The following is a 72,089-nucleotide window of genomic DNA, read 5'->3' as shown; positions in this document are numbered from 1 at the left end:
GTTCCCATAATACAGCAAGTTAAAAATCTGTCAGCTCGTAACTATATTTACGTCATTTATTTATAGCAACTGAACATTTTACACAAGAGAGCTAAATTGAGAGCCCTGTGGTTAACCACATAGCATTAATATTAAAAGATTTAATTCATGTGTGAATGGTCTGGTTAAGTAACGAGACACGGTTTGGTTTGATGTTTTCCTTATATTACAAATACTGTGCAAGATGTAATAAAAGTATCAGTAAGTCATATCATACAGGGGCAAAAGGTATATAGTCATAGGTCGTAGTTCTTGTAGTTGCACACCCGTATTATCACTTACTGCTTTAATGTGCGTTCACATTAAAAATATCTGAACATATGTTGCTGGAGATAGAAACCTGCTGATAAACCGCCTTGCAGTTTGGATTTTTATCTTGTAATAATATTGCTGGGAACCGGATAAAAATGAATTCCCAGATTCAAGAATCTATCATGAAAAAAAGAAAAGGCTTTAGTGGAGTTTTCTTTGAAGTGTGCATTATGGGCACCATTTATCATGAGCCAGAGATAGAAGGAAAAGGCAATGTACTTGTACAGCCCAGAAGAGGCATATTGCAATTGCATGTTTCAATCGAGGTACTAGAGCAAAGCCAGGCAAAGTTAGTTGTAATAGAGAACCTTTCAGAGATTAATAGAAATCTGTTTCTTAACCAGTTTTCTTGCCTCATTAACTATCGTACTTTTGAAGTCATTTGTTTAGCAGCTGACATGTTTTATGTATAGACCACTTTTTCTTGTGCGATATATGTGTCACGTTTAGATCCACATGGTCAGTTTTGAAATTTTACTGAATTCTTTGTAACTATAAACATTTGTTATGCTTTGTGCTGTGCTGTTCAGATTCTATACAGATTAGAACCTCTCCTTGGTGCCCCTTTTATCACCACCCCTGTTATTCATTATGCACCCTTCACTGTATTTTTTCTCCTATGTTATTGTTATTATACTCCCTTCATCATCTCCCCACCAGTACATTGCTGCTTTGTTATCTACATTCATCAGCCCTCCCTAATGTCATTCATCACTAACCTTTATTGCCCACACCTGCTTATTATCTCCTTTTATCACATTCACTATATGCCCAACATAATAACTCTCCTTGCGCACCACTTATTTGACCTTACATAGCGAAAGTACCTGCCAGTGGGGCAGATATATTAAACCTTAGCAAGAGATAAATGCAAGGGTGATGAGGAGAGATAAACGTCCAGCCAATCAGCTTCTTACTGACTTTTTTCATACACAGCCTGTTACATGGCAGTTAGCAGGTGATTGGCTGGACGTTTATCTCTCCTTATCACCCTTGGATTTATCTCTTGCTAAGGCTTAATACATCTGCCCCAATATCTAATGTGATACAAGCTTATCAGAGACTGAAGCTGCATCATGTGACCAGAAGTAGAGCAGTCATCATATTTACTGTAAAGCACTAGTGATAGCAGGATAGTGCTGCGACCTCCCTATTGCCTATTTATAAGTGTGGGGGGGGGGGGGGGGGGGAGTATTGGCCCTAGAAAATATTCAAAAAAATGTACTCTCTTATGTGACTCCATTGCTACCCTCTAATCAGCATGCCATCAGTCTGTTGCCCTCTACCCTCTATAGCCACAGGCATGTTGGCCCACTGAGGTCTTCCCTGTTACACCTATTACTATTCCACCCCTAGATGAAAGCACTAACTACTGCTGCTGTAACCACTCAGCTCTGAGCCTGACTCTGTTGCCCCAGAATGTAGCACCACTATTAGGCTCCTTGTTTGGGAACCAGTTCTGGAACCATACCAATATTAATGTAAGTCATTAAGGAGCTGCAAAATATTCTGGACTGCAATACATTTTAAGCACCAATGCATTTAATTATGTTGCATATGACGGGAGACACAGAAACTCCATTATTGCAGGTTTTGCTTCTACTATTATGGAAATATTACATGTAGTCTGGCTGGAGATGCACAATGTTCAAACCAGAAAAATGTAACTTCCATAATAGCACATCTTTCATTCATTTGAACTTTTCTGTTTTCTGTATTTCCTAAAACACTGCACAGAATGGTCCATGTAATGACATATTTAGGTAACAATAGTGAGTGTACAACACTAGGGTCTTTATTACATACTGTAAATCATTTTTGTGGTTTTTACTGGATTATTGTAATTAATCAAAATATAAATTGAAATGCACATCTGTAGAACAATAAAAAACACAAAAGTAAACAGCGCTAATGGACTGTAACACACATACAAATTCAATCAATTAAAAAATGAATTATTTATTTATAAAAAAGATATATGTATAAGAATAGACACCGGCCAGAAAGACATATAGTACAATGAAATCACATATTAGTGCGACATAGACTCACAAAAAAATCAATTATCAATTATATCAGCGGCTTTCTCAAAGTTTTCTTTGAGAAAGTTCCTGATATAAGTAAGCGGGGAAACGCGTCAGTCCTGATTCTTTCTGCCAATTAAAAGGTGCTGCCGGCCGGCATACTGAAGCTCCCATTGGAACCAGAGCTCTGTCTCTACTATCCTGGATCTTCTAAAAAGTATCAACATGATCCGCAACTACTGATGCTAAATGCACCTCCTTACATGCCACTCAGCCAGCAAGCTGAGGTTTGGTAAATATAAAGTTCCAATTTATTGTTCCTTCTACTATTACCATCATTTGCAGAGTATCCAGTTAATTACTAAATACTAACCGGAAGATTGGTAGTTAATATTAAACTGATCGTTCCAGACTGCTTACAATACTAATACTATTGGACTGCCTGTATACTACCATTACTAACAATGGATTTACCCTCTAATAAATGAAGGCTGGAAACAGTGGACCTATCTAATTGCTTTTAAACCTTTTTTTCTCCTGAATTATAGGAGATTTTTTATCAGTTTGATCTTTTCTTATTAATAGGCCTGCTATCAACCAGGTATGGCCATCTTAGTAAGGCAGATGTGAGAGCAGCTATTCCACACCATCCAGGGATGTGGTATGACTCTGTGTAGGCTGCAGATCCATTATCCATTACTGTAGAGCATCTGTAGTTTCAGTTGTGCTCTACTGGCACAATGGCACATTTTATAAATAAGACTGTAAGCTATGAATGGCTAAATTGCAGTGCCATTTTTTTTAATTCAAGCAAGCCAATTGTGGCTCACCATGTCCTTGCTTTACCCTTACTTTACCCTTACTGACTTATATAAGCCAGTACTAGGCTGTAGCCAGAAGTCGATTAGCAGTAAAGGAGCAGGCAAGGGCTGATGGTGTAGGAGGGACATGAGGGCATGGTAAAGAGATTCCAGAGGCATTTTCCCACCATGCAAAGAGGTGGAAAGAAGATGACTAAAGTTATGAATTTTGACAACCATTAAATAGAGTTTGTACAGACCGTTGCCCAGCAGGTGAAAATGCAATAAGAAGTCATAGGAAGTCCTGAAGGGCAGCAGCTGTGCAAAAGGGTTCACAGGCCATTTCCCACCAGGTGAAAAGGGGTGTGCTACCTAGGTAGCGTGAGCAGGCGCTGCCAGGGGTGACTTGTCAATAGCAGCCACTTGGTTGTGGGATAGTCACTCAGTCCCACGGAAAGAGTTAAAGTATTAGACAAAAAGTGGTGCTTGAATGATGAAAAAGAACAATATGTTTATTAACAATTGATATGTATTGTAATTTGAAAAAGATAAAATTAAATACAAACATAGAATAAAATTAAATTAAAATAAAAACAATGTGGTGCAATCCTCTGGTCTGGGTCCATCACTACAGTGTTTTTATTTTATTCTATGCTTGTATTTAATTTTTATAACCCAGCTATTAACCTTACTGCACAACATTGGTTTGTTCAGTGCTAGGAATTTGTTCAATACAGTATATGTCTGGCAATAGGAGTGTGTGCTGTTATATGCCAATTTTAATGGATTAGAGAATTTGCTGCAAGGAAGAATAGAATAGAATAGAATAGAGAGTCTTCTTTGATGACAGTAGACTTTAACAGGGATGTAGCCACATTAACTATAATGTGATCACATGTCAGGCATGCTGTAGCCACACCCCCATCATAAATTACTCTCAGCTGATGTTGGAATGTATGGTCAATCACTTTATAAAAGAAAAAAAAATCATAGCATTAGTTAACTTTATCCACTGTATAGACATGTTTACATCATATAATGCTGACAGGGCATGAAACAGAGGTGTAAGTTCATCTCAGTTTCCTGGGAGAAAGTTGGAGTTTGGTGCCCCCCACCCCAAATATGTTGTGTGCAAAAATACAAATGAGTGGTATCAGACAGGAGCCAACCTGTCTCCTATTGCAGATGTTAGCAGCTCTCCTGATATAGAGCCAACTACAGGTGCGCCAGACATGTGCTGCTTTAAATGCAGGTGCCCCTTCAGGGCTTGGAGTCTGGAGGATGGAGCCTCCATTGCCTCTGTGAGTTACGCCCCTGTCATTTAAGATATTGTCATAAACTGTTCTATATATATATATATATATATATATATATATATATATATATATATATATATATATATATATATATATCTCCTATATATTTGGCTACATCTGTCACTCAAAGTGGGTGTCTGTGTCTATAACGCTCTGTTCCTGGACTTTCCTCTTAATGTGTGATTGCCTTCCTCTGTGCTGAACACCTTTCTGAGAAATTAACCTGTTTAAAACAGGTGATGGCAATCATACATTAAGGGGAAGTCTAGAAACAGAGCATTGTGTCCCTCCTGGAGAGGGTCATGTTGGGAGGTATGTGACAGAGAACCAGCCCAGTGAGCCCACAGACAGTGCCAGACACCCACTGCCTTCCCATGTTGCCCAGCACTGCTACTCCACAGCCACCAGGTGAGCGCCCCCCTCCCGCGATTTGCGGCAAAACCTCCCCCCCCGCACGCCCCCCCTCCCGCGATTCGCGGCAAAAACACCCGCTCCCCCGCGACCCCCCCTACCGCGATTCGCAGCAAAAACACCCCCGCGATCCCCCCTCCCGCGATTCGCTGCAAAAAGAACCCCCCCACGACCCCTCCCGCAATTCGCGGCATAACCACCACCCCGCGACCCCCCCCCTCCCGCGAATCGCGGAAAAAACACCCCCCCGCGACCTCCCTCCCGCGATTCGCGGCAAAAAGAACCCCCCCGCGACCCCCCCTTGCACGATTGGCGGCACCCCCCCTGCGACCCCCCTCCCGCGATTCACGGCACCCCCCCCCCGCAATTCGCAGCAGCCCCAGAATTAAATTGCACATGGAAAACACTGACATGGCTATGGTCGACAATGAAAAAGGTTGACATGAGTTTTTGAAGATTTATTTTTAATTTTTTAAATTTTTTCATATTCATTGTCATGTGTCGACATGGACACCAATAAAGTGGCACACTTATGTCAACATTTACATGTGTTGACCTTTCTGTGTTGATTTTTTTCTTGTGGCGATTTGCATCACACCCCCCCGCAACCCCCCTCCCGCGATTCGCGGCACCCCCCCGTGACCCCCCACCTCCCGCAATTCGCGGCAACCCCCCACCGGAACCCCTGTGAACCCCGCCCTCCCGCGATTCGCGGCACCCACCCCCGCGACCCCCCCTCCCGCAATTCGCGGCACCCCCCCCCCCCCCCCGTGATTCGCGGCAGCTCCAGAATTAAATTGCACATGGAAAACACTGACATGGCTATGGTCGACAATGAAAAAGGTTGACATGAGTTTTTGAAGATTTATTTCATTTTTTGAATGTTTTCATATTCATTGTCATGTGTCAACATGGACACCAATGAAGTGGCACACTTATGTCAACATTTACATGTGTTGACCTTTCTGTGTTGATTTTTTCTTGTGGCGATTCGCATCACACCCCCCCGCAACCCCCCCTCCGGCGATTCGCGGCACCCCCCCGCAACCCCCCCCTCCCGCAATTCGCGGCAACCCCCCAGCGGAACCCCCATGAACCCCGCTCTCCCGCGATTCGTGGCACCCACCCCCCGCAACCCCCCCCTCCCGCAAATCGCGGCACCCCCCGCGATTCGCGGCAGCCCCAGGATTAAATGGCACATGCAAAACACTGGCACGGCTATGGTCGACAATGAAAAAGGTTGAGATGAGTTTTTGAAGATTTATTTCATTTTTTGAATGTTTTCATATTCATTGTCATGTGTCAACATGGACACCAATGAAGTGGCACACTTATGTCAACATTTACATGTGTTGACCTTTCTGTGTTGATTTTTTTCTTGTGGCGATTCGCGTCACACCCCCTGCAACCCCCCCTCCGGCGATTCGCGGCACCCCCCCGCAACCCCCCCCCCCTCCCGCAATTCGCGGCAACCCCCCACCGGAACCCCCATGAACCCCGCTCTCCCGCGATTCGTGGCACCCACCCCCCGCAACCCCCCCCTCCCGCAAATCGCGGCACCCCCCGCGATTCGCGGCAGCCCCAGGATTAAATGGCACATGCAAAACACTGGCACGGCTATGGTCGACAATGAAAAAGGTTGAGATGAGTTTTTGAAGATTTATTTCATTTTTTGAATGTTTTCATATTCATTGTCATGTGTCAACATGGACACCAATGAAGTGGCACACTTATGTCAACATTTACATGTGTTGACCTTTCTGTGTTGATTTTTTCTTGTGGCGATTCGCATCACACCCCCCCCGCAACCCCCCCTCCCGCGATTCGCGGCACCCCCCAAGACCCCCCACCTCCCGCAATTCGCGGCAAACCCCCACCGGAACCCCTGTGAACCCGCCCTCCCGCGATTCGCGGCACCCAACCCCGCGACCCCCCCCTCCCGCAATTCGCGGCACCCCCCGTGATTCGCGGCAGCTCCAGAATTAAATTGCACATGGAAAACACTGACATGGCTATGGTCGACAATGAAAAAGGTTGACATGAGTTTTTGAAGTTTTTTTTTTTCATTTTTTGAATATTTTCATATTCATTCTCATGTGTCGACATGGACACCAATGAAGTGCCACACTTATGTCAACATTTACATGTGTTGACCTTTCTGTGTTGATTTTTTCTTGTGGCGATTTGCGTCACACCCCCCCCACCCCACCCCCCCCACAACCCCCACTCCCGCGATTCACGGCACACACACACACCTCCCCCGCGATTCTCGGCACCCCACCCCGTGACCCCCCCTCCCGTGATTCACGGCACACCCCCGCGACCCCCCTCCCATGATTCGCCGCAACCCCCGCCCCGTAACCCCCCCTCCCGCGATTCGCGGCACCCACCCCCACGACCCCCCCTCCCCCAATTCGCGGCACCCCCCCCCCCCCCCGCGATTCGCGGCAGCTCCAGAATTAAATTGCACATGGAAAACACTGACATGGCTATGGTCGACAATGAAAAAGGTTGACATGAGTTTTTGAAGTTTTTTTTCATTTTTTGAATGTTTTCATATTCATTCTCATGTGTCGACATGGACACCAATGAAGTGCCACACTTATGTCAACATTTACATGTGTTGACCTTTCTGTGTTGATTTTTTCTTGTGGCGATTTGCGTCACCCCCCCCCCACCCCACCCCCCCCACAACCCCCACTCCCGCGATTCACGGCACACACACACACACACCTCCCCCGCGATTCTCGGCACCCCACCCCGTGACCCCCCCTCCCGTGATTCATGGCACACCCCCGCGACCCCCCTCCCATGATTCGCCGCAACCCCCGCCCCGTAACCCCCCCTCCCGCGATTCGCGGCACCCACCCCCGCGACCCCCCCTCCCGCAATTCGCGGCACCCCCCCCCCCCGCGATTCGCGGCAGCTCCAGAATTAAATTGCACATGGAAAACACTGACATGGCTATGGTCGACAATGAAAAAGGTTGACATGAGTTTTTGAAGTTTTTTTTTTTCATTTTTTGAATGTTTTCATATTCATTCTCATGTGTCCACATGGACACCAATGAAGTGCCACACTTATGTCAACATTTACATGTGTTGACCTTTCTGTGTTGATTTTTTCTTGTGGCGATTTGCGTCACCCCCCCACCCACCCCACCCCCCCCACAACCCCCACTCCCGCGATTCACGGCACACACACACACCTCCCCCGCGATTCTCGGCACCCCATCCCGTGACCCCCCCCTCCCGTGATTCACGGCACACCCCCCGCGACCCCCCCTACCATGATTCGCCGCAACCCCCGCCCCCGTAACCCCCCTCCCGCAATTTGCGGCAATCCACCCCGCGACCCCCCCTCCCGCAATTCGCGGCACCCCCCCCCCGCGATTCGCGGCAGCTCCAGAATTAAATTGCACATGGAAAACACTGACATGGCTATGGTCGACAATGAAAAAGGTTGACATGAGTTTTTGAAGTTTTTTTTTTCATTTTTTGAATGTTTTCATATTCATTCTCATGTGTCCACATGGACACCAATGAAGTGCCACACTTATGTCAACATTTACATGTGTTGACCTTTCTGTGTTGATTTTTTCTTGTGGCGATTCGCGTCACACCCCCCCACCCACCCCCCCCGCAACCCCCACTCCCGCGATTCACGGCACACACACACACACCCGCGATTCTCGGCACCCCATCCCGTGACCCCCCCCTCCCGTGATTCACGGCACACCCCCCGCGACCCCCCCTACCATGATTCGCCGCAACCCCCGCCCCCGTAACCCTCTCCCGCAATTTGCGGCAATCCACCCCGCGACCCCCCTCCCGCGATTCTCTGCAATCCCTCCCCTCCCGCGATTCGCAGCATCCACCCCCCCACAACCCCCCCTCCTGCAATTCGCGGCACCCCCCGCGACCCCCCCTCCTGCAATTCGCGGCACCCTCCGCGACCCCCCCTCCCGCGATTCGCGGACACCTAAGTTGCAATGCAGGGCATCTTTCATACAATTCTAACCATATTTCTCATATACAGACGTCCACAAATTAAGGGGGCGCAGCCCCTTACGACGGTGTGAAGAGCGCCCGTAGGGCGCGATGAATCACCTAGTATATATATATATATATATATTGCTACATGCTGTAGGTAACCCATTCTAAATACAGAGGGTATATGAAAGTGTGTATCCTGGTTCAAGAATTCTGGTTATTAACTAAAAATGTACATTTTAAATGTATGGGACAACAAATTTGTACTGCATGTTTCATATTGTCTGGGGAAATTAGGGAATGCCTTTCCGTCTAAAATAGATTAATGCACAGATGTACAAGCTTCAACTTGACACCCATTGATTCATGATTTAATTGTATTGTACTGTTTTATGTGTTAGCATTTCAAAGTGCTTTACTATAACATACCCAAGTTTAGTGTTCTACTAGCACTGTTTTTTCATTTATGTGGCATAACAATAAAAACACAGTTTAGTAGCATAAGAAGGGACCTGATTCAGGGCCTGTTGGGTTATTCAGACCTAATCGCACGGTAGCATATTTGCAGGCCAGTCAATAATCAATATCGAAGGACTGCCCGGATAATGCGCAGTCCTTCGATAAATGAAGGACTGCGCATGCTTGCGGCACGTAGTATGCATGCACAAGACTGTCCTGCGATAAATTCCTGCTTCTTTTTTTATTGCTGGAAGTACACAAGCTGATTGAGAGAAATGCGGTGTATGGGGGTGGTAACTTGCTGTTTTCTGGAGTTTCAGGGAAATCCGAGACATGCCGAGGTATTAAAAGGGAAGTCATGTGATGATCAGGGCCGGCGCCACCACTAGGCAGCCTTAGGCATTTTCCTAGGGCGCCGGCCACTGGAGGGCAGCACTGAGTTGCAGAAAAGAAGCCGTCTGACACGCAAAGAGCAGGAAAACAGCCTCCAGCCCATTTATCATATCAGCTGGACAGGTAGGCAGGGAAAAATATGCCACAACCTCGAGTAGTGCCCGCACCCTCCCACGGCTGCTCGTCGGCTTCAGCTTTTTTTCTCACGAGGTGCTGGGTATGGGGGGGGGGGGAGGAAAGTTACACTTTTGCCTAGGGAGCTGTGGGACATTGCACCGGCCCTGGTGATGATCAGCCTCTTTCTATTGCAACAGCCAAGTAAGACCTGGAGCCATCACTGGAAAAGACATTGCAATATAAATATATAAAAGATTACCCCTAATGGCGCACTGCGGCCCCACTAATCTACTATCCCTCGGTTATAACCTATAACCTAAAACATAAATACAGACATTTATGGGAGATCCAAACTGTGAGGCACAATCGAGATGGGATGCCCATTTTAGCAATCAGTCACATTTGCTATACTATGGAGAATCGATATAACTCAGAATAGCCTGTCCTGTGATTGGCATGGGTACTGGGAGCCTTGGTTTGTAAAGCTTTGTGCTAGTTACTGGAAAGTATGATGGACCACACTCTATTTGTCCCACAGCTTGTTCAATAATGCAGTAGTTTAGTCTAAAATTCTTAAATATTCTTAACTTCATGTCTTGAAACATGTACAGATCCTATAGACTAATGCGCCACAACTAAAATGCTGCTTCATTGAAGTAGAATTGTGGTGCACTTTAGAAACTGAGGGGTAGATGTATTAAGCGTGGAGAAGTGATAAAGTGGTGATAACGTGGAAGGTGATAAAGCACCATCCAATCCATTCCCAACTGTCAAGTTACAGGCTGGGTTTGAAAAATAACAGCAAGGAGCTACCTTACTGTTACATAATCACCTTCCACTTTATCAATTCAACAGCCTTAATACATCATCCCCCCATTGTGATTGATGGTGTGTTCAGCATCATTTAATAATAAAAATGGTTTGCGACCATGAATCTGTCATCATTCAACTCACAACTTACAAAATGTATCCCTAATTCCCTGATTTTACAAAGTTTAACCATTGTATGCCAAACAGGCTACCATAATGCCCCAGTACTGCTAAGCACCACTGGAGGATTTATTGCTCCTATCTTGGGTTTCTGCACTACAAAGTCATCTACTTATTGTATGTTGCCGTCCTTTCCTTTGCCAATCAAACATTCTTCACTCATCTAATATTTACTTAGTCTTCAAATCTCTGTCTCTTCCTACAGTACCTCCTCATAGCCTGTAATTTTGACACCTACCTCAAGACAGAACTGATAACATCTGATTTGATATTTCTTCATGACACAGCATGTGCACCCCACCTATGTCCTCCAACACTCCCCAAACCTAAGAAACCCATGGCTTCCTAAACACAACACATAAGTAACCCATGGCTTCCTAAACACAACACATAAGTAACCCATGGCTTCCTAAACACAACACATAAGTAACCCATGGCTTCCTAAACACACCATGTCCGAAACATAGATAATCATTTTCCTTATTCCTAAAGTAATTAAAGTACCTCCATTCAAATATATCTCAAAGACAGGTGTGAATAATTAGATAGACAGTGTCTAGATAGACAGCCAATAGGTTGACCCCAAACAGTCAACATGCAACAGGTCAACAAGGTGAAAAAGGTCAACATGTAAAAGGTTGATGGGACAGATTGTCAGGGTCAAAATGTCTACAGGGTCAAAAGGTCGACATGAATAAGGTACATGAAAAGGTTGACATTAGTTTTTCAGATTATTTTGTATCAATGTTGACAACTGTCGAATTGGACCCTTAATTAGTGTAAAGCATACCCTTGAATGGGTCACTTCACTCCCCATGCTTGGGGCTGGGCACACTGTTATATTCTCCCTCTGTGCCGTCATGGATGGTGAAGTAAGAACAAGCTGGTTTTAAAAAAAATCATGAAAAACTCTTGTTGACCTTGTCATCTACCTTTTTCATGTTGACATTTTGAGCATGCCAACGTATTGCATAATGACCTTATGACCCTGTCGACCCTTTGAACCTGTCGATATTTTGGGGTAGAGCTACAGTCTTGATTGTCTATCTAGACTGTGTAGATTCAATCAATGACACAGTGATTTACTTAGGGTGCATACACACTGTACAATTTTTTTGACCAATTTGGTTGAAAGACATTTCCATTGAACCCAGTGTCCTGGACTAAAGATGTTGACGAAAGATATTGACGACAGATGAAAGAAGAAAGATCTAGCTACAGTTTATAGGCTCTTTTTGAAAGATATTCAAATTGAGCTGCATGCACAGTTGACGAACAATCTTGATGAACAACTGGCGGGTATGCGCATCATCATTCATTGTTTGTTTGTTGACAATATCTTTTGTCAACATCTTCCGTCCAGGACACTGGGTTCAATGGAAATGTCTTTCAACCAAATTGGTCAAAAAAATTGTACAGTGTGTATGCACCTTTAGTATCCCAACAATACTGACTCGGTGCTACACTTGATTCCATCCTATGCTTCTTCACATCCAAATTCCCTTCCAGCATGGTCGTCTTAGAAAGTAAAATTTTCTTATGAAGACAGCTCTCTACACTTTCTTCAACCTCTGGTTTGATTATTGTGATGGCATCCTATCTGGAATTACCCCATCATCTATTATGGCTTTGATAACACTGAATCTCTGCTGCAAGACTGATCTTCACCGTAACATGACATGTGCTAGTTTCCAAATGTCAACATTGGCTCTCTGTTTCCTTTTTTACCCACAAAGTCCCCCACAATACCAATTGCACATCTCTGAAAAATACTCTCTCACATCCTACCTTAATGGTGTAATGTGTGCAAGGTGGATGCAAGGTGGATGCAAGGTGTGCAGTGCACTCCATTGGTCCAGCCCTGGCTGCGCAGCTGTAAAAATCACTGGGAGAATGGACACAGCTGCCATGTTTGACATGTTTCAGGAGACCTGCAGAGTATTTTCTAGCATTTGCCAGAGTATGTTCACCACAAAAGAGGAGGGGGCCCAATTGGAGCCAGCACACAGCCCCCCCCCCCCCCCTAATAAAGCATCCTGGACCATGTGGTAAAATACTTTTTTGGACCCATATTCTTTTTAGTTCTTACCCTACCTCCATACTAATGCACAATTATCCCAATCCAGACTCTAAGGTAGATTTGTCCTTTTGTTTCAGTTACACCTTTTTCCAATATGAATGTTTTCACAGAATCAGCTTTATTGGCCAGGTATACTTGCATATACTAGGAATTAGATTTGCATTGCTGTGCAACAGCCAGGGTGGGAACAGGTAAAATAAAAAAATAAAAAAAATTGTATATCACTGTTTTATGTAAGCCCCATTTTCCCTGTCTAACAATACCAGGTTTGTATAAAAAGTAATGAGACCTATTTTTTCTGACACGACTGTACGTCGTAGCGTGCATGCTACAGGTGGGTTCGATGGAGGGAGAAGTCAACTTCATCATGCACTGAGCATCAGTCGCCTATGAGTTTCCATGCGGTTCGTATCATGGTTTTAGTGATAGCGATATGCCAGTAAATTCTGTGTGGGACTCGGAAAATCATCTATGGAGATGTTAGTCATTATCCAGAAAGTGTTCGGGAGTGAAAGCCTATCAACAGCTACTGTTTCATGACACTGCACCAAGCCACATGAACTTCATAGTCAATGACTACCTGGCCCAGAGTAGCATCGCAATGCTTCCCGACCCCCCCTACAGTCCTGATCTGGCCCCAGCTCACTTTTTCCAGTTCCCCTGAGTGAAGACAGGCCTCATAGGACTCAGCCATGGGACTGTAGCAGAGGTCAATGCGGCTTTGAACGCTGCTTGAAGGACATTCCGGACATCCAGGGCACCTTCCAACTGGCAACTCATTGACGTGTGTTGGCGCACAAGGGTCTTATTTTGAAGAATTTTAATTGTTTGTAGCGATATCTTCAAAAAATACCTTTTTTCTGAATTTGCTCGCATTACTTCTAATACAAACCCTGTATTATTGTCCTTGTTCTTTTATTATGGCCCCAACACTTTTAGTTTCATAGTCTGCATAATTTAATGCATAATCTGAATGTAAGTATAGGAACATAGTGTGAACTAGTCACATAAAAACCTTTTGTATACTTTAAACATTTCAAAAGAAAAATAGGAAACATTGTGTAGTGTGACCTTACATGGATTTGTGCTGTGGCTAAATTATACTAGTTTTGAGATCAGGAATGTAGCCGCTATTTCAGTGCAGAGCTAATCAGGTTCATATCACTATAACATGGCATAAATTTTTGCATGGTAAAAGGACTGGAGGCAGGAATCATGATGACATGTTGATGCATGATTGGGGCATGCTGTGAGTCATAGGGCTGTGGCCTCATTGCACTGCCTAATCTCAATTTGACGCCCAAGCAGAGTATCAGGAGGTAGAGCTGCTTGGCCAGGTCATCAGGCTGCTTAACTTGCCCATTAGACAATGATGATATGGGCCCTTCTGGCCAGTCAGCCACTACATGACCGCAACATACCTCCCAATAATATGACCCTCTCCAGGAGAGACACACTGCTTTGTACCTGAACTTCCCTCTTAATGTATGATTGCCATCACCTGTTTTAAACTGGTTAATGGATAATAAAGGTGTTTCAGCACAAAAGATGGTTATCATACATTAACCCTTTCAGTGCAAAACATCTCTGGGAGATATGCGCAGACTATCTGCTAAAAATGCCAGCATCGCTCATCTTTGTTATATAAATTCAAAATAAAATGTTGTGTAAAAAAAGATTATATTTCCTATATAAGGTAAACATTACAGGTCATTATGACGAATAAAGATATTTGCTTGGCAATTTTCACACCTCATTTACAAATTCCCTCGGCACTCAAAGGGTTAAGCGGGAAGTCCAGCAATAGAGCATTCGTGTTGGGAGGTATGCAGAAACAATAATCTTTACTAGTTGACTACCCCTATATTCTTATACAGTTGGATAGGATATATGTCTTCTCCATTCTAATGGTCTTTCTTTCCATTTACAAGTACATAGTATAGACTTGATCAAATTGAAACACATTTAAAGTAAAGATGTACAAAATGACAGCAAGCATTTAAGCTTAGCTGTTTCAGAGGTGCAAGGTTACTACCATTAATTTTAATTTTTTGCTCAGCCATTCCATGGAATCCTATTTATATCTGTATTTAGCAGAATGTATAGTTAATAATTAGAGCTGGGGTGAAAGTATATTGATTCTGTAATGTGATATAACTACAGTAGGATTGGGATCAATTAATATCAAATATTGCAACAAAATGTGCCAAAACGCAGAATCGGATGAGTATTTCATATACCAGTTTTCAAAATTCACTCATCTCTGTTTTAAAGGAAATACTCAGAAAAAAACATTGTGAAATCTGAATGGGTTCATGCATCAATAGCATTTCAAATTCTCAGGAAATGCTCTTAGTAAAAATGTTAATGCCTGTCTGGCTTGATTGATCTGGAATGCAGTAAGAAGGTATTTACTGTACAGAATATGGAATGCAATTTCACACTGTTCCAGTCCATACTAACCTTTGACCAATAGAAAACTAATTCTGAATTTTTGTCTTATCCCCTTCAAATTGTGAAATCTTCTGCTGTCAGAATAAAGGAGTAAATAAATGCATCTGACTTGGGAGTTCAGTCAATTGCAGAATAGAAAATGTGCAAGGACTGCAAGGATATGGTATATATGCATTATATGTGTATATATATATATATATATATATATATATATATATACAAACAGCGTGGAGGTGGCACACGATTACTGTAAATAACACTCACGGACCCCCAGGTCAGGTCAACGTTTCAAAGCTTTATTGATGCTTCTTCCTCAGGACCAAATCATGCTCTGTTACTGCACTGTTCACCTTGACAAAGGGGTACCTTATGCCCCGAAACGTTGGTATGCTATTTTTGCACTAATATATGTTTTTGAAAATTCCCAGAGTGCCGCTGTCTGCTTATATATATATATATATATATATATATATATATATATATATATATATATATATATATATATATATAGAGCAGGGGGGTTGGTCGGCACTCTCGTCCACTAAGGGCAAGCACCCAGGTGCCTTCCTCAAATTGTAGAAGGTAGATCTCAGGAGGTCCCAAGAAACATGCGGCACTCAATGAGCTGAGGATAATATCCAAATTTTATGAAAGCAAAGTGTGCAGCATGTCAGCATACAGTCATGTCGACGTTTCAAAGCCGGTGCGGCTTTTTCCTCAGGACGTGAAGTACGTAAAGGTGCATAAGGTGCTGTGAAGAGAAAAGTAGAGCAGTGTGCTCTCCTACCTTATATGGGGCAGCTCAATCGAAAACGAGTGTCAGGAACGGCAGCCGGTGCCCGCAGTGTGCACTTCCGGGACTCCCGCTCACGTCCCTCTGTGACGTGGGGCCGTTGCTAGGGGATCATGGACGCTTGCTGCCGGGCTGGCGGGGCTGTGTTCTGTCACTGTGGAAAAATAAGACCAACATGAAATAGTTGGATTCATGTGCGCTAGATGAAATAACAAAACAATATGAAGTGCAAAAAACTGGCTGCCCAGACTTTAGACCGTGCTTGGAAATCTTAAAAAACTGGGGGGGATTAAAATGATGGAGCGAACATAGGGTTACGTTTAAACTTATGGGTATTACTAGCGGGATATTCCCAACGTGCACCACAGCATCTTATGTGCCTTCCCTGGGATTCACATAAGGACATTTGGAATACAATCTTATAAACACGATATGGGGTTACACTCTCTCCAGCTCCAGAGTCACGCTGATGCTAGGCCACTCTCCTATGTATTTCGTCACATGCATAGGGGCGTCACAGGCATGTTCGTGAGGACAGACCACTCCACTTTACTTCATAGACAAATACAATAACACAATGGGCCTCCAGATTTATATAACACCTACCCTACAAAAAAAATAATCATCTCATTATATAGATCAGTCTACAGAAAAAGTCCTAAGTGGTTGTACTCATTAAGCCCTTTTGGGGCCACAGTGTCCAAGTCATGTATCCAACGACATTCTCTCTTCTGCAAGAGCCGGTCCCTGTCACCACCCCGGCGTAGTGGAGGGACCCAATCTATGATCATGTACTTAAGCATCGACATTTGGTGTCCCTTCTGGAAAAATGTGCAGCTACTGGCTTATCCGTATTGCCCCTTTTATAGGCCAAACGTATGTCGGAGATATGTTGCGTCACCCTTTCATGGAAAGTCCTCCTTCCTTTTCCAACATACATTAGGCTACAGGGGCACTGAAGGATATGCACCACAAAATCATGCTAGCAGTGTAACTTATGTCACAGATGAATCCCCCCCCCCCATGTGTGGGTGCGGAAATGCACTGCCGACCATTCGATATATATATATTCCATGTACAAGGATCACACTCTCCACTAATAGTCCAGCAGCTGACGGGGTGTCAGCTCAGGAGCTCCAGATTACTCTGATAGTCCAATATAGCTTGCAGAAAAAATTGAGGACACTCACCGGACTTTCAATTTGGATGTCTTTTTAATCCATCTCAATCCATTAAAGTATAAAGTGCAATGTGCATGTCAGTGGGCCACAGGCCAACGTTTCGGTCCACCTTTGGACCTTTCTCAAGGCCCCCACTCTCACCTCCTAAAGTGCCAAGTTATTTCTATTATAATAATGCATACTATAGACAAGTGAGTGGCTGTGCAATGGGTTCACCCATAGCACCAGCCTATGCCAACACCTATATGTTTGAAATTGAAGAAAAAGCATTCTTTTGCAGAGAGTTAAGAGACAGAATTTTGTGTTATAAATGCTACATAGACGATATATTCATTATATGGAAAAGGAACCCTTCAGATCTATGTACATGTATTCTTGAAGTTAACCAGTGGGAATGTCCTATCAAATTCACATAAAGCAAAAGTCTGGAAGAGATCCCTTATTTAGATGTGCTTGTTATGATTGTGGATAATAAAATTGAAACAACCTTATATGTAAAGCCAACTGACCGCAACACTTTGTTGGGTGCAGAAAGCTTCCATCCTAACAGTACTTTAATAGCTTGCCATATTCACAGTTTTTGCGAGCGAAAAGAATAGTAAGTAACCCTGTGACACTGGACAAAGTAATTAGTGAAATGACAGAAATTGTTTTAGCCAGAGGTTATTCCCCGTCGACCTTGGCAACAGCCAAGTCTAAACTAGCTTTGATTGATCGTTCACAAATGTTAACATGCTCTGTCAAAAAAACGACTGATGACACCATCCATTGGGTACAGCAATTTAATGTAGCAAGTAATAATGTACGTCAGCAAACCAAACAATTATGGCCCATGATTACAACTGATAGGGATTTGCCTAGATTAAAAAATACTAAGGTCATGTCAAGTTACCGAAGAGGTAAAAATCTTAGAGATTGGCTGGTCCGTACAGACATTACCCCTCTTGCGCAATATGATCCATTCCTCCAGGTAAGAAGTCCCGGATGCCATAAATGCACGGGATGTACTATCTCTGGGCATATGATTGCTTCTGAATGTTTTTTTCTTCCACATACTGGGAAAAAAATTACTATCAGATACCCTTTGGGATGTGATAGTTCATTTGTTGTCTATATGGTAAAGTGCCCTTGTGGCCTTTGCTATATAGGCAAGACAGTGAGATCGTTCAAAGAACGTATGGCAATGCACCGTACATCAATTAAACATGCATTAAAAGGGAAACTTTCAGACCAGCCTTTGGCCTGACACTTTTTTGAGGCTAGACATAATATGGCTAATTTCAGACATATTGTAATTGACCATGTCCCTGCAAGTAAAAGAAGAGGTGACAGACATAAACAATTGCTTCGTCTAGAATCTAAATGGATTTTCACCCTAGATACAGTGAAACCACGGGGGCTGAATGATCAGTTAAACCGGAAGTGACGGACGGAGATATCCGGAAGTCCTTCCGGCGACTGGTTTCCGGATGCTGAGCCAGGGCTGCATTGGTCTGTACAGCACATTTAAGGTGAGCACTTAAATGTGCTGTAATGTGCCTATGGCTGTAGGATTGGAGCTGAGGAAGGGGCTCATACCCCGAAACGTACTCCGAATTACACTTTTTATTGCAAGTTGATTGTCTACCTGAGTGCCGTTATTGTCACTGTTGGGATTGGATACATAAGGACTTTGTGTTTCTGGCACCAGTAACAAGTTGTAACCTGAGGGTGAGTGCCAGCAGTATTGGAGATATATATATATATATATATATATATATATATATATATATATATATATATATATATATATATAGTATATCAGTCCCCAGACAGATAAATCCAATCCTGGGACAGACAGGTCCAGCATGCCATAGCATGTAACATGCAAATAAAAACGGTTTAATGAAGCAAGGTATAAGAATTCATTATACTCATCATATCTGTGGCAGTAGCATTAGGCAGCTATACACTTCAACTCCACAGGCTTAGCCCTGACGGGGCGTTTCGGTGTCAAATCACCTTCCTCAAAGGACATGCAGATTGGTCTACTATATGACTGCTAAGAACTGTTGTTTGAGGAACCTGTTGATATTACAGGAATCTGTCTGAATCCTTTCAGGACATTCCCCCCCCCCCCTTTTTTTTTCTAAAAAAGGGTTCTATATGGAAAATGACTATGTTTTAGATGCAGTCATGCATCAAGATTGAGATCTCCAAAGGATCCACTCTCACACTTTTCACACTGGGTCAAATGAAAGTCCTTTGACATCTAGAGTTAAACACCCTTATTCAAGGTTAAGTTACCTACGGATAGTTACCCCCGAGGAAGTCGTTTTAACAACAAAACGCGTTGGGTTTCCCTATACTTGACCGAAATCGAATTAATGACTCCGCACAGATGAAAAAAGTGTTCTATTGTCATTTAAAAAAAAAATAATTTGTATTAAAACTGTTGAACAGTGATTTGATTGTTCTATCTGATATTTTGGTGGTGGATAATTCCTATTAGGGGCGCGCTTTGTTTCTTGCTATCCATATATATATATATATATATATATATAAATGAATGAAGTATCGTCACTCCAGGTACTTAGTAGTGGAAAAATACTGTGTAGCGCCAACAGTGTTTCGGGCCAGAGCCCGTCATCAGGACAAGAACTTCTTGCATTTATATCCATGCACCGGAGTCACTCTCCGGGATAAGCGGGCACCCAGGCCAAGGTAACATAGTGGAGCAGGAGCCAGTGAGAAGTATCGGACCGCTCGAGGAATATATATATATATATATATATATATATATATATATATATAGACACTTACCCCCTCAGAGAAAGGATGGATCCGGCACACGGTAGTATAGGTGAAGAAAAAGAGGTTTATTAAGAGTGCAACATTGCACTAAGTGACAGCTGCTGACCTGACAGCCGTTTCAACTGCTGGGTGCAGTTTTCATCAGAGGTGAGGCACAGTAGTACAGAGCAGGTTCAAATAGCTTCAAATTGCGCCAAAAATCATGCAAATGAGGTCAACCAAGCCTTCCTGCATCACTGTAGCTGAGTGACAGCAGGGAAGGGGGGGGCGTGGCTCTATGATGCTATGGGAATCCCCAGTGTGTCATCAGTCTCAGAAGGAGACTGGCTCCGGGGTCCCGTGTGTACATATACTGTGCGGCGGCAGCTGTCACGGAAAGCACGGCTGAGCCGCCGGGAAGGTGATTGCAAGGGGTGCCGGGAAACAGTGCGCCTAAGGCACTGAGTGGCAGAACGGAGGCTGATGTGTATGGAGCGGGTGTGTGCACTAGCGGGGCGGATCGGCAATGATGTACTTGGTTGGCCCCATCTACAGCACAGACGTGTACATACAAATATGGGCTGGTACGGGGGTAACATGGCATATACAGAAAATAAGGCATATAAAGAAAATAAATAAAGTAAAGCATAACAGGATATGTCTAGTCATTGGCAGCAGCATCGAAACATCTGTAAGGAGAGAAGTACATAGAATCCTAAGTACTTTATAAAACCGGTCGACACACGGCGGAGTACACGCCGTGTGTCGACCGGTTTTATAAAGTACTTAGGATTCTATGTACTTCTCTCCTTACAGATGTTTCGATGCTGCTGCCAATGACTAGACATATCCTGTTATGCTTTACTTTATTTATTTTCTTTATATGCCTTATTTTCTGTATATGCCATGTTACCCCCGTACCAGCCCATATTTGTATGTACACGTCTGTGCTGTAGATGGGGCCAACCAAGTACATCATTGCCGATCCGCCCCGCTAGTGCACACACCCGCTCCATACACATCAGCCTCCGTTCTGCCACTCAGTGCCTTAGGCGCACTGTTTCCCGGCACCCCTTGCAATCACCTTCCCGGCGGCTCAGCCGTGCTTTCCGTGACAGCTGCCGCCGCACAGTATATGTACACACGGGACCCCGGAGCCAGTCTCCTTCTGAGACTGATGATACACTGGGGATTCCCATAGCATCATAGAGCCACGCCCCCCCCCTTCCCTGCTGTCACTCAGCTACAGTAATGCAGGAAGGCTTGGTTGACCTCATTTGCATGATTTTTGGCGCAATTTGAAGCTATTTGAACCTGCTCTGTACTACTGTGCCTCACCTCTGATGAAAACTGCACCCAGCAGTTGAAACGGCTGTCAGGTCAGCAGCTGTCACTTAGTGCAATGTTGCACTCTTAATAAACCTCTTTTTCTTCACCTATACTACCGTGTGCCGGATCCATCCTTTCTCTGAGGGGGTAAGTGTCTCTTATTGCTCTATTATGTTCCTGGCACCGGATTTTTATTGAAGCCACGAGTGCCAACCCGATACACCTACTTACATATATATATATATATATTGTAAGTGAACCCACTATTCTCCCGGAGGTCCTCGACAACATGATAGAGAAGTTCTCTCAAAGAGGCTACAAAAGGGACCTCTTACTGAAACAGAAGGAGGAAGTCCTATTGATACCCAGGGAATCTTTGTTGAAGCCCAAGGAGACCACGGAAGACGCTAAAAAAGCAAATGTAATACCATTCGTCACCAAATTCAACATCTCCAGTAATGTACTACCCAGGGCATCCAGGGCGTTGTGGCCCATTGTGAAGATTGATAAGAATCTTCCATGCTTCACCAACAAAACTCCGATGATCTGTCATACCAGAGGTCGAAACATAAGGGACCATATTGTACATAACGATATTACGGGTTTTTCCTCTACAGTAAGAGACCCAAGAGGGTTCCTGGGGAGACCAAACGGATGCTATAAGTGCATTAAGTGCACTACATGCCTACACATGATCACGGGCTCTACATTCCAACATCCAAGTACCAACATGAAATTCTCCATCAAGCATGTATTAACATGCACAGTCACACACGTTATTTACGTGATACAGTGCCCGTGTAAGCTCTTATATGTTGGCAAAACCATCCGCACGTTAAGGGTCAGGATGGCCCTGCATAGATCTGCCATCTCCAAGGCCCTTCTTGGCAAGAACAAAGATAACGACCAACCAGTGGCCAGACACTTCGCAGAGAAAGGACATCCATTAGCAAGTCTGAAACACATGATCTTGGACCACATACCTGAAAACTTGAGAGGGGGGGACAGACACGGCACATTGCTGAAACGCGAAGTTCTATGGATTCATAGACTGAATTCCATGAGCCCACATGGACTCAATGAGAAACTTTCCTTGAACTTGTTTTTGTAGACGCCTCAATTTAGATGGGTGTAGGCATGTTCCAGACGAGGAAGATTGATGTATATGCCCTGAGAAGGGACTTGACATCACACCTGCCTGGTAACTGCCCCATATGCCTTGAATCAGAAACACACTGGGCCTCATTGGTGGTGATACTCTTGCCATGCCTCTATTCCTTCATTGGAACTATGACTGGTCCAGTTGATAAAACATGTGTGCTTTTTTTTTTTTTTTTTTTCCTCTCCTCTTCATCTTTCTATCCCTGCTTTTCTCTTTTCAATGTACTTGTAAATGCCGTGTACGGATAATATTTCCCTGTTATAGGGTCCGGTTAGCAGCTGAGCCAACGTACTCATGGGACCATGGTCCCGATATGTGTGCTTGTTTTTCTCTCCGCTTAAATTCTCGCTATCCCTTTATATTTTCCTTGACGTTGTGAACATGTCACACCATAATATGTGACTAGCTACCATGTTGTGTGCTTTTTCTTCCTCTCCGCTTCGTCTTTCTATCCCTTTTACATTTTTTCCTGTGTAATAACGTGCAAAACCACTGTGGTTGCAGTGTATATGCCCTGGATACTGGGTTTTGACACTGCCAGGCCCAGTGATGTGTGTGTACTCTTACTATCCCTTTAAATTTTCTTACAATACAGGACACTGATCTGTATATGACATGCTATATCATGAACTTATTGGGATACAACAGGTGGTCCGACCTGATCCCCAGCTACCCCTTAATTGTGGTACCTTAGATGTGGTACCTATGACTACGCCCCCTTCCCCTCTGATATGTACCCTCTGCCCCCCTTGCGCTATGAACCTAAGATGCCCCCTACATAAACCTGTATCTGTCTTTAGATTACCCCCGATAATTGCTGCACCCTATGCAGTACTTGCGTGCAGGCACGGCCAATCTTTTAAACTTTATTTTAGTTCACATTAGAGACACGATCACATTCCCAGTAACCCACATGTATCGATTCGACCAATGTGGTCCTTAAGATTTGTAATGCTTCCACCCCACAGGTTTTTTCATTTATGTTCATATATGTTGACATGTCTCCACTTTATTTCTGTATTTTCAGCAGCACGAGAGCGCCGCGTCTTCACAGCCGCTCGGTTACCATGACAACCCCGGCAGCTTGCGTTCCAAGCACTCCGGCTGTCAGCGGTCCACACACAGACCTCCGTCAAAGGCACTTCCGGCTATGACCACTTCCGCCGGCGCTGGTCGCGGCGCCCCCGTGCAGCTGATCCTCGTGTGCCATTCACTTCACCTCCTATATAGGTAAGAACTGTTTTATGCGTTATTGTTATACACACCTTGACAAAGGGGTACTACGGTCCCCGAAACGTTGGTTTTGCTCGTTTTGAATACACTTCTGAAAAGTTCCTGAAGAGTGCCGCTGTTGTGAGTTATTTCTAACTATATATATATATATATATATATATATATATATATATATATATATATATATAAATGTCCAAAAGAACAGCACTCAGGAGGCACTTTATTACAGGAAAAAACAAGTCTGTATTAAAGAACGAGCTTTCGGGGTGTGACCCCCTTCATCAGGTACAGACAACAAACTACATGCAGTGAGCTTACCACTAAAATACCTGTGAGCAGATCTGGCTCCCCCCCCGCACGTTGCCGCCGGCGTGTCCAGCCCAAACAGGAAACGCACATCCAGTGATTTCCGGGCAGAGACGGAGACTGAGGGTTGCATAGCAACTGAGGGAGTTTGCGTCTCACCTCAAACAGGAAGTCGGCGCCACACCATATTAGGTGGAACGCACAGCATACTGAGCAGGAAGCAAACACAAAGCTCCAAGTTAGCGCATCTCATGGGGGACAGGTTGCCAAGCAACCGCTTGTGTATTACTTCACTGTGCCAAGCCGCTACACGCAGAGAGACAAATGCAAGGAGGGACCAGATCTGCAATAAAAAAACACCACATATAAATGATTACAAAATACAAGAAGCACATATAAACATGAAAAGTACAACATACATGAAAAATACAACATACATAAAAATCACATAATGGCATTCCAATTAATTTTATCATTAAGGCCCCGTGGATGCTTAACATCCAATTTTAAAATCCATTTGTATTCCAGCCTAAGGAGATGTCTGGTGCGGTCACCCCTCCTCAAAGACTCAGGGACATGATGAATAATAAAATATTTTAATAAGGCCAGAGGATGACAAAGATTTTTGAAGTGGCGGGCCACAGGTTGATCTACAACTCGGCCCTTCAGCGATACATCAATTGCGGACCTATGCTGCCCCATTCTAACTCTGAACTGACAGGTATTCTGGCCAACGTAGTAGAGCCCGCATGGGCACACAATAATGTATACCACAAAAGGTGTGCGGCATGAAACCACATGTCGAATGGAGAAAACTTTCCCAGTGTGAGGATGTGTGAAATCCTTGCATGTCACCATGAACTTACATGTCACACAATTATGACAGCTGTAGCATCCTGCTGCTTTAAAAGTGGTATTGGGTGCCCGAGGGACACCTATGCCCCTAATCTCGGTTTTAGCCAACCTATCGCGTAGATTGGGGCCCCGCTTGAATGCTGCAATAGGGCGGGATGTATGGAATCCTGGCAGATCTACATCAGATTTTACAATGGGCCAAAGAGATTTAGTGGCATAACTCAGGATGGGGCTGGCAGTGGAGAAAGTGGTGGTCCACGATATAACATCAGTAGAAGGTCGTGTTTTCGATTCTAGCAACTTAGAGCATGGCATTAACATTACTTTATTTTTTTGGGCAAGGAGAAGAGCTGGATCATATCCTCTGCCATGATATTTCTCAATAAGCGAATCTAGTCTATCTGATAACACTGAATGGTCACTGACTAGACGGGCAACCCGAATCATTTGAGAGAGAGCTGGGGGGTGATGGCTATTGGACATGAGAAAGGTGTTCCGTGCCACATCTTTAGAAAACACATCAGTAGTGATTTGATTATTCTGAATGGATACCGCCACATGAAGAATTTGAGACATCGTGGTGCTACACTCATATGTGTAATGAATGGGGGACTCAAGTGAATGGGCATAATTCATCAGACTGTCAAATTCCTCCTGTACATCCGTCCACATGATGAAAATATCATCAATGTAGCGGGTGTACAGGAGCAAATTTTTGAGAAACACCTCCTCTTCTTGGCCAAACATAAAAATGTTGGCGTATGAAGGCACCACAGCTGAACCCATGGCGCAGCCACGTTTTTGAAGAAAAAAATGGCTGTCGAAGAGGAAGTAGTTTCTCTCAAGAGTCAGGGTCAATAGCTGCAGAAACAATTTGTGATGAAAAATACTAGGATCTAGAAACTCCAACAGAAACAGCTGCATAGCCTGCAGACCCCCAACATGTGGGATGGAGGTATACAGGCTATTAACATCAAGACAGCACATGATGGTGTTGTCAGGGACAAACTCAATGCTAGCAAGAAGATTTAAAAAGCTAGTGGTGTCTTTGAGGAAAGACTTTTTATGTAATAATAGAGGTTGCAGAAGGTGATCCAACATTCTAGCCACAGGTTGAATTCAGACAGGTGCTTAAGGGCCAGGGACTCCTCAAAAGAGAGTTTTTTTCGTACACGTCCTGGAGCTGCCATGATTCATGATGCTGACTGATCTAGCAGGCGTCCAAAAGTTTTCAGTGATGCATTGGACGAGGGGGATCAAAGGATGATTTAGACAGGGTATTGGCAAATTCTATAACAGGATCGTGGCAGATAGTGGGTGGGGTGTGTTGAAAGAATTCTTTCAGCCGTAATTTCCGCATAAAACGGTGTTGGTCACATTTCCAACTGAAGTCATCAAATGAGTACACTATTAAGTACACCGATTTCTGTAGATGTCAAAGTCCGTTTGGAGAGATTATAGATCAAGGTTTCTTGTTGATCGGGAGATGCAGTGGGTTGCGTCTTACTTCTTTGGTTTTGTCCACCCCTGCGCAACCCACTGCATCTCCCGATCAACAAGAAACCTTGATCTATAATCTCTACAAACGGACTTTGACATCTACAGAAATCGGTGTACTTAATAGTGTACTCATTTGATGACTTCAGTTGGAAATGTGACCAACACCGTTTTATGCGGAAATTACGGCTGAAAGAATTCTTTCAACACACCCCACGCACTATCTGCCATGATCCTGTTATTGAATTTGCCAATACCCTGTCTAAATCATCCTTTGATCCCCCTCGTCCAATGCGTCACTGAAAACTTTTGGACGCCTGCTAGATCAGTCAGCATCAAGATTCATGGCAGCTCTGGGACGTGTACAAAAAAACCTCTCTTTTGAGGAGTCCCTGGCCCTTAAGCACCTGTCTGAATATGACGACATTCTAATCCGCCCTGCGGACAAAGGGGGAGCTATAGTTATTCTCAATATAGGTGACTATAGAGCCGAGGTATATAGGAAATTGGGTGATGGGGCCGTATATATGAAAAATTGCGAAATGACCCCACTGTCTGTTTTCAACAAGAACTCTCAACCATCTTGACTACAGCTGCAAACAATGGGGTATTACCAGCTAAAGTCTGCAAGCAAATGTACAAGGAATTATTTTCTGTACCGGTGTTGTACATCTTACCCAAACTACACAAAGATCCAGTCAATCCCCCTGGCCGCCCGATAATTGCAGCCAGGGATTCGCTGTACCAACCTGTGGCTAGAATGTTGGATCACCTTCTGCATCCTCTATTATTACATAAAAAGTCTTTCCTCAAAGACACCACTAGCTTTTTAAATCTTCTTGCTAGCATGTATTATTAATTAAATTAAGCTCTCTTTTTTGAAACCCACTTACACTAATTCCCTTTCATTCTAAAAGAAAACCCCCCTTTTTTTCCTCTCTCATCGTTAGAAAAATATTTCTCCTTATATCCCATGTACTCCAGGAATTCAGCTGTACAGTTTTTTGGGTTATCCCCTACATAATGAATAAATAACTATAAAACAATTAAATAGAAGTTAGTGCCCCCAAAAAAAGAGTTATCTTTTTTCTCCTTAAACTTATGGTCATCCATAACTCTGGGGAGCACCACCAACAACCACATGTTTAGTATTTGGACCTCAATAGGAAAATAGTTGGTAATATTATGGTAGTGATTCACTAGTCAGTGCAAGCCCAAAACCCCTTTTTCCCAGTAGCATTGAGTTTGTCCCTGACAACACCATCATGTGCTGTCTTGATGTTAATAGCCTGTATACCTCCATCCCACATGTTGGGGGTCTGCAGGCTATGCAGCTGTTTTTGTTGGAGTTTCTAGATCCTAGAATTTTTCAGCACAAAGTGTTTCTGCAGATATTGACCCTGACTCTTGAGAGAAACTACTTCCTCTTCAACGGCCATTTTTTTCTTCAAAAACGTGGCTGCGCCATGGTTTCAGCCGTGGCGCATCCATACGCCAACATTTTTATGTTCGGCCAAGAAGAGGAGGTGTTTCTCAATAGACCTGAGATCAATAAAAATTTGCTCCTGTACACCCGCTACATTGATGATATTTTCATCATGTGTACAGGAGGAATTTGACAGTCTGATGAATTATGCCAATTCACTTGAGTCCCCCATTCGTTACACATATGAGTGTAGCACCACGTTGTCTCATTTTCTTGATGTGTCTCATTCAGAATAATCAAATCACTACTGATGTGTTTTCTAAAGATGTGGCACGGAACACCTTTCTCATGTCCAATAGCCATCACCCCCCAGCTCTCTCTCAAACGTGGGCTCCCGCTCTCTCAAATGATTCAGGTTGCCCGTCTAGTCAGTGACCATTCAGTGTTATCAGATAGACTAGATTCGCTTATTGAGAAATATCGTGACAGAGGATATGATCCAGCTCTTCTCCTTGCCCCCAAAAAATAAAGTAATGTTAATGCCACGCTCTAAGTTGCTAGATTTGAAAACACAACCTTCTACTGATGTGATACCGTGGACCACCACTTTCTCCACTGCCAGCCCCATCCTGAGTTATGCCACTAAATCTCTTTGGCCCATTGTAAAATCTGATGTAGATCTGCCAGGATTCCATACATCCCGCCTTTGGCAGCATTCAAACGGGGCCCAATATACTTGATAGGTTGGTTAAAACCGAGATTATGGGCATAGGTGTCCCTCGGGCACCCAATACCACTTTTAAAGCAGCAGGATGCTACAGCTGTCATAATTGTGTGACATGTAAATTCATGGTGACATGCAAGGATTTCATACATCCTTACACTGGGAAAGTTTTATCCATTCGACATGTGGTTTCATGCCGCACACCTTTTGTGGTATACATTATTGTGTGCCCATGCGGGCTCTACTACGTTGGCCAGACTACCTGTCAGTTCAGAGTTAGAATGAGGCAGCTTAGGTCCGCAATTAATGTATCGCTGAAGGGCCGAGTTGTAGATCAACCTGTGGCCCGCCACTTTAAAAATCTTTGTCATCCTCTGGCCTCATTAAAATATTTTATTATTCATCATGTCCCTGAGTCTTTGAGGAGGGGTGACCGCGCCAGACATCTCTTAGGCTGGAATCCAAATGGATTCTAAAATTGGATGTTACGCATCCACGGGGCCTTAATGATAAAATCAATTGGAATGCCATTATGTGATTTTTATGCATGTTGTATTTTTCATGTATGTTGTACTTTTCATGTTTATATGTGCTTCTTGTATTGTGTAATCATTTATATGTGGTGTTTTTTCATTGCAGATCTGGTCCCTCCTTGCGTTTGTCTCTCTGCGTGTAGCGGCTCGGCACAGTGAAGTAATACACAAGCGGTTGCTTGGCAACCTGTCCCCCATGAGATGCGCTAACACAGAGCTTTGTGTTTGCTTCCTGCTCCGTATGCTGTGAGTTCCACCTAACATGGTGTGGCGCCGACTTCCTGTTTAAGGTGAGACGCAAGCTCCCTCAGTTGCTATGCAACCCTCAGTCTCCGTCTCTGCCCCAAAATCACTGGACGTGCGTTTCCTGTTTGGGCTGGACATGCCGTCGGCAACGTGCGGGGGGGGGAGCCAGATCTTCTCACAGGTATTTTAGTGGTAAGCTCACTGCATGTAGTTTGTTGTCTGTACCTGATGAAGGGGGTCACACCCCAAAAGCTCGTTCTTTAATACAGACCTGTTATTAACTGCCTCCTGAGTGCGGTTCTTTTGGACATTTGTACTACTTTTATTCGGGCACCGGGGCCTATTGCCAAGGAGTAACCAGTGAGTGCCGGTCGATTTGGATTATTATTATATATATATATATATATAGCAGGTGGAGTATCACAAGGCAAGCCTTGGAAATAATGAGCGGCACTCTCCGGATTTGTAAATCAAGCAAAAATCTTTAGTGCAATAAAAATATTACATAGTCGTCGTCAACGTTTCAAGGCCAGTGTGCCTTTTCATCAGGACGATATAAAGTGCATACAGTGCTGTGCAATAGAAGAAGACAGAGTGACAAGACCAGATTACTTTATATGCCTGTTCATGTAAGGTAATCTGGTCTTGTCACTCTGTCTTCTTCTATTGCACAGCACTGTATGCACTTTATATCGTCCTGATGAAAAGGCACACTGGCCTTGAAACATTGACGACGACTATGTAATATTTTTATTGCACTAAAGATTTTTGCTTGATTTACAAATCTGGAGGATGACGCTCATTATTTCCAAGGCTTGCCTTGGGATACTTTACCTGCTATTAATTGTGTACCCCGGTCTGTGGCTTGTTTTTTGCCGAGAGTGCCAAACAATAACCTCATATATATATATATATATATATATATATATATATATATATATATATATATATATATATATATATATATATATCCAGATTTGTAAAGCAGCACTCTCAATATTCATATAAATTCTTGCTGGGGTGCCGGTAAGCCCAGGCTTCACAGGTAGAGTCCTATGTATGCCAATACATATCCAAGTTTTGGGAACAATTATTCCACAGAGCGCACTCACCAGTCTTGATACAGTTTAAAACTTTCAAGTTTATTCCATCCTTTTAAAATCCAACATAGTGGTCGACGTTTCGAGTCACAACAGGACTCTTTTTCAAGACCTCGATACAGCCCAGTCTCCTGCTGACAGTGATGTATTGAGGCCTCCCCACCCGGATTTAAATGCTACACACTCCGCCCATCAGGGCTAATCTTAACCAATTAGGTGGTGCTAGCTATTAACAATATAACCTCTACCAGCTGAATGACATAAATATAACCATACCGTATCAAACAAACTCCCGCCGGTCGCAGTTATCCGGCGTGCGTTCCACAGTCTGTAAGCACCGCTGCCTTCACTTCCGGCCAGCGTGCGTTCCACCGTACAGGAAGTGGTTACGGTAGGCTGGGAGGTGAGCGACGCCCGGTCACATGGCTGACGCCGGGCATGACGCCACGTGCGTTCCAGCTTAAACCAGGAAATAACGCTCTATTCACGCTATGCATTCCATTTCTAATACGGAAATGGCTTTTATATTATTTTCATCATTTAAATCACTGGCAAGTGTGTATGTGCACGTGAACCACTGGGTGGGGAACCCCATCATCACTGCTAGAACAAAACATACTCCACATGTTATTAAAACTTTTTTTTTAAAAACACATAAAATTGCGTATTCCATAAGGAGGCGACCACACAAGAGAAATTTTCTTGTATAATCAACCTCAAAAGGGAGCACGCAATCTGTTGTCCAGCACTCACATATCTCATAGGTAATCTATTAACTCATATTTACGCCAACAGAAAAATAATTGGAGAAAGCAAAAAAAAAAATTCGAACTTATAATAATGAAAAAATCAATAACAAAACTCAGAAAAAACCTAGCAATTGAGTATTATTAGCATGATTGCACAAATAGTGGTCACTACGATTCACCATCTATTCTTACTCCAAGAAAATTGAGAGGGTATTTTTCTCATTCAATCCTCTTGGTGAGATAGTGTCCAAATTGTGTATCCAATAAGCCTCCCTTTTCAGGAGAGCTAGTCCACGGTCACCACCCCTTGGATTTGGTGCTATCCAGTCGATGATCATATAGCGAAGGCTGGCGACTTGGTGTTTTTCTTTCAAAAAATGGGCCGCTACAGGTTTGTCCGTACTGCCCGTGGACAGTGCTTCCCGGATCGTGTATCTGTGCTGGCACATTCTTTCGCGTAGAGTCCTTATCGTCTTCCCTATATACATCAGCCCACAGGGGCAAGTGAGAAAGTATACGATGTGGTCCAGAAGACAGTGCAAATTGTGTTGTAGCAGAATCTTTCTCCCGCTGTTGGGATGGCAAAAATATTTACCTACAATTAGACCCTGGCAGGTAGTACAGCCGAGGCATTTAAAGCAACCCTTCTTCTTCGTTAACCACATAGTATCCATCTCCGTGGTATGCTTACTACTGGTACGGTAAAGAGTGTCTTTTAGGTTGCGTCCTCTAGTGATGCTAATTAGAGGTCTGGTGTTCTGTAGCTTTTTGAATGCTGGATCCGTTGCTATCAGATGCCAATTGTTTCTTAAAGACTTCTGCGTGGTACCCAAATTGGTGTCACAATGTATATTCAGTACCATCCTGTCTTCTTTGGACTTTTGTGTTGCAACTGTATCATTTTGGTGAGTGGCTCTGGCTTTCATCAAACTTTTTTGGACATCATGCTTGTTATAACCCCTTGACAAGAACCGATCGATACACTCTTGTAACTGGGTCTCGGCATGTTCTGGTTCGGAATTGTTTCTCAATACCCTTAGGAACTGGGATACTGGCAGATTGGACTTCAATTGGGGGGGGTGGTCTACATTATACATTATACGTTATACAGAAAAGAAACTGACCGTAATACCCTATTGTGGGCAACGAGTCACCACCCCCCCCAATTGAAGTCCAATCTGCCAGTATCCGGATAACTGCGACCGGCGGGAGTTTGTTTGATACGGTATGGTTATATTTATGTCATTCAGCTGGTAGAGGTTATATTGTTAATAGCTAGCACCACCTAATTGGTTAAGATTAGCCCTGATGGGCGGAGTGTGTAGCATTTCAATCCGGGTGGGGAGGCCTCAATACATCACTGTCAGCAGGAGACTGGGCTGTATCGAGGTCTTGAAAAAGAGTCCTGTTGTGACCACTATGTTGGATTTTAAAAGGATGGAATAAACTTGAAAGTTTTAAACTGTATCAAGACTGGTGAGTGCGCTCTGTGGAATAATTGTTCCCAAAACTTGGATATATATATATATATATATATATATATATATATATATATATATATATATATATTGCAGGGGCTCTGCACTCATTAAATTAACTAATATTAATAAACAGTGATTTATTGCATGTATTGATCAATGCATTTAAGCCTAACACTGTTGCTACAAATTTACCATAAACTTAGCCACTGTATTACATTAGTGTTTGATTTCAGGGATGCTATCTGCTATGAGCATTAGACCAGATAGCATGCCTAAAAACATTAGTGTGATAGCTATGTTTATGGTAATAGATGACTCACTGACCATCGGATTTCCGACAGTCATTTCTCCGATATTGGAATCCCGACTGTTAGTAACCCTACAGGCTATTTTTCCTCATGAGTGTCCATCTAACTTTATCTGAGGAATACTGGGAGACTGCTAAATGTGAAACCCTGCAGCTGAGAGCTATAATTTAAAGACCTGTCCCACCCACATACAATATGGTGCTGCCATAAACTATAGCTTTCAGGTAATTCTAATGACGGTTGTTTCATGGCCATTGAGATCCTGCTCAAAATAGGCCTTTTTGAAGAAGGGCATAAAGGCCCTTTCTGGTAAAACTATGGATCAGGGTTGTGATGTACTGTATGATGTATTTAACTCCAATCCACCTGCTGACTATGGCCAGTATTCAATGCCTCAGATTCGCTGTAGTTTACAGCGAATCTGGCATTTATCTGGGCTAACGGCAAATTTTTCCTCTGGAAAAATGATTCTCCCTATTCAATGGAGACAATTCGCTGCAAGTGAACAGCGAATGTCTGCCGATTCGCCGTGATTTTCAATGGTTTTCAATGGGGTTTTTAGTCAAATTCACTGCTCAAATGGTGTGTATTCAATGCTCAAATGGAGAACTGCTTTCTCCAGTGATGTTCGCCATGATTCACCGTTTTGCATTCGTCATCTTTTTTAGGAGAACTGGAATGTGATCTTTTAAAATAAAGGGGTGTTTATTTTATTTTTTTGCTTGCAGCTCATTTACAATTTTTTTTTTTTTTTACAAATTTGCCAGCAGGGAGCCAGGAGCCGCTCATTAATATTCATATATTCACTGCACACTGGTCCTGATCATTAAATATGCAGGATCGGGACCAGTGAGTGCAGCGGCTCCTTATCCCAGTCCCCTGCCAGCTCTCCGGGGGCTCTCTCTGTGTCCCTGCCAGCCCTCCTTCACCCCCACAGTGTCCGGCGCAGGCAGGGAATCATCCATCTCCTTGCCTGCCACCATCCCCCGGCTCCCTGCGGCATTTGCCGGGGGGTTTAAAATTTGCCGCCAGGGGCAGCAAGCCCCTGAGGTGTTGAATATGAGGTGAGGGAGTGCTGGCAGCGAATGCACCAGCCATCCGGATCCCGGCAATTGTGCAGCGAATCCAAAACAGGATTCGCTGCACAGGACGAATTAGGTCATTGAATACCTGCCTATGTGTAACCCTATCTGAAATGTCTTAGGGCCAGATGTATCAAGCTTCAAAAAAGTGATAAAATGGAGAGTGATAAACAGCCAGCTAATCAGCTCCTACCTGACATTTTTCTAAACCCAGTCTGTAGTACGACTGGTAGGAGCTGATTGGTTGGCTGTTTATCTCTCTCCAATTTATCACTTTTTTAAGCTTGATACATCTGGCCCATCACACTGAACATTTATTAAATTTGACAAGACCGTTTCTTTGTAGAAAAACAATAGTAATCAAACATCTTTCAAACATTACCGCTTGGTAATATCTCCAAAGAGTCCTTCAATGTTTCTGTTTAGTAGACAATGTTAGTTTCCTTGTTAATAATACTTAGTTATAATTTGGGAAATGTTTCCATTAAAACATCTATTTTATTTTCAATGCATCTTGGTTCAGCATTGTTATCTTTTTGAAATGACATTCCTGCTGTCATTGTGGAATAAGTCAATGGGATTAATTTCTACTTAGGCAGTTTATTTATATGTATTTATAATGGAGAAAGAATAACATTGCCAGCGCTTTTATTAGTGTGCCATGAAAATAAAATAAAGTACAAGCATTAGAGATGTAAATGACAGAGTAAATCAAAGGAGGATCAAATTCTTAAACACAAACAATGTACTTGAACCAAGTACAAACAGTCAGGAAGTAAATAATAGCGTAAGTAAGAAGAAGTACAATCCTTAGGGAGCCGATGTGTAATGGAAAACACAGAAACAGTACGAGGAAAGAGCTTTAATTGGAAGTACAAGCCATGAAGGTCAAATGCATGCAGAAGTGGTAACGTAAGCCTGAATAATTTAACAAGTATTTTTTTTTAAGAGGTTAATTTTAGCTGAGTATTAAAAAAAATGACCAAAAAAATTATAGCCATATTTAAATTAAAAAAACACTAAAAGATGAAAGTTCCTTAGGTCAGGTATAAATAGCTTATGTGAAGAGAAAAAGTGTGAAACTGCAAAAAAAGTACAGTAGTTAGCAGTAAAGAAAAATGGGAGAAAATGATTTCGTTAATAAGGATTTCAGCAAATAATGCTAAAAGTAATGATAGAGACAAATCTAACACAATTAGGTATTTCGAAGGTGACACCTTGCAGAATGCGTTTTACTAACGATTCCAATTTATAATATACATTTATGTGTATCCTCGTTGTGAAATGATATCATATAAAATATTATAGATACTAACATTAATAAGGGAAAATAAAGAAATAAAAGGAATACATTGTTTATGTGATTTAGTTGCGAGTTCAGTTATGATGATTCCCAGCTCCGATTTTATGGTACTAATTTGCAATAATTGGGAGTCTGGTTATATGATTTGCAGCGGAACATATTGCAACATCAGAAAATGTTGTTATTATTACTTTGGAGAACAAATTATGCACACCTACTGCTTCTTGATGCAAATGGTTATAACAGTTCACTCATGATATTACAAAACATGTAAATTCTCTACTTGGTACTTGTTATATTTTATTGTTCATTTACATACAGTACAGTGGGGATGAATTTTACATAAAAACAGTTTCTGTTTTCTTTTCTTTTTTATTCTTTATCTATATGATGGACCGATATCTGTTTTTGCTGTAATGATTTGAGACTATACTGAACTAATTACTTTAGAAATAATTTGCATACTTAAAATAATGTATTTCTTTTTCATCTTGAAACAGAGTTTATTTGTGCAAGTACCTGGATATTTTGAGAAAGCGAGAGAGATACAAGTTTGTTGGTCTGAAGTTAAACATTTTTTTTTAATAATTCCAATTTTCTCTATGCAGTCTGAATATGGTGAGATTTTGTGAAGCACTCAGCTCAAAATGACTGGAGATGCATGTTACCAATGCCTGACATAATTCCTTTTCTAGTACAGAGTTTAGAACTCCCATCTTAGTAAATACCCATATCTAAGCTAAATTGACTTCTATATTATGTTTTGTCATATGGTTTCATTTGCATATGTTTTTTATTCTGGCTCCATTGACTTTTACTGTGTGAATTTCAATCCACTAATCTATATAAGCTGTATTATGGCCCTGATTCAGGTTGGAACGGTAAGCTGTGAACATTGCATCTTACCGAGCACCTGCGACGCTGCTTGTTGCCTGGCCGAACACATCCCATCACATGCCTCTGCTAGCAAGAGAAATCATTTGATGGTTGCTGACCATCCCGGGCAGGCATTGCCCAGCATTTTCATGGGGACGCCCATGGGCGGTCCTGTGGTCCAGCGTCGTCATCGCCCCCGGCCCTCCCCCCCCCCCCCCCACAATGAATGGCATGTGGAGTGTGTAACTCAGCGAAGCCATTTGTTGCCAGGATCTGTACATGTGCAAATACGCGCTTACGCAGACCACCAAACATCACAATGGGGCCGAATTCGCCCCGTTCCGAGTGAACTTGAATCAGGGCCTATATCACCTGTCTGAAAGCCAATTTGTTTTGTTTTAATTATGCTCCTGTCTCACCTGGAATTTACTTCACTTCATGATGTTTGCAATGAATTGCCCATAAGGGATTACACCATGTTGCTTTTTCTTGTTTTCCTTTCTATGTTGGAAAATCATCTTTAAAACTATTTTTCTAAGGAAAGTCTATTTTAAAAATATTTTTCTTCTATTGCATCTGGGAGAGTTTCCAGGAGGCAGGAGGCCTCTGAGGAGGAAGGATGGAGAGATCACATCATGCCCCTAATGTACTCCCAGTCATTCCACAAGGTAGGAAACTATGGGCCAGCAGAAAAACAATTCATGGCAAAAATAGCTTGATACTAGTAGTCAATGTTGTTTATTCCTGCGCCTGTCATACAGATAACTGATATCTGATGGGAAATTGCTTTAGTAGCATGAAGGAAAAATGCACTGAAATATTAAAGAGCTTCTTTCCCCGGTTGTTTTTCTGTTGCATGGAAAGCTCACCTTTGACACCACTGGTAATGACATCTTTCTAAAATAGTAATATAGAAGTAAGACCAGTAGTGAGAAGTCTGCCAACAACACACTAGCCTTTGTATCTCAGGGCTGCTATACCTACAAGCTGTCAAGAAGTGTGTGCACTAGTTAACAGACTGCTGCAAATAACCATCAAACGCCAATCTAGTATATTGGAATTTGTCCTGCATTTTATTAGCTAACAGCTTTGTAGTTTGACATCATATGCAGCTGTTACAAGATTGTAAACTGCTTTATTTTATTAGCAATAATTCTGAAGGTAAGATTTGGGTACTACAGTATGCTATGCACCAGACCGAAGCTTGATATGCTAAACTCCTTGCTGTGTATTCTGTGGTTACTACAATAGGTCTATTAGGATGCTAGGCACCAAAATGGAAGATAAAATTGTATAACAGCAATCAGGTTCGAATATTTCATTATTTTTATTGAAGCAAAGTGTTATACATTCACATCAAGTAGACAATAGATTCAGAATGTATGTATGTAAACATTGACAATAAAATCATTTGTGTGTGAAATTATTGCTTTGGTGATCATTACAGCATATCACATAGATTGATATAATGAAATAATAATCAAAAATATTGATCAATAATAGAGAGAAAGAGGTGAAAAATAGAAATAATAATCATAGTCGTCCGGGTGTTCCTCACTCTCCTCTCATCCCGGCAAAGTAAGAAAATATATCATAGGGCAATAGGTGGGTCTGGTGTTAGTTTGTGCCATATACCATATACTACTGGTAAAAAGAGTAATGGATTTGCAAACTAATCGGAGTAGACAAAGTGGAGATATAGCTCTCCCAAATTTCTAGGAAACATTGCACTTTTGTGTCTCTTTCCAAGACCACACCCACCCATAAAGATTTTTATTTTTATGTATTGGCCACCATTATTGGCAACAACATTGTATTTCTGGCATGATTTGTGTACTAGATCCACTGTTGATTTGTGTTATATTCTATACACATAATGGAATTACTTTAGCAATGCACTAGCTGCAAGGTTTTTGTTTCTGAGTGCAATGTTTTTCTTTTTCTTTTCTTTTTTAAAGTCACCAATTGAGGTGGCAGGTTTTCCCTCTGCCTTGATTGGATAATCTGGGACACCCATTTCACTGCACGTTTACTCAGGTCCTTGCTAGGTCCGACCCTGGTAGCTACCTGGGTCAAATTCCTGGGTCACTGGATATGGTTATTTTTCAAATACTTTTTACCATTGAGTTGAGTTAGACCCAGATATAATGCTAGTTATTGGATCAGTGGAAAAGGGGATATTAGATTCTGATTTGTAGGTTAACCATAGAAATGGTACATGTCGGGTCAAAAAACAGTGAAAAAAACCGTGTCAACCTTGCGACCTGTCAACACAAAGTCATGTTGACTGTTTCACCTGTACATTGTATATGTCAGTATTTTGTCCTAGTCGGGATTTTAGATGTCAGGATTTTGACCTTGTCAGGATTTTGTCCTTGTCGGTATAATGACCCATTCAGGATTTTGACCCTGTCGGGATTTTGATTTTTAGATGTGGCTTGCTGCCAGAAAGCAGTGGACAGCCATTAAAGGAAGTGGATGGAAAGAAAAATCACTTTTCCAAGCACTTCAAATAAGTGTTTTTTCTTATTTATAGAACCAATTAAATATAGAGCTCCATTGAAAGCAACGATCACACTTGGATCCCACTGAGAAGTGCTGCTCTACCTGCAGGTTCATATTCAGGGCTTGGAGCCTAAAAGTATGCATCTCCATTGCCTCTGGGAGTTACTCCCCTGGGCTGCACCTATCCACCAATCAGGATGCTTATACCGATTGTATGGAAGCATGTGATGAGATGAGAAGGGACCACATGAGGGGTAAGCTATGATTTTTTTTTTCTTATTAATGTGAATGGGATGTTAGGGACCCCATTGCATTTCTATTAACTGGGGCTTACAATGCCTATTAACCTATACACTGTCACCATCCCCAAATACCTGACTTCTGGCAAACTGCTGCTAACAACACCAATTGGTGTCACAACAGAATCCAGCACAAGCCAGACCACAAACCAATAGTAATTTGCTTCCAAAATCTTAACTGCGTCCACCTTTAAATTATGTCCTATTATATTTTTCTTTTACAACACAGGTTGGTTTATCTAGTCACCCAGCAGCTGAGTTTTCTTATTCTGTCCATTTACAGTACATGTTCACTGCCTAGATAGTATTCCACTAGTCAGATATTTAGTTTTGAGGATCAAAGTACTTCATTTCACATGGTATACAGAGCCTCCTATAGAGCTATAGGAATTAATTTTCCTATAATGCTATATAACTAGAATAATGTCTGTAAATAGCACTTGCAGATATACAACAGTACATTATAAATAGTACCGGAGAAAAATATAAATACAACTAAATAGTTAAAGTTGAAAAACTAATTCCATTGAAAGCTTTTTGACTTACAAATAGTACATGATTAAGAAGTGCTCAAAATTAAGTGTACCCTAGAGCTTTTCATATGGAAATAAAGCACTTGTTTCTCTGTTATAATACTTTTGTAAATGAATTCTGCATGTAGACGTGCTTTCTGTCTACAATGCCACAAAGTGACGTGCTTTCTGCCTACAATGCCATGAAGTGACTGCGGACCTGAATTTGAGACAGACAGTCGTGGATACCCTTGTATCTTTGCTATAGTCATATCTGCAACTTTATGTTGTGCTACTACAATGCCGTTACACAGTGTACATCCGAATATGTAGAGACTAAAATGCCCACTGTCCATAAATGCTTAGATACCCCTTGGAGTAGAGGCAGATTTTTAACAAGGCAACCTAGGGCCCAGCAAGATATCATGGCTGTCCAAAAGGTTTCCAGAGCAGAATTGTGAGGCTACCACATAATGTCATGCTATCACACGGACCTGTCCACACTCACAAAGTCCCTTTGATGTTCTATGATAGGACAAATAACATTTGTACGCAATGCTGCAGCTGAGCTTTTACCAGTAGACTATACACACCATGAGATACTCTATTGATGCTGATTGCAATCAGCAGACAATAAATAGGGCCATATGTACTAAGCTTCAAAAGTGATAAAAGGGAGAGTGATATACAAAGAGCCAATCAGCTCCTACCTGCCATGTCACAGTCTGTGTTTGAAAAATGTCAGACAGGATCTGATTGGCTGGTTGTTTATCAATCTCCATTTTATCACTATGTACTAACATATGCAATGCATATGTTAGTACATAGTCACTGCATAATCACTGCAATGCAGTGACGGAGGCACCCCGCGATACCTGTGATGTGGTGTGGGGGGTGTCCGTCACATCCCTGGGCTCTCCCTCTTCTCCCTGGACAGGAAGCAGGTGTCCTGGGCGCACCCTCTTCCCCCCCCTGCAGTTGGAAAGGCCAGGAGGTATTCCAGGGAGTGGAGTTGGCATCTGCAGAGGGAGGTGGCAGGTAGCGGTGGCCGGTGTTAAGAAGCCCATAGGCTTCTATAAGTTATCGCCATCCGAAGGTGGCTATACCCTGGGCGGCAAAAACGTGGCAGCCAGGTCTAAGTACATTTGAAAATGCGGTAAAACCCCTGAAAATGGGGGTTACCACATTTTCCACTTAGTAAATCCCACCCAGTGTACTGTATCACTTCCATTGCTTTTGTCCTTTTACCTCTTTTACTCAGACAACTACAGGTGTGTATTCCTACACCTAGGGAATATTTAATAAATGTGATGGTTATAGAAGTGGGGATATTGCCCATACCATTTACATAGGACTTCTACCCAGGTCCTGAACTGGGTTAAACATGGCTAGGACCTGGGAAGAGAGCAGTATAAACGGGTATGCCGGGTCATCTGACCCGGCTCCCGTTTACATCAATGGGGAAGCCCAACCACCAGACTGCAGCGTCCGCAGGTTGGACTGGGGGCACACACAGCCTCCGCTGCTGCTGCCGTACTGTGTAGACAGCAGCGGAGGCAGGGAGGAGGTGAATGGATGCCTGTGTGCAGCATCCATTCTCCTCATGGACGGGGGCTGGGGGTTCACGCGGGGCCAGGTGGCAGCCCAGCAGCTGTCGATTGGTGGCCCTGATGGTGGTGATCATGGTCCTATCGTGGTCTCATCTCCAAGCGCCGCCTCCATCTACACTGCGGGTAGGCACCGCAGTGTAAATGGTGCAAATCTCAAATCCGACCGGATCCGTGTTCCAAATGCCAGGTCGGATCCAAGATTTTTGGTGTAAAAGGGGTATAAATGTCATATTTGTCTGCCAGGTTCCACCACATGGCTGGAATCCCTCTGGATCTGTCTCCGTCACCACACACCATATTTCCTTCAGAACCTGCACAATGCCAAAGTAAGTCAGTAAGTTTAATTAATATAGCGCACTTTCTCCAACAGGACTCTACTACACTGCCAGAAAGGAGGGAGTCTAGTCGGAGCCTGCAAGTGGTCCCCTTCCTTTCTTAAAGCACCTCTGATTACAGTGGAGCTCTGCAACTTTGACACATGACAAACTACAATGAAAATAACAGAGTTTCTACTGATTGTAGAACAGATCATTGGAAAAATATTATATTTTCATTGGACTATAACAGGTGAGGTTCTGCCTCCCCTTCCTCTCCTGACTACACATCACTGGATTTTAGTACTCATGCACAAGATAATCTAAGGTATGTCAGAGAGCAGGCATACCCAACCACGGTCTTCAAGGCACACTTATGCTTGCAACACATCAGACCAACTTTCATCCAACCATCCAACTAGTTGGTTGGATGGAATAAAAATCTGGTACTGGATGGGAGCATATGACACAAAGCAATTTGCCCACAAACCCAGGAAAAGGACAAAAACATTCAGTGAACGTAATTAAATCAAACAGATCAAACTACATTACTTTGTCTGGTACTTATATGTTAGTTGGGCGCCCACTAAGCTATTTGCTTAGTTTTATGCGTCCCCTCGCGGGGCTCGCTACGCTCACCATGCTTTGGGCACTCTATGCCGACATGGATAGTGGGGGTAGGAGTGTACTAACTATAGTGGGTGCCCAACTAACATATAAGTACCCTTTGTGTGAGCAACAGGTTTTGTCCGTTTCCACATTTTCGGGCCAAATTACTGAATTACAAATGACATTTGCTCCCATCCAGTATCATATTTTTATTCCATCCAACCAACTAGTTGGATGGTTGGATGAAAGTTGGTCTGATGTGTGGCCAGCATAACAGTCCAGGTTTAGTGCTAGCCATTCTTCAGCACAGGTGGTTTAATTAGTACATACAGTGTGCTGGAGGAACCAATGTCGGTTTAATTAGTACTTCAGCTATCTTGATATAACCACCTATGCTGAAGCCTATACTGTATATCACTAAAACCAGTTTGCTTTGTTAGGCATGTCTGTATTCCTGTATATCACCACTAGGGGCATCAGGCACCTGTGGACTTGTCTCTCTGTCTCCAGACTCTGGGGAATCAGGTGCCTGATGATTGGAGACAATCAGCTCAATAGGACACCTGTGAGCGGCCTATTTATTCCTCCTGAGACCAGCACTCATAGCTGGTCATTGTTTATTCATCCCTGTTGTGGAAAGGAGTGTTTCCAGCCTATCCCTTATACCATAGCCTTGGTCTGAAGTTCCTGCCTGAGATTCTTGCACGTCTGCCACTCTGCCAAAGATTCCTGCACGTCTGCCACTCTGCCAAAGATTCCTGCATGTCTGCCACTCTGCCAAAGATTCCTGCACGTCTGCCACTCTGCCAGATTCCTGACACTCTGTTTTATTCCTGCCACTCTGCCACGTTTCTGCCAAAGATCCGGTACCTCTGTCAATGTCCTGTACTTTAATTATCGCACATGTTTTGCATCCCAGCCTGTTACCTGCATTGAATTCGGTTAGCACTAAAGTCCGTCCCAGTTGTTTCCTGTGTATTCTTTAATAAACATCCTGCATTTTCCTACCATCCGTTTGTTCTGTGGAAGTTTGCTTGGAGCTCCAGGGGTTAACCGTAACAGCCTTGAGGATTGAGCTGGGGATGCCTTTGATAAAGAATGGCAACATTGCTGAACACCTCAACTTTATAAATAATGGATTTAATTGGATCTTGACGAAATAATAATACTATGCATTACATGATGATGTTGGTCACTATAAAGCGGTGTTATCGATTTTATAACCCCCTCTACTGTGTGTTTTGCTATTTTATTTTAAAAACAATAATAACCTACTATTAATGTAGTAGTACAGTACCTGTACAGCAATGTATAGGGTTAATATTGTGCTGCAATTTGGTTATGGCAGAAGCAACAACAATATGTGTTCATAAAGCAGAATTGTAATTGCATACAGTAGTTCAGTAAATGTCATAAAACAACAACAACAGTGATAAAACAAACTGGGTAATAACAGACAGACATAGAGATAGGAGGGCCCTGCTCGCAAGCTTAAAGTCTATAGAATGTATATAAAATAATCTGTGTGCAATTAGGGATATACAAATGAAAATAAAATAAATCACATTGTGTCAAGAATATTTAATAGCGATCAAAGCAGTTCACATAGGTGGTGATTCTGATTAGCGAACTCACCTGCGCGTTCGCACAGGGAGCTTGATGGTGAAGCTTTGTGCATGCGCATATTTGCGTATGCGCATGTGCAGGGCTTCTATGCAGGCGCCTTCGGAGACCTGCATAGTCTTGAAGGCACTTGCAAAGGGGGGGGGGGGGGCGTGTAGGAGACGAATGCGAACCATTCGTTGACCATTGAATGATTTCAATCCCGCATGCAAGCCTGCGAATGGATGTTTATGCAAAGCATCCATTCACAGTGCTGTAGGGGCATTCAGCGTGTAGCGGGGGGCGGGCATTCATGCGCCCAGCGGGCAGGGTTACAAGTCTTGCAAAGCAGCAAACTAAAGATGCTTTGTGAGCCAACTAGAATCAGGCCTATAATTATTTGAGTATAATAGAGAAGAACGGTGACCCACTGCTGTACAAGGCATTGTACATAATATCACAGTAACAATTCAAAACAGGCAACCATTAACTTATCTTATAATGATCTTCTTTTAAGGTATTTGAAACATTTTTTTTTCACCACATGGTTCAGTTGATAATTGAAGCGGTATTTAAAATGATTAATGAAAGAATGAGAATTATTTTGTAGTAAATAGCACATTTCACAAGCAAGATTTCTGTGGAACGTGTACCATTAAAATAACAGACTTATACATCTATAGACCGAAAATATGATAATTTCCTGTCAATAACTAGTCAACTGTTTCACATCCATTGTCTATGACCTCCTCCCAATGGAGTTTGTGAAGATCTTTGGCCTATTCATATGAATGGAGTAAAGAGTTGAGATTAGGGGGGAAATTTACTAAAGGAAATTTGTAAAAATAGGTGTATTTGTATCCAGAAATACACTTATTTTTGACATTTACTATCCCGAAAATACGGCAATTCGTATTCGTATTGATAGCACATCAATACGAATACGAATTGCCGTATTTTCGGGATAGTAAATGTCAAATGTCAAAAATAAGTGTATTTCTGGATACAAATACACCTGTTTTTTCTCACACCCTCCCCTGAGACCAGGACATTTATAATTTTATTAAAATAATGGGTACTTGTGTAGTTTCACGGCGGCAGTTACGCCGTCAGCGTAGCGTCCCTGTCAGAATCAGAGTAGTATTCCACGCGGCCAGCATAGTTAGCATAGTCAGTCAGAAGTAACGTAGTGTTCCCAGGGCCAGCGTAGTTAGCATAGTCAGTCAGAAGTAATATAGTGTTCCAGCGGCCGTTTAAGCGTCCCTTCTTCTTCTTATTATTAACTAAAATGCAGTTACAAGTTAACACATGTCGTCATTACTGTTTCAGATGTATGATATGGCAGGTGTGAATGTGTTCCTGAAACACCCCCACTATCCACACCAGCCCGAAGTGTGGAGAGTGGACGCCCCTACTATCCACGTCGGTGTGGAGTTGACTTTATATAGTTTGGCGAGAGCAGTGAGCCACCGAGCCTGAAGAGTGGCGAGCGCAGCGATCCCTGCGAGGGGTAACGGATTACCTTACATGTAATCCGCGTCCCCTTGCGGGGCTCCCTGCTCTCACCACGCTTTGGGCTCAGTGGCTCGCTGCGCTCGCCACACTATATAAAATCAGCTCCATGCCGACGTGGATAGTGGGGGTATGAAAAGGTTGGTAGGATGCGTAACGCATCCCCTCGCGGGGCTCGCTGCACTCGCTAAGCTTCGGGCTGCCGTGAATATTGGGGGTTTGAAAACCAGGCATTTGCCAGTATGTACCATGGAACACTGGCAAATGCCTCCCATGCTTTGAGCTGCCGTGGATAGTGGGGGTTTCAAATGGAGGCATTTTCCAGTATGTAACATGAAGCACTGGCAAATGCCTCCTTCATTGTGAATGAGACGCATTTGCGTCTGCACCCCCTCTTTGGACAGGAGACGCACGCGCTACAGAACCCCTAACCCTGTCGGCAGGGTTGCTGTACCCTGCCACAATAGCTACTCAGATGCAGGAGCGTCTCATTTCTGGAGCGTCTGAGACGCTCCTGCGTCTCAAACAGATGGAGCGCCTCTCCGCCGGCGCCAGCATGATCCCCTCTCGGCCAAAGAGAGGGGATCATGCTGGCACTGGTGGTGTGAGAGAGGCGCTGACTAGGCTTGCCAGGGATGCCGTGGACAGAGATGCAGTTCCCAGCAACAGTACGCTAGTTACTTGTGTAGTTTTACAGCGGCAGCCTACGCTGATAATGTAGCTTAGGCTGCCGCCATGAAACTACACAAGTAAGGCAGCCATTGGGCTACACTGATAATGTAGCTTAGGATTCCGCCGTGAAACTACATAAGTAAGGCAGCCTTTGGGCTACGCTATTAGTGTAGCTTCAAACTTAGCGGAAGCTGCTGCCGTGAAACTACACAAGTACCAAATAATGTTATCTCAGTTTACCTCCTTCTGTTGGTTACCTGCAAATGTGTTGTTATTATGATGTCCTTTTTTCTTATAGTGTTCTTAGGTTCCACTGTGTGCTATTCCTGTAATGTGTACAACCACCATTTGCACACCATGCCAGCAGCAACCTAAACAGTGCACCTCAGATGGTTGCTTCAGATCATCCCTCCACAGGCAGGAGGTACTTCACGTGGATCTTTTGATATAGGGTATATCCAAATAATAATAATGATAATAAATAATAATAATAACAGTTTTATTTATGTAGTGCTCTTTCTTCAATAGGACTCAAGGCATTTAACAGAATGAACATAAGCAGTGAAATTTAGCAAAGCTTTTTATAAAATACATAGAGCATGGAAATATTTAAAGGACCATTATGGAAATGCTTGAATAAACAGGAAAGTCTGTTTTTGAAGGACTCCAGTGTTAAAGTCTCTCAAACCGCAGAGGGAAGCAAGTTCTATAGAACTGGAACTGCTACAACTATACAAGTGTTAGTTTTTTCATATATGCATTAGGGATGTGCACCGGGTACTTTTCGTGTTCCGTGAAACAGTTTTGGGTCTGGCTATCGGGCAGTGTTTTGGATCTGGATCTGTTCCAAAACACCACCATTTTTGTGTTTTGTGTTTCGTGTTTTGGGTTCTGATTTAAAAAAAAAAAAAACTGCTAAAATTGCTGAATTTTGTATTTTTTTGCATCTACGCTATTATTGACCTCAATATCATTAATTTCCACTCTATTCTGAACACCTCACACCTCACAATATTGTTTTTTGGGCAAAAAGTTGCACCAAGGTAGCTGGATAACTATGATAAACCACACAAGTGGGCGGCACAAACTTGTGGCTCATCTAGGAGTGGCACTGCAGCAGCAGACAGGATGGCTGTTTTAAAAACTAGGCCCCAAAAAGCACATAATGGCAAAAAAAGAGGTGCAAGATGGAATTGTCCTCCCCTTCTACCCACCCTTATGTTGCGCAAATAGGACATATAACAAACCAATCATTTCAGTGACAGGGTCTACAACACGCCTGTGGCTGAAATGATTGGTTTGTTTGGGCCTCACAAAAAAAGAAACAAGTCACCTCTCCTTGAACAAACCGACTCTATAGAGGCAAGATGCCGTCCTCATCCTCATTCAATTCATTTTGATGAACATCATCTTCTCCACATTTTGCGGAAGCCACCTTCTACACTGCTCACTGACCAGGTTCCCCGCTGCACTAAAAACTCTTTCAGAGTACACACTGGAGGGGGGACAACTCAGGTAAAATAGAGCCAGTTTGACTTTGTACAAGGGCTTTCAAACTGCCTTTTTGTCCTGCCAGTACAGGTAAGGACTGTCTGACATGTCTACTTTCATGCTGTTAACAAAGTAATCCTCCACCACAGTGATGGAAAGGTCCTGCATTTCAACCACCAACACCTGTTGAAGATGCTGGGAAACCTGCCGGGGAAGTGAGAGAGCCAGATCTACCTGCACTGCATGGGATACATGACAGTATCCTACAGGCCATTAAATGGGCAGTTGAGGATGAAGATGCAGACTATGTTGTGAGAGACCAGTTTCAGCCTATGCTTGGTCCTGCAATTCGACATCTACAGAGCCAGAAAGTCATGAGCTTAGGTGCAGTGGGACTGATTTTGTGTCGCCATGGAAAGTTGTGCTGGCTGCAGGTGGCTACGAAAAGATGCGTTTATCTTTTTGATGTCCTTTTCTTGGGGCCTGGAGTTTTCAGAAACAGGCTACAAATGGTGCTTGAAGACAAAAGCATTCTAAATGTGGTCCATGACTGTCACAGTTAGGAGATGTATACCTGTTCATGGAAACCGGGGGCTTCCTTCCTAATCATATGTGTTCACTTAATGAATGTTTGCCTCAACATCTCAACATGCTGTCTTCACAAGTTTCATTCCTGAGTTACAAACAAACTTTAATAAAGGGCAACCCCAATATATGGCTTGATCGTCCAATGTCTACACATTTGCTGAAAGAATTGGCTCTGGAAGTCTTACACCACTTGGCTCTGCGCCTAGCAATGTTGGATGCCATGTTAGCTGATTTTACATTATTGGTTGATGGGTATTTAAATACGTATAGCCAAGGAGCATCGGATGATTTGGGCAGCACTGAGATCTGCTCCAAGCTTCCAAAAGAAATTCAGCAAGTTAGGCGAGACTTACAAGCTGATTTACAAGCAAAGTTTAATAAACGATAACCCCACTATATGGCTTGATCGTCCAATGTGTACACATTAGCAACTCTCCGTTTTCCAGCAAGTTAGGCGAGAGGATGCAATACACAAATACATTATCAATGGCAAAGGGTTTCTTACACGGGTCAAAAAGAGAAGCCAATGAAAGGAATAGCTGCACTGAAGAGCTGCAGAGGAGCAGAACCTACTGGCCAAACATAACCCCCCTTCCTTACTATATCCCCTTTAGTATATGCACTTGCACTTGAGTCAGGTGCATTCCCGCTCCTTTGCCATTGGTGGATGTGTAGGCTTGAATGGCCTTTTGCTTCTCCTCCATCCTCTGCAGCACATAGAGGGTGGAGTTCCAGCGCGTAACAACCTCTTGTTTGAGGTGATGGCAGGGCAGGTTGAGGAGTTTTTGCTACCACTCCAGCCTTCGGCAGGCATTGATAGAATGACAAAAGTGTCCAGCAATTTTGCAGGCCACCACAAGCATCTCCTGCACGCTCCTGTCACTTTTTAGGTTGTCTTCCGATGGCGTCTGGTTGTGTGATGCAGGGTTATAGCGGCAACGGCGGGCTCCTGGAATAATATTTGGAATATCTTCATCTGCATTACAGTGTGTCTGTGAATGTGACACAGTCATGTACATGTTATGTGTGCTTAAGGTACAGTTCTTCCATTAACACTGCAGAATGGCTTCCTGGAGACACCTGCAACACCCTATATAAGTGTGCTTCAGTAGCAGGACAGGTGTGAGAAGCAGCCGCCATTTTTAATCCTTGTCTGGCACTTGTGATTTCAGTATATGGTGCAATATTTAGATTAGCGCAGGGTTCAATTTAAATAAAATTGGCCTTGCCTTAGTTTAAATCTGGGTCTGCTATTGTGATATGTCATCACCATCAGCAGCATCATCCTCCTCATCATCATCAGTGCCAGCTACATCAATTTCCTCCTCCTGGTGTACAACATTGACAATTTCAAAATCAGGAACTGGACTGTGGGTGATCCTTCCAGCAGATGCAGAGGGTGTGCTGCAAAGGGTGGAAGGAGCTATCTCTTCCCATACAGTGATGGGAAGGTTAGGCTTCACAACCACCAACACCCTTGGACTCTCCTTAGGGATTTGTGATAAAGGGGGAAATTTACTAAAGGAAATTTGTAAAAAATAGGTGTATTTGTATCCAGAAATATACTTATTTTTTACATTTACTATCCCGAAAATACGGCAATTTGTATTTGTATTGATAGCTCATCATTATGAATACGAATTGCCGTATTTTTTGGTATAGTAAATGTCAAAAATAAGTGTATTTCTGGATACAAATACACCAATTTTTTTACAAACTTCCTTTAGTAAATTTCCCCCACTGTGTCTTTAGAAGGCTGAGTTGTTTGCCGTCTTTTTGTTGACAGCTTAACTCTCTTTAAATTTTAAGGGGGGAAGGGGGTGAGGAGGAGGTCTGTGATCATCGTGTAAAGCTGGACCACTAATCAGGAACATAGGCCAGGCCCTTAGCTGTTCCTTGCCACTCCGTGTGGTAAATGGCATATTGGCAAGCCTACGTTTCTCCTCCAATGATTTACATTTTTTTTTCTTAAACGTACTCAACTTTGCCTTTTTAGATTTCACAAGCCCTTGATGATGAGATTGGGAATCGGCATTGGCAGTAGTAGTAGTACGTTTATTTATAAGGTGCCACAAAGTGTCCGCAGCGCCGTACATAGCAAACAAAAAACTAATTACAAGGTAACGTACAGGGTGTGTTGATAAAATACAGCATAAATAGGTGTATAGCTGGTAGAACTAAAATCAGCTTCAGTTCAGAAGTAGGTGTCAAAATTGTCGAGGAGACTGAAGATGAAGTAGAGAAAGGGAAGAACAGGACAGGAGCACAGGTGAGGTAAAGAGGTAGGGTGAGTACATGAGGAAGGAGGGCCCTACTCATAAGAGTTAACATACTAAAAGGAGGTGGGTGGACGAACAAAAAACAATAGGATAAGTAGGAACGGATGGGAACGGAGGCAGGATAGGAGGATCAAAAGAGGTTAGGAGGAGGGATAGGCTAGTCGAAAAAAGTGGGTTTTGAGGGAGCGCTTGAAGGAGGTAAGGGAATCAGAAAGCCTGATGGGTGGCGGGAGGTTGTTCCAGTGCAAGGGGGCAGCGCGAGAGAAGTCTTGGACACGGAAGTGGGAGGAGGTGATTAGGTGAGAGGTCAGTCAGCGGTCAGCAATGGAGCGAAGAGGACGGGAGGGAGTGCGGATAGAGATCAGTGAAGAGAGGTAAGGAGTGGTGGAAGAGGAGAGAGCCTTGTAGGTGGTGGTGAGGAGTTTAAAGAGAACTCGGAAAGGAATGGGGAGCCAGTGAAGAGATAGACAGAGGGGGGAGGTGGAGGTAGAGCGGTGGGAGAGGAAGATGAGCCTAGCAGCATTAAGAATGGATTGGAGAGGTGCGAGGCGGGTGAGAGGTAGCCCAGAGAGAAGGATGTTGCAGTAGTCAAGGCGGGAGATGACGAGAGAGTGAATGAGAATTTTGGTCGCGTCAGTGGAGAGGAATGGTCTGATGCGTGAGATGTTGCGTAGGTGAAAGCGACAAGACTGTGAGAGAGCACGAATGTGGGGGGTGAAAGAGAGGGAGGAGTCAATGATGACAGTGAGGCAGCGTATTTGGTCGGTGGAGGTGATATCGGTTTCACCAATGCTGATGGAAATAGTGGGAGAAGAGGGGATGTTCGGGGGATGGAAGATTAGAAGTTCAGTTTTAGCCATGTTTAGTTTCAGGAAGCGTTGGGTCATCCAGGCTGAGATGGCCGTGAGGCATTTTGAGACCTTGGACAGGAGTGATGGGAATAGGTCGGGGGAGGAGAGATAGATTAGGGTATCATCAGCATAAAGGTGGCAATGGAAACCATAGGAGCTGATGAGGGTGCCCAGAGAGGTGGTGTAGAGGGAGAAGAGAGGACTGACCCTTGGCGAACACCGACTGGCTGCGGGGTAGTAGGAGAGGAGGAGCTCAGAGTGGAGACGGAGAAGGAGCGATTGGAGAGGTATGAGGTGAACCAGGAGAAGACCGTGCCAGTGATGCCAAAGGAGCGGAGGGTGTTGAGCAGGAGAGGGTGGTCAACAGTGTCAAAGGCAACCGACAGATCAAGCTGGATAGAGAAGAGGCCTTTGGATTTAGCCGATAGTAGATCGTTAGTGACTTTGGTCAGGGCAGTTTCAATGGAATATAAAGGGCGGAACCCGGATTGGAGGGGGTCTAGAATGGAGTTAGCAGTAAGGTGGCTTAGGAGACAATTATAGGTCAGACGTTCTAGGAGCTTGAAGGTAAAAGGGAGGAGGGAGATGGGCCTGTAGTTGGATGGAGAGTTGGGGTCCAGATTTGTTTTTTTGAGAATTGGGGAGACAAGAGCGTGTTTGAAGGAGTAAGGGAAGATCCCAGAGGATAGGGAAAGATTAAAGAGGTGATCCAGGTGAGAGCAGACTGACGGACTGAGACGATGGATAATATTGGAGGTGATAGGATCAAGTGGGCAGGTGGAGGTAGAAGCGGATTGAAGGATAGAGTGGACTTTAGCGGTAGTGGTGGGGTAAAATGAGGACAGGGGTGGGAAGGAGGGGAGTAAAGATGTAGGAGGGGAGGAGGGAGAGGGTGAGATCATGGCAGCAGTGATGGCAGTCCTGAGAGAGGAGATTTTGGTTGAAAAGTAAGTAGCAAAATCAGCGGCTATGATGGAGGACGGAAGAGCTGGAGGAGGGGAGGAGAGCAAGGAGTTGAAGGAGGCGAAGTGCCTGCGGGGGTTGGATGATTGGGAAAGGATGAGGGACTTAAAGTAGGATTCCTTGGCCAGAGCAAGGGCAGAGCTGAAGGAGGAAAAAATGAATTTGAAATGGAGATAATCCACAAGGGAGCATGATTTCTTCCAGCAGCGCTCAGCAGTGCGAGAGGGGGGATAGAGGAGGGAGGGCAGGCAGAGTCCAATGCCGAAGATAGGGTGTCATTATAGAGGGAGGCGGCGAGGTTCGGGCAGGACATGACGGCGATTGGGGTGAGAAGAGGACACAGCGTTTTTGAGAAGGCAGCAAGATCAAGTGTGTTGACGTTATGCTGTGAGACAATGCGCTTGGGAGGGGGGGTGGGAGAGGGGGAAGCAGTGAGGGAGAAGGAGATGAGGTGATGGTCAGAAAGAGGAAAAGCCGAGATAGTGTAGTCAGTAAGGGAACAAGAGCGAGAGAAGACGAGATCGAGGGAGTGTCCTTGGATGTGGGTGGGAGAGGTAGTCCACTGAGATAGGCCAAGAGAGGAGCATAGAGAGAGGAGTTTGGAGGTGCCAGGATCAGCGGGGTTATCCAATGTTAAAGTCACCAAGAATGACAGATGGCAGGTCAGAGGAGAGGAAGTGTGGAAGCCAGGCGGCGAAGTTGTCAAGAAATTGGGAGATAGGGCCAGGGGGGCGGTAGATTGCAGTGACACGGAGGTGGTAGGGGTAATACAGACGGATGGAGTGAGACTCAAAGGAGGAGAAAAGGAGAGAGGGTTCAGGGTGAATGACACTGTGGGTGTATGAGGCTGAGAGGAGAAAACCCACGCCGCCACCTTGGCGACCATCTGGCCTGGGGGTGTGGGAGAAAGAGAGGCCACTGTGGGAGAGAGCAGCTGGAGAGACAGAATCAGAGGTGGAGAGCCAGGTCTCAGTGATGGCAAGGAGGTGGAATGCGCTACAGATGAATAGGTCATGGATGGCAGGGAGTTTGTTGCAGATGGATCTGGCGTTCCATAGGGCACAGGAAAGAGGGGGGTGGGTTGTGTATTTATGTGGATAAGGTTTTTGGGATTGCAGAAGTGAGGGGGGGTCGTTGGGAGGGATTTGGGAGGACAGACAGCGTCTGTAGTAGATTTGCGAGGATGTGGTAGAAAACAGAGTGAGAGAGCTTGGGGTATGAGAGAGGAGAGAAGGTAACAGGCAAGGAACACCTGTCAGAGAGGAGACAAGTGGGTAAAATCAGGTTGATTGAGTAATCCAATTAAGTATGAAACAACAACAAGCGAGAGGATGAAGGGAACAGAGAAGGAAAGAAGCAAAGCAGATGTGAGCAGGCGTGAAAAGGGAAACAGAGTGTAATAAATTTGTAGCAAAGATAAGAGAAAATAACAGTGAATGAGTAAAATGAAATACAATGTTGGAAAAAATATAGATAAAATTAATTAAGGGGGGAATTTACTGAAGGAAATTTGTAAAAAATAGGTGTATTTGTATCCAGAAAAAACACTTATTTTTTACATTTACTATCCCGAAAATATGGCAATTCGTATTCGTATTGATGTGCTATCAATACGAATATGAATTGCAGTATTTTCAGGATAGTAAATGTCAAAAATAAGTGTATTTCTGGATACAAATACACCTATTTCTAACAAATTTCCTTTAGTAAATTTCCCCCTAAATGTCAAAATTGAGCAACAGGTTACAATAGGATAGAAGGAAGATGAATATATCACAATAAAATAGAATATGAAAATTTAGACTGTGTTCAAACTCACCTTTTCCAGTATTCTAACTCACCTGCTTCAGTTTCCAACTCACAAGTCACTTAAGTAATCAAGCTTCACTTTAGTCTGCAAACTTCCCTCTCAATGAGCAATGCAGATGACTTTGATGGCATTTCATCAACATGTTCTATGTCTTGACTAGTGGCAGCAGCTTCAGCACTTGGAGGAAGTGGTTCTTGTACTATTTGAGCCTACATATTTTGGTTTTTCATTATCTTTCTGGAGGACAGCCACACAGCAGCAGAGACACAGACATTTTTTAAAGGATTATTATTTAAGTCAGTAACACTTATTGTAAAAAAATATAATGATTTCTTTTTTTTCCAGCACCGATGTGCGGTGTACTCACAGGTGAGGTGAGACTTGTAGTACCCTCTCCCAGCTAACAGTCACACAGCAGCAGACACAGAAAAATTGAAAAGGATTATTATTAAGGAATTTAAGTCATTAATCCTTATTGTCCCAAAAAAATAGATTATTTTGCAACACCGATTATTTTGCAGCACCGTGTGCACACAGGTGAGGTGAGACTTGTAGTACCCTCTCCCAGCTCACACACACAGCAGCAGACACAGAAAATGTTTAAAGGATTATTAAGAAGTCATTAACCCCTTTATTGTAAAATAAAAATGATATTTTGCAATTTGCACTGACGTGTGACCTGCACAGGTGAGGTGAGAAATGTAGTACCCTGTTCCATCTTAGTCACACAGCAGCAGACACAGAAAGATTGAAAAGGATTATATTATTAAGGAATTTGGTGGTAGGGACTGGGGGGGTATTCTGATTCACTCGGAAAGGCACAATCCCTCTCTAATGGACAAAACCATATGCACTGAAGGTGGGGCTGATGTAACATGTGCAGAGAGAGTTATATTTTGGTCAGGTTTTACTTCAGACTGATATCTATATTGCAGTGTAAAAATAAAGCAGCCAGTATTTACCCTGCACAGAAACAATAAAACACTTAAATCTAACTCTCTCTGCACATGTTAAATCAGCCCCACCTGCAGTGCATATGGTTTTGTCCATTAGAGAGTGATTGTGCTTTTCCGAGTGAATCAGAATAACACCCTGGGAGTGGAACTGAAGGACAGGTAAATCAATATATATGAGGCACAGGCACATACTACAGGGATAAATATATAATATACAGCACAGACTCTGTCAGTGTACCACCACACTACACTACACTACACTAACACAGTCAGACTCAGCAGGTTGTCACTATCAGCAGTGTAGTAGTTAAAACTACTACACCATGCAGGTTGTCACTATCAGCAGTGTAGAACTACTACACCACGCAGATTGAACTTGTCACTATCAGCAGTGTAGTAGTTAAAACTTCTACACCACACAGGTTGTTACTATCAGCAGTGTAGTAGTAATGACTTAAATTCCTTAATAATAATCCTTTTCGATTTTTCTGTCTCTGCTGCTGTGTGACTGTTAGCTGGGAGAGGGTACTACAAGTCTCACTCTCACCTCACCTGTGTGCACACCGGTGCTGCAAAATAATCGGTAGTTAAAACTACTACACCACGGGGTGCCGGACGGCTCCCCGACAGTTGGGATTCCAACAGTCATTACTCCGACGTCGGAATCCCGACTGCTCCCTCGTGGGGGTCCACGACCCCCATAGAGGGAGAATAAAATAGGTGGCGAGCGCAGCGAGCCCGCAAGGGGCTTCATTGCGCTCCCCCCCGCTGTGCACTCGGGATTCCGACATCTGACTAATGACTGTCGGAATCCCGACCGTCGGGGATTTATACCACACCCACATCACGCAGGTTGCACAGCGGGGTGGGAGAGGGAGCACACGGGAGGGTGCCAGGGAAGACAGCCAGACGTGCACACTGTTCAATCTCCTAGACTGGAGTGAACATGGTGCCCACCCGGCCGTCCTTATATACATGTAGTGACATTGTAGGGATGTTGTCCGGATCTCGCGAGATCCGACAGCGGCAACTTGCGGGCGCCAGAAAGGTGCGCTCCGAGCATTCGCATAGGGGGGTGTTCGGGATGTCCGGATTCCAGAAATCCGGACACGCTCATCTCTAATATGCATTGTACCCTGCTATGGCTCACCTCCCACTGTGTAACTTTTGTAGTGCATCCATCAAGATTTGCATGGTATGCTTATGGATATGATGAAAAATACAAGGACCTGAAAGTTTGGGGATCCTACTCTGAGCGTTAGGATGTTGGAGCCAAGCGCCTGAAAAGCACACCACCAACTCCATCCTCGTCAATTTCCTCCTCGATCTGGATCGGGAGGAGTCCTGCAGGCCATGTCACCAGCATGACTGACTCCTCTTCTATCTGAGATTCCTCCGGAGGATCCTGCAGCGCTACGACTACTACTGCCGCTGCTGCTGCTGCTGTTGCTGCTGCTGGGATTTGGTCATCTTCCCAGAGGGGAAGTCGTAAGGCCACTACGTCTTTTATTAAGCAATTGACCATCCAACAGTCTTTTGCCATGAGGATGAAATACAACAGCAGTCATCCTATGGCAAAGTGGATAACTGCGGCCTTGACAGCTATGTTGGTGTTAGATGTGCGTCCAGTGTCCACCATCAGTGGAGTGGGATTTACACAGTTGATGGAGGTATTGTGTCCCCCGGTACCAAATCCCATCTAGATTCCACTTCACTAGGCAGGTGATACCCGTGATGTACAGGGACGTCAGAAAAAGTGTCCTCAGTGCTCTGAAAAATGTACATGTACCAACTGTCCACTTAACTAGCACAGCACAGCAGCCTAAGTGACAGGAGCATTTCTGCCACTGCCTGCAGAAGGCTCCTGAATCACCCACTGCTCCTCGGCTGGTGGTAAACACGATGAAGCCAGATAGTGGTCTTATTGGATATTAAACTGATAAAAACAGATACACAGCACAGCACACTCACAGACCAACTCAGTGTTGCACCAATCGCCCACTGCTCCTCGGCTGGTCACCGCCTGTGGTCAGAAAGTTCCACCCCTTTGCAGCTATTGCATTGCTGCACCAACTGCCCACTGCTCCTTGGCTGGTCGCTGCCTGTGGTCAGAAGGTTCCTCCCCTTTGCAGCTATTGCATTGCTGCATGAATCGCCCACTGCTCCTCAGCTAGTTGTCGCCTGGTTATGTCTGGTCAGTCGGTTCCATTCCATTCTACTGCGTACAGATAATACCTCTCTGCTGGTGCATCTACTGCCTTAGATAGGGTGTTACAGGTGTCTCCGGGGGAGCCATTCTGCAGTGTTGTTAATGTAGGCACTGTACCTTAAGCACAGATGTGCTTACATGACACGTACATGACTGTTACATTCACAGACACTGTAATGCAGATGAGTATATTCCCTATATTATACCAGGAGTCCACCGCTGCCGCTTCACCCTGCATCACACAACCAGACACTGTCGGAAGATGGTCTAAGTGACAGGAGCATTTCTGCCACTGCCTGAAGAAGACTGCCGAATTGCCTACTGCTCCTCGGCTGGTGGTAACACAATCAAGCCAGATAGTGGTCTTATTGGATTTTAAACTGATAAAAACAGATGCACAGCACACTTGCAGACCAACTTTGTGCTGCACCAATCGCCCACTGCTCCTCAGCTGGTCGCTGCCGTTGGTCAGAAGGTTCCACCCCTTCGCAGCTATTGCATTGCTGCACCAACCACCCACTGCTCCTCGGCTGGTCAACAACTGTGGTCAGAGGGTTCCACCCCTTTGCAGCTATTGCATTGCTGCACCAACCACCCACTGCTCCTCAGCTGGTCGCCGCCTGTGGTCAGAAGGTTCCACCCCTTTGCAGCTTTTGAATCTCTGCACCAATCGCCCACTGCTCCTCGCCTGGTCGTCGCCTGTGGTCAGAAGATTCATCTCCTTTGCAGCTATTACATTGCTGCACCAATCGTCCACTGCTCCTCGGCTGGTGGTAAACACGATCAAGCCAGATAGGGGTCTTTTTGGGGCCTAGTTTTTCAAACTGCCATCCTGTCTGCCACTGCAGTGCCACTCATAGATGAGCCACATGTTTGTGCCACACACTTGTGTGGCTTAGCATAGTTATCCAGCTACCTTGGTGCAACCTTTTGCCCTAAAAACAATATTGTGAGGTGTGAGGTGTTCAGAATAGTCTGGAAATGAGCGGAAATTAATGATATTGAGGTTAATAATAGCGTAGGAGCAAAAAAAATCAGGGAACTCTTTACCTAGCACGGTGCCCACGATTTTGATCGTGGGCATCGCAGGTAAAAAAATTGCGGGCATCGCGGCCATTGAATGCACTAAAAATCGGGTGCGACGCGACCGACGCGATGCCCGCGATTTCCCATAGGGATCAATGTTAAATTTCTCAATTGACCCGATTTTACTGTTCAATGCCTCAATTGACCCCATTTTTCCATAGGAAAAAATGTTAAATGGCCCACAGAGGGCAAATAGCCACCCTGAAGTGTGAAATGGCCCCCACAATTGTTAACGCCACCCCACGATCAACGTGAACCCGAAGCGTGCCGAGCGCAGCGCGCCCGCGAGGGGCGGCGGTACGCGTCCTACGACCTTTTCATACCCCCACTATCCACGTCGGCGTGGAGTTGAGAATAGAATAGTGTGGCGAGTGCAGCTCGCCACTGAGCCCCGCGAGGGGACGCGGATACCTTCACAGGTAAACGCGTCCCTTCGCGGGCTTCACAGGTATCTCGCCACGCTTCGGGCTCGGTGGCTCGCTGCGCTCGCCACACTATTCTATTCTCAACTCCACGCCGACGTGGATAGTGGGGGTATGAAAAGGTCGTAGGACGCGTACCGCCGCCCCTCGCGGGCTCGCTGCGCTCGCCACGCTTCGGGTTCACGTTGATCGTGGGGTGGCGTTAACAATTGTGGGGGCCATTTCACACTTTAGGTGGCCTCTGTGGGCCATTTAACATTGTTTCCTATGGAAAAATCGGGTCAATTGAGGCATTGAACAGAAAAATCGGGTCAATTAAGAAATTTAACATTGGTCCCTATGGGAAATCGCGGCCATCGCGTCGGTCGCGTCGCACCCGATTTTTTAGTACATTCAATGCCCGCGATGGGCGCCGTGCTAGGTAAAGAGTACCAAAATCAGAACCCAAAACGTTTAGGGGGTGTTTTAGCAAAACCCATTAGAACCCAAAACCTGAAGATAATCAGAACTCAAAACCCAAAACGCGAAAAGTGGCCGGTGCACATCCCTAGTATTATATGCATTGTTTTTGATGTCTGTAAAGCGCTTTGAGTACTGTTAGAAAGAGCGCTATATAAATAAAATTATTATTATTATAACATTGGCTGCTAAAAAACAATACTAAGCTATTTTTATATAAGGTCTAAAAGCACATTTGCATTTGTTAAGTGATTTAAGTTATTCATTCTATTACGTTTCTGGTTTTGTGACATTATTTGCGCAGGAAACAGATTAATAATTGTGCAGTAGGTTGACACCAAGCAGCATATGATTACACTAATGGAGTTACTTAGACAATAGGGCTCTCTGCCACCCTGTGACAAGTGGTTCCTGCCCTAAAGCATAGTATCTGGCCAATTAGGCATCATCTACTGCTCCATATGAGTGCTGGAGCTGAATAGGCCAATATTATAGGTATACATGTGCTGCAAACGGTGACAACAAAAACTTTTAAGTGTAAAACAGATAACAATGATTTCATTAAAAAAATTCTATTAGGCTGTATATGTTTATATATTTTCCTTTGTTAGAAGGCAAAATAAGGTACGGTAGGTAATATCTTGTATAAGAATTCATTGAATTTGCTACCATATGGGACACAATATGGGCGGTATTCAATGAGAATACCTGCGAGGTGCAGCGAATCCTTTTTAGGATTCGCTGCACATTCGCCACGTTCCGGAGCCGGCGGGCTCCGGTATTCAACGTGTCAGGGGCTCGCTGCCCCTGACTGGCGAATATGAGCTCCTGCGGCGATTGCCGCAGGGAGCCTGAGGATGGTGCCAGGCAGAGAGATGGAAGTCTCTCTGCCTGGCCCAGAGCGTTTGTGGGGGATAGGTGGGCTCCCCAGGTGCCAGGCAGCACAGCCTGCCCCCCGGGGGTGCCAGCAGGGGAGCGTATATTCACTACACTATCTCTATCGTAACGATCGGGTGCAGTGAATATATGAATATGTAATGAGCGGCTCGGCTCCGGCGCCCCCTGCTGGCTGCTGCGTAAAAAAAATAAAAAAAAAATATTTTTTTTTAAATTAAATATAAATTCAGGTGCTTACAGCACATGAATAAAAATAGCATGCCCCTGCTCAGAATAAAATTCCTGATTTTTAGACACCAAATGTAAAAAACAAAACACTTTATTTTAAAAGTTCACATTCCACTTCTCCATAAAAAGATAGCGATTGCTACTCGGTGAATCATGGCGAAAAAAACCTTCAAATGTATTCGCCATGTGGTCATTGAATAGGGTGATTCACCGTTTTAGTGAGAAATTCGCCAAACAGCACAAATTCGCCATAAAAACATGGCGAATCAGGCTCATTGAATACCGCCCTATGAATGCCAAAAAGAGAAAATACATTGAAGCTTAAGGGCACGTTTTGCAAATACTGTAACTGCTGGAGAATAAATAGCTACATGTTCAACTCAGCACAATACTATCTTTCAACTAAACTTAGGATGCGTACACACTGGCCAATATATTTGTTGTTCGATTGAATCGATATATCAGTGCACCATTAGCCAATGTGTGTATGAGCAATATAATGAGCAATATATATGTGAACGGTGTCGTTTACAGATATATCGCGTTGGCTCTACAACACAGCAGATGGCTGATATATTTAGAGATATATCGGCACTGACCGCCGTACAGCCGCACCGGGAGCCATCAGTGATTGACAGCTCACTGTGCGCTGGCATATGCAAATGTGAATGTCTGGTTCATGCCCATTTTTCTATTTTGTGTGTTTGTTATTGCCACCCTTGTATATACACACCCATAACAAGGGTGGCAATAACAAAATAAAATATATTTCTGCATACTAGCAATTTTGCCATTCTGGTGACAATCTGTGCCAATCCTCCCCCAGCAGGATCAAGGAGTGTTATTAATACCACATCCCGAATCACCAGTTCCCAGGGAATTTGGTAGCACTACTTTGATATTAGGGCTGAGCCCCAGTGTTTCACCAAGAGACAGCAGTGGATAAGCCAATTGAACACCTATCAGTGGCTGACAGACATTGGAAACATAGTGTTTAGCACTCACATATTTAAAGTACCCAACCTGTCTGCCAGCAGTGCCACAGTAGCACACACACATACCCACAAGGGGCCACCAGGGGAATTGGGCCACACTGAATAAGGATAAAAAATGTATCCTTTTTTATTACACTGTCCGTGTCTCATGTTTGTCATTTGTTTGTCAATATTTCGCACCTTTGTCTTTTATAAAAATGAAATAAAAGTTACTTTTTAAATATTACTGTATCTTGAGGTTCACCACACTGCGACATTTTCTTTCCTTTCTTTGAATAAAATATTGTTATCATGCATAACATTTAAAGAAATATGTTTTCCTACCTTAACACTGATGATGAGCCACTCAATCAAATGTTGTTGCTAATCTGTGATAATATTGAGGCTGCCGGATCATGACAAGTTACAGTACTGTATAAATAAATGTACATCATTTGTTACAAAGAGGGGGAAGTTGTTATGGTACCGCTATAAAAATAAATGCCAATAAGAATACCAGGGAAAAATGATGACCCCCTAAGCACAGAGACAACAGATTGCAGCATAACACCTACTCCCTATATTGTACTTTAATAGTAGCATGGAGGGGTTATGGTAGAACCTTTGAGATTCATTCAGAGTAGGTTTATTAATATTGCTTGCATAACAACCAAACAGATGTTCTCTTTCATTGTCTAAATTCTATTAGACTTATAAAATATAATTTTTGATTATATGCCTCAAAGGCATGAGATGACATTTTCTAAGTTAGATAACATATTGCTACAATAAGAAGATTTGTATGGTAAATAGAAAATAGTTCCTTTAATGATAGAGTTAAATGGACTTAAATGATAAATGATACCTAATAATTCTGCATTGTGCAACCACCGAACAAAGTACTATTATATCTGTGTTTAGCTGTGGCTGACATCGCCATAACTATACCCTAAGACACAAAAACTTAAAGATTTTGAGATTCGGATCCATGCGCCCTCATGTACATATTAAAATGCATTGCAAGCGTATGCAAATGGGAAATGAAATATAATCATTTGTTTAGAAGGACTGCCTCATTTTACTGCATAATTAACTTAACATATTTCTTTAGGAGCAGATCCTTCCCTTTGGGCATGAACAGATTTATCACCTTACATTTACTATTGCATTAACACAAACTAAATTAGGAATATCAGTGTTCTGCAGCTCCAACTTTTCAATTATTTTCTCTTCTGTTGGTTGCATTTTACTTCTCTCCCAATTTAAAATGTTGTTTAGTAGTGGATTAGAAATTTTGAGAAAAGTGCTAAATGCAGAAAACAAATAGAAAAGCTGTTATTTCAGATCATGGCCATGGGGGGAGAGAAGGTCAATTTCCCCCTATGTAATAGACAGAGGGACTCTTCTCGCAAAGACTCTGTGCTTTCCAGGCCTTATATGTGTGTTTGTGGCTAGTGAAACAGTCTGATTACCCTCTAATTGGGCAGATGCCAGTTTAGATAGCTACAGTATAGCTAAGTGCTCTTTGTTACCACTTTGGGACTGATCCACAGGCAGGCAGGCACTGCTGCTTTTATTCTTGTATCTGTTGCCAGACACATGGCTGCAGTAATTTGCAATTTCTAGTTTCCACCCTCTTCTGGTGTATACACCATCGACAGACTATGCAAGCACTGAGATGCCCACTTTTATCATCTCTTAACTCACTACCATCAGCTCGCCATTGCGTGTGCCATAGACACTTGTAACTAGAGATGTGCGAGCTCGGATTCCCCAGATCCCAGCCCGCATGAACGGTAGCAATCCGAGCTCGGACCCGAGCGGCGATCAGAACTTCCCGCCTGACTCCGATCTGGGCGCGCAGGCAAAATGCCATTGCCCGGTGATGGATTCTCGGGAGATTCGGACCACTATATAAATAGCGAGCGTCCGGCGCCATTTGTCACTCGTGAGTTAGGAGGCTTAGGGATAGGAGTGTGCTTACTGTGCGGAGCTTTGTTAGGTTAGGTAGCTTAGGGACTGGAGCTGTTTTTTTTTTTGCTGCTGGGGCGACTGCCAGTGCCTACTAGTGCCACTGCCTGCTCTGCTCTCTGGTGGTGTGCGCTCTGCACTGCCAGTGGCTGGCTGACAGTCCAGTCAGAAGTACCTCTGTGCACTGTAGTTAAACTTATTAACCACTTGTATACCAGTCTGCTTGTGCTTCTGCTGTATAATACCTCCCTGCTGGTGTATTTTTTACAGCCTTATATAACTAGTTAACATATTCTCTGCTGGTGCATATACATATAGTGAGTCTGACATATAAATAAATATTAATAAATTAACAGTGTACTGGTGCATCTACTAAATAAAATAATATATCTGGGGTGCATATTAATTATACTGCTGTATATATAACATCTCTCTGGTGGTGCATAATTAATTTACTGTCGTATATATAATATCTCTCTGGTGGTGCATAATTAATTTACTGTCGTATATATAATATCTCTCTGGTGGTACATAATTAATTTACTGCCATACAGATGGAGCGCCTCTCGATATTGCTCAAGAATCTGTCTGCTGGCGATCGCCGGCGGAGAGGCGCTCCATCTGACTGAGACACATGTACGTCTCTCACGCGCGTCTCAGTTTCCCGTCGGTGGGGGGGACGGGAACCCTGTCTGTCTCCGCTTCAGGGAGACGGACAGGGTTAGGGGGGTGGCAAGGCGGCGGGGACCGGGGGTGACCCTCGGTGAGGCGGCGGGGACCCGGGGGAGCCCCGTTGTAAGGCGGCTGGCTGGCCCCTTACAGCAGCTGGCGGGGGATGGCGGCTGGCGAATCTTCCGCCATCTCCTGCAATAGCGAGAAGCGCTCCATCTGTATATATAATATCTCTCTGGTGGTAACTAATTAATTTACTGCTTTATATAATATCTCTCTGGTGGTGCATAATTAATTTACTGTTGTATATATAAAATCTCTCTGGTGGTGCCTAATTAATTTACTGCCATATATATATAATATCTCTCTAGTGGTGCATAATTAATTTACTGCCGTATATAATCTCTCTAGGGGGGCATAATTAATTTACTGCCGTATATAATCTCTCTGGTGGGGCATAATTAATTTACTGCTGTACAGTATATATAATTTCTCTCTGGTGGTGCATAATTAATTTACTGCCGTATATATAATACCTTTCTGGTGGTGCATAATTAATTTACTGCCATATATATAATATCTCTCTGGTGGGGCCAAATTAATTTACTGCCGTATATATAATATCTCTCTGGTGGTGCCTAATTAATTTACTGCTGTATATATAATATCTCTCTGGTGGTGCCGAATTAGTTTACTGCCGTATATATAATATCTCTCTGGTGGGGCCTAATTAATTTACTGCTGTATATATAATATCTCTCTGGTGGTGCATAATTAATTTACTGCCATATATATAATATCTCTCTGGTGGTGCTTAATTAATTTACTGCCGTATATATATATCTCTCTGGTGGTGCCTAAATAATTTACTGCCCTATATATAATATCTCTCTGGTGGTGCCTAATTAATTTACTGCCATATATACTGTATAATATCTCTCTGGTGGTGCCTAATTAACTTACTGCCGTATATATACCTATCTATTGGTGCATCTACTGGCGTACATACTTGCACTGAGGTGGTGCTGTCCTGTGGTGTAATATATTGCATAACTCCACAAAAATTATAGAGATCATAAATATGGAGAATCAAATAGGGAAAGATGAAGGGCCACTTCCACTTACTTCTGAATCTGCTGCAAATGCAAGTAGTAATGAGGACATAAATGATGATATGCCATCAAGGTCATCTGCCAAGACCGATGTCCAGTGTCAAAGTATGGAGCATGTAAAATCCAAAAATCCAAAGTTGAGTAAAAGGAGGACCAAAAAAATTTAATTGAAATCATTGGAGGAGAAACTTAAAATTGGCAATGTGCAATTAACGACACGGAGTGGAAAGGAACAGTTAAGGCCCTGGCCTGTATTCATGATTGGTGGTCAACTACACATCACCATGCAAGCCCTCCTACTCCCCCCTTTAGAAATTTGAAGAGATTTCAGCTGTCATCAAAAACACAGCAAACATCTCTGCCTACTAAAGAAGACATGTTATCACAAACCCCCAAGGAGAGTCCAAGGGTGTTGGTGGTTGTGATGCCTGACCTTCCCATCGCTGTATGGGAAGAGGTGGCTCCTTCCACCATTTTCAGCACTCCTTCTGCATATGCTGGACGGATCACCCACAGTGCAGTTCTTGATTTAGATAATGAAAGTGTCAATGTTGTAGACCGAGAGGAGGATATTGATGTAGCTGGTGCTTAGGAGGAAATTGACAAGGAGGATGCTGAGGTGGTTTGCTTAAATGAGGCACCAGGGGGGAAGCAGTTGTTGTCCATGGGATGAAAAAGCCCATCGTCATTCCTGGGCAGAGAACCAATAAATCCACCTCTACGGACTGGAATTTTTTTTATCCAAATCCGGACAACAAATGCATTGCCATATGTAGCTTATGTAAAGCTCCAATAAGCAGGGGTAAGGATCTCGCCCACCTAGGGACATCCTCCCTTATACGTCACATGAAGACCCTTTTTAAATCAGTGTTTAGTTCAGGAACTGTGGCTAGCAGTCCAGGGACACCTAAATCCCTTGGTCCCCCTGTTGGAGCCAAATTCCTCCTTGATCCGGATCAGGGGGAGTCCTGCAGGCCATGTCACCAGCATGACTGACTCCTCTTCTATCCGAGATTCCTCCGAAGGATCCTGCAGCGCTACGCCTACTACTACTGCTGCTGCTGCTGTTGCTGCTGCTGGAAGTCAGTCATCATCCCAGAGGGGAAGTCGAAAGACTGCTACGTCTTTCACTAAGCAATTGATCATCCAACAGTCGTTTGCCATGAGGACGAAATACGAAAGCAGTCATCCTATGGCAAAGCGGATAATTGCGGCCTTGACAGCTATGTTGGTGTTAGACCGAGCCGGCCCTAGGCATAAGCAAACTAGCCAAATGCCTAGGGCGTTTGGAATGCCATGGGGCACCAGTAGCTTCTGCTGATTAAAATGATATGCAGCATGCCTATTTTCTGTGTGTGAGTGAGGCTGTATCTGCATATGAAATAGTGTTTTCATGGAAATCACTGTAACATAGCATTCTGTGTGCAGGTACAGCCACACACAGAATATAGGCATGCCACATATCATTTTAATAATCGGAACCTCCTTGTGTGTCCTGGTCATGTAACAATGCAAATAAGATGAATTCTCAGCAAAAAAAGGCACCCAACCTTAGCAGAACTGGCCAGGAGCTGTATGGCCTATTGAGGCAAGATGTATGAGGAAACATCTGTAACCAAGCAGAGGCAGAGGTCACAGTGTTAGCGGCTGTGTGAGTGCTGTCTGCAGGTGGGTTGGTTGTGCAATAGTGTTCGGCATATGTGTAAGGGGCATTATGTGTGTCATGTATAAATGCATTAATAATGTGCGACATGTGTAACAGGCAGTATGTGTGTCATGTCTATAAGGGCATTAATAATGTGCAACATATGTGTAATGGACATTATGTGTGTCATGTGTATAAGGGCAGTAATAATGTGCAACATATGTGTAAGGGGCATTATGTGTGTCATTATGTGTATGAAGGGCATTAAAAAAGGTTGGCATAATGTGTAAGGGGCATTAAGTTTATAAGGACAATAATAATGTGTGTCATGTGTAAGGGGCATTACTGTGAGGTTTTATCAGGGGTGCCAAGAGAAATGAGTAGGGGGTACAAATTACCCAGGCCAAAGTCTGATGGAAGGGCCCAGGGCCCCCTCCCCTTAAGTGACAGCAGCAGCTGCAGCTCTTCTCCTCTGCCCAGCACACACAGCTTTGTGCTGGGTTGCAGTGTGGCCATGGAGGTGCTAAAAATACAATATTTTTCAGGATTTTTTTCTAAGGGTATAATGTGAATAATGTGAGGAGTATTGTATATAAGGTAAAGTGGTACTACTGTGTGATGTAACGTGAATAAGGGTCACCATCGCATGATATAATGTGAATAAAGTTGCACTACTGTGTAGCATCATTTGAATTGGGGGTACTATTGTGTGGCCATGCCCCTTCCCAGCAAGAACACACCCCTGTTTGGGCTGCGCACTGAATGTGTGCACTGTTTCTATTTAAAATATTGCACCAAGGAGCAATATTTGTTGGTAGGAGCACCAAAATGATGACTGCTATGATGAGGGTTGTTGGTGCTGGGAAAGGGGAGCAGGGTCAGAGGCAGAACTAGTGGCGATGCTAGGGGGCACAAGCCAAAATCTTGCCTAGGGCGTCATTTAGGCTAGGGCTGGCTCTGGTGTTAGATGTGCGTCCGTGTCCGCCATCAGTGGAGTGGGATTTAGACGGTTGATGGAGGTACCAAATCCCATCTAGATTCCACTTCACTAGGCAGGCGATACCAGGTATGCACAGGGACATCAGAAAAAGTGTCCTCCTTGCCCTGAAAAATGCAGCTGTACCCACTGTCCACTTAACTACAGACATGTGGACAAGTGGATCAGGGCAAACTAAGGACTATATGACTGTGACAGCCCACTGGGTAGATCGCAGCAGCATCTCCTGCATGCTAGCTCCTTCCAAGGCAGGCTATGATGTGTATCACTGGTTTCTGGAAGAGGCACAATGCCGACAACCTCTTAGAGAAACTGAGGGAAATCATCTCCCAGTGGCTTACCCCCCTTTGACTCTCCTGGGGATTTGTGGTGTCGGACAACACCAGTAACATTGTGCAGGCATTACACATGGGCAATTTACAGCACGTGCCATATTTTGCCCACACAATAAATTTGGTGGTACAGCATTTAATCAGAAGTAACAGGAGCATGAAGGAGACGTTTGCGGTGGCCCGAACATTTGCGTACAGTTTCGGCATCCTGCCACTGCCTGCCAAAGGCTGGAGCGGCAGCAAAAACTCCTCAAGCCATCAGCTTAAACAAGAGGTGGTGACGCACTGGAACTCCCCCCTCTATATGCTGCAGATGATGGAGAAGCAGCAAAAGGCCATTCAAGCCTACTACGACATAGGCAGAGGAGAGGGGCTGCACCTGACTCAAGCGCAGAGGAGGCTGATTTCCGTGTTGTTCAAGGTTCTCCAGCTGTTAACTAGCCACATGTGAAGTCAGTTCTGACACTGCCAGCTTGAGTCAGGTGATTCCCCTGATCAGGCTGTTGCAGAAGCAGCTGGAGAAAGTGAAGGAGGAGCTAAAGCGCTGCGATTCCGCAAAGCATGTTGCTCTTGTGGATGAAGCCCTCCATACACTGCCAGGATATGAGGAATACATTCTGGCTACTGTGCTCGATCCTCAGTTTGAAGCTTATGTTGTGTCTGTTTACGGCGGACACAAGTCTACAAAGGTGCAAAGACCTGCTGGTCCTGGAGATTGTCATCTGAGGGGGACCATGACATGGCCACAGCTGCTCCTTAATTATCTCCCACACCTGTGGCTGTGAGGAAACAGCTGTGATTTCACACACAAACCAGGTAGGCAGGAGGGAGTTTGGACATTTGGTCCGGACTAAAGGACCCATCAATCATTGCTGACATGTCTACTGTCACTGCATTGGATGCTGTCACCATTGAAAAAATGGTGGAGGATTACTTTGGTGACAGCATCCAAGTAGACATGTCAGACAGTCCTTACTGCCAGGGAAAAAAAGGCAGTTTGGAAGCCTCAGTACAAACTGGCTCTATTTTACCTGAGTTGTCCCCCCTCCAGTGTGTTCTCCGAAAGAGTTTTTAGTGCAGCGGGGAACCTGGTGAGTGAGCAGAGAAGGAGGTTGCTTTCGCAAAATGTGGAGAAGATGATGTTTATAAAAATGAATTATCAATTATTTAATGAAGACCAAGAATTGCCTCCAGAGATTATAACGGGACCTGTGATTGTGGAGTCCAGCAGGGACAAATTGATAATCTGTGAGGATGAGGAAGTACACACTGAAGGGGGCGAGGAATCAGAGGAGGAGGATGACGAGTGATGATGACATCTTGTCTCTGTAGAGCCAGTTTATACAGGGAGATATGAATTGGATTTTTTGGGTGGGGGCCCAAACAATACAATCATTTCAGCCACAGTTTTGTAGGCCCTGTCGCTGAAATGTTTGGTTTGTTAAAGTGTGCATGTCCTATTTCCGCAACATAAGGGTGGGTGGGAGGACCCAAGGACAATTCCATCTTGCATCACCATTCATTAATCCCACTGCTGAGAGTCATTGATTGCTGCACGAATCACCCACTGCTCCGCAGCTGGTTGTCACCTGGTTATGTCTGGTCAGTAGGTTCCATTCCATTCTACTGCCGTACATATAATACCTCTCTGCTGGTGCATCTACTGCCTTAGATAGGGTGTTACAGGTGTCTCCGGGAAGTCATTCTGCAGTGTTGTTAATGTAGGCACTGTACCTTAAGCACAGATAACACGTACATGACTGTGTCACATTCACAGACACTGTAATGCAGATGAGGATATTCCCTATATAATTCCATGAGTCTGCCCCTGCCACTCTCACCCTGCATCACACAACCCAACGCCGTTTTACAACGGCCTTAAAAGTGACAGGAGTGTGCAAGAGATGCTTGTGGTGGCCCACAACATTGCTGCACACTTTTGCCATTCTGCCACTGCTTGCCGAAGGCTGCCGATCAACATGATCAAGCCACATAGCTGTCTTATTGGATATTAAAATGATAAAAACAGATACACAGCACACTTGCAGACCAACTCAGTGCTGCACCAATCACCCACTGCTCCTCGAATGGTCACCATCTGTGGTCAGAAGGTTCCACTCCTTTGCAGCTATTGCATTGCTGCACCAATCCCCCACTGCTCCTCGGCTGGTCGTTGCCTGGTGGTCAGAAGGTTCCACTGCTTTGCAGCTATTGCATTGCTGCGCCAATCGCCCACTGCTCCTTGGCTGGTGGTAAATACGATCAAGACAGATGCGGGTCTTTTTGGAACCTAGTTTTTCATTTGCCATCCTGCCACGTGTTTGTGCTGCATACTTGTGTGGCTTAGCATAGTAATCCAGCTACCTAGGTGCAACCTTTTGCCCTAAAAACAATATTGTGAGGTGTGAGGTGTTCAGAATAGACTGGAAATGAGTGGAAATGAATGTTATTGAGGTTAACAAAAGCAAAGGAGCAAAAAAAAAACAGGGGGAAGAGGAGGATAGGAGGAGAGAGAGGACTACTTTGTCCATTCTCTTTACCTGCTGCCTCAAGTCCTGACCATCCCTGCCATGCTTACTTCTTGCCTCAGGTCTCCTTACCTGCACCTCATGTCACCTGTCTGTCTCCCCCTCCCTCTAGATTGTAAGCTCCTTAGAGCAGGGCCCTACTCCTTCCTGTTCTCACAGCACTCTTCTTGTATTTCAACTACATCTCTCTTACTCATCTATAATCTATACCTGCATCTATTCTCATTCACTACCTTATATCTCAGCTGTAGTGTGTACTAAGAATTGTGCTTTAATTATGTTATGTCTAGTTCTGTGTACCCTGTACTGTTCTTTTGTGTTCTATATGTACAGTACTGGCTGGTGCAATCACCATGTGGCGCCGCTGATTGGCTGCCTGGGTGCTGCACAGATCAGTAATTATATGTTCCTCATGTCTGTGTCCCTCATTAGAGTACATCTAGTATATATATCAGTACTGTTACTGGCTACCTAGCTGGCTGTGCAATCACCATGTGGCACCGTTGAATGGCTGCCTGGGTACTGCACAGCTCAGTAATTATATGTTCCCCATGTCTGTGTCCCTCATTAGAGTACATCTAGTATATATATCAGTACTGTTACTGGCTACCTAGCTGGCTGTGCAATCACCATGTGGCGCCGCTGATTGGCTGCCTGGGTGCTGCACAGATCAGTAATTATATGTTCCTCATGTCTGTGTCCCTCATTAGAGTACATCTAGTATATATATATCAGTACTGTTACTTGCTGTGCAATCACCATGTGGCGCCGCTGAATGGCTGCCTGGGTACTGCACAGCTTGGTAAATATGTTCCCAATGTTCGTGTCCCTTATTAGAATGCGTCTTGTGCATATCTGTATGTGTGATGTACATCTGTACTGCCATTGTTGCCTGTTCTTTGTACTGATAACCCTTTGTATTGCAGTATGTGCATTATTATTTTTAATGTCTGTAAAGCGCCTTGAGTCCTGTTGGAGAAAGTGCGCTATATAAATAAAACTTACTTACTTACTTACTAATTTCTGCGATTTTAGCAGTTTTAATGCTTTATTTTTAAAATCAGAACCCAAAACCTAAAACATTTAGGGGTGTTTTGGCAAAACCCATTAGAACCCAAAACCTGAAGGTAATCAGAACCCAAAACGCGAAAAGTGGCCGATGCACATCCCTACTTGTAACCAGCCTGTCTGGCAGTGGCTGAACATGTGGTAATACAGATGCTTTCACTATCACAACAGCAACTCCATCCTATAACACTCCCAGGAGACAGACTTTTTTTCATTCACTTCAGACCACCCCCCGTTCTTTACCCGGGAAGGTAAACCCCCTTTCTGCCCCATTTCTGACACCATGGTGATCCCAATGTAACAGCAACTTAGTTTATATACTCAGTGTAATTCATGTTAAATACAGGTTTTCTGATCTCTCACTCATGCAATCACTAAACTGGGCGAACAGTGGCACTGTATCTGCCTCAAAATCAGCGCCTTCTTGTAGTGAGCATCAGGACTTTAACTTACTGTAGCTATTACAATGGTGATGGAGAAGAGGCAATATTTTGGACTATTTGTTAACTTGTTGTTATTTTCTTTCTAAAATGTACATATGGATTAAAATAGCTTAGACCAATAGCAGGTGAA

General features: G+C 43.8%; 1 pseudogene; it reads left to right on the top strand.

The window, feature by feature from the left end:
- Nucleotides 1–26,859: 26,859 nt before the first annotated feature.
- LOC146062884 (piRNA biogenesis protein EXD1-like) lies at nucleotides 26,860–48,587 on the top strand (annotated as a pseudogene).
- Nucleotides 48,588–72,089: the final 23,502 nt, after the last annotated feature.

Source organism: Crinia signifera, chromosome 3, assembly GCF_055691185.1.
Source record: "Crinia signifera chromosome 3, ASM5569118v1, whole genome shotgun sequence".
Taxonomy (NCBI): domain Eukaryota; kingdom Metazoa; phylum Chordata; class Amphibia; order Anura; family Myobatrachidae; genus Crinia; species Crinia signifera.
Note: the sequence above shows the minus strand (reverse complement) of the source record. Positions and strands in the feature narration are given on the sequence as shown.